The sequence below is a fragment of the Suncus etruscus genome, chromosome 4 (assembly GCF_024139225.1).
Source record: "Suncus etruscus isolate mSunEtr1 chromosome 4, mSunEtr1.pri.cur, whole genome shotgun sequence".
Classification (NCBI taxonomy): Eukaryota; Metazoa; Chordata; class Mammalia; order Eulipotyphla; family Soricidae; genus Suncus; species Suncus etruscus.
Window position 1 is genome coordinate 126,292,198 of NC_064851.1, and position 72,089 is coordinate 126,364,286.

General features: G+C 40.5%; 3 protein-coding genes and 1 non-coding gene across 4 annotated transcripts in view; 1 reads left to right on the top strand and 3 right to left on the bottom strand.

Moving 5' to 3' along the window:
• Positions 1–3,284: 3,284 nt before the first annotated feature.
• Positions 3,285–29,245, bottom strand: SARAF (store-operated calcium entry associated regulatory factor). The gene is made up of 6 exons (XM_049772384.1): positions 28,820–29,245; positions 15,842–16,020; positions 10,783–11,200; positions 7,147–7,276; positions 6,363–6,511; positions 3,285–3,339 (listed from the first exon to the last, which is right to left on the bottom strand). The coding sequence occupies exons 1-6, from the start codon at positions 28,926–28,928 to the stop codon at positions 3,314–3,316; spliced, it is 1,011 nt and encodes a 336-aa protein (XP_049628341.1). The 5' UTR covers positions 28,929–29,245; the 3' UTR covers positions 3,285–3,313.
• LOC126008482 (U1 spliceosomal RNA) lies at positions 21,828–21,990 on the bottom strand. The gene has a single exon (XR_007495810.1). It is a non-coding gene; the product is annotated as a U1 spliceosomal RNA (small nuclear RNA).
• Positions 29,246–35,608: 6,363 nt separating the features above from the next.
• LEPROTL1 (leptin receptor overlapping transcript like 1) lies at positions 35,609–48,997 on the top strand. Its single transcript, XM_049772422.1, has 4 exons — positions 35,609–35,750; positions 43,024–43,099; positions 44,536–44,722; positions 46,716–48,997. Exons 1-4 carry the CDS (start codon positions 35,735–35,737, stop codon positions 46,830–46,832), a joined length of 396 nt encoding a protein of 131 aa, XP_049628379.1. The 5' UTR covers positions 35,609–35,734; the 3' UTR covers positions 46,833–48,997.
• Positions 48,998–67,655: 18,658 nt separating this feature from the next.
• MBOAT4 (membrane bound O-acyltransferase domain containing 4) overlaps positions 67,656–72,089 on the bottom strand; it is a 6,894-nt gene continuing 2,460 nt past the window's right edge. Inside the window, exons 2-3 of the mRNA XM_049772367.1 lie at positions 71,370–71,594; positions 67,656–68,619 (exon numbers count right to left, since the gene is read on the bottom strand). Coding sequence (XP_049628324.1) covers positions 67,656–68,619; positions 71,370–71,594 — 1,189 coding nt within the window. The remainder of the gene's footprint in view (positions 68,620–71,369; positions 71,595–72,089) is intronic.

Below are 72,089 nucleotides of genomic sequence, written 5' to 3' on the forward strand. Positions count from 1 at the left end.
CCTGATCCAACTAGGGAGTGTTGGCAAGGACCCCAACATTCTAACATTTACTGACCTCATTGTGAGATATATTAATTTTCAAAAAATTTCTTATCTTTTTATTTCATTTCCACTTACTTGTAAACTAACAATATAAAATATATTATTTTATGCCTGCCAAAGGAGTAGGCGTGAGAATGGGTGGGAATCTAGGGACAATAGTACAGGCAACTTTACATTGGCAATGAGATTGATCTTGAAACAAATGTATTATTAGCAACAAATGTATTATATATGGTCTTTAAATAAAATAATTTGTATAAAACCAAGTAGAGATGAATGGAAGTCAGGGATGTAAATTGGTGGTGAATCACTTCCTGAGCAGGTAATATGCTCTGAGTTCTATCCACAACACCTTAAAGAGGAAAATATAGATACAGAAACCTTTGCTGTCCATGGTGTTTGATTTTTTACTGAAAATTTTACTCCCCACTACATCAAGAATTAGTGAATTGGGCCCAGAAAAAATGACACAGAAATGAAGGCTCTTGCTTTGCACATGGTCAACTTAGATTCATCTCTGGTACCCCATATGGTCTGTCAACGCTGGGAGGACTGTTATGTCAGTGATCTGATACAGAGCAGAATTAAGTCTTGGGACACTGCCAGGTTTGATAAAAAACCATTTAAAAAATTCATATGGAGTCTTCCTTTTCCTATAAAAAATAGATATGGAGTCTTAATGTAAGTGGAAGAGGCTGAACAAACATAACTAACTCCACTACAATACTAAAAATGTTGTGTTTTTTTTTTTTTGGACACTCCACTCAATATGCTATCACTCAAGCTCCAGTATAGCATGAATAACACATTTTTAAGTTTTTGGTTATGCTGGTTTACAAGATTGTTTAGGATTACTGTTTCACTCCTCTTCAAATATGTCAGCATCCACAACCATCACTAAAGTATCAATATCCCTCCACCAGAGTCTGCTAAACCTCTTCCTATCCTTGTCTAGTAAACTCAGTTCTACTGTCAGAATCCAGGAGTTTGTGTGCTTTTATCTGTTGCCTTGACTGTCTCCTGAATGAAATAACCCAATATTGATCTTTTTTATTCTTTCAAATGACACCCTCCAGTTTGATATTATCACAAAACACAAACTTCATCTTCCAATAGCATAGTAGTATTCTCTTTTTTTTGGGGGGGGGGAGGGTTCCACACCCAGCAGCGCTCAGTGGTTGCTTCTGCCTCTACACTCAGAAATCGCTCACCATATGAGATGCCGGGTTTTGAACCACCGTCCTTCTGCATGCAAGACAAATGCCTTACCTCGACGCTATCTCTTTGACTCAGCATAGTAGTATTCTATCTAACATGCATACCACATTTCTTTGTGATGTTAGCTACGGTTTATAGCATGTGATGTTCCTTTTATTGAGTTTTTTGAGTTCCTTTTGCTGAGTTTTCATAAATAGATGTAAATGAATTCTTGTCAAATGTATTCTCCACATCTACTAACATGATCTTAAGGTTTTCTTCTCCTTTTATTGCTGTAGATATTACATTAAATAGCATGTATATGTTGAACTATCCCTGGTATAAACCCCATTTGTCATGATATATGATCCTTTCAAAAGACATTGTTGAATTCAGCTAAGATTTTGTGGAAAGTTTATCTAGGTTCTTCAAGGATGCTTGTATACAGTTTTCTTTTCTGTGTGCTGTCCTTGTGTGCTTTTAGTATCGGGCTAAATGTTGATCTCAATAAGTATGTTTGGAAAATTCCCTTTACTTAAATGTTTAATAATTTGAAGGCAATAGGCCATCTTTGTAAACTTGGTAGGATTCGCTAGATTATCCAACTTCATGGCAAAATGTTAAGAGTAAATTTAGTATGTATGTCACTATTGCTAGCCCATATAGCTATTAAAATGGCTATAGCTATTCTAAATTAACAACTTTTTCTTTATTCTGCAAATAAAACATAGTCAATGCAAGATTATAACAAAAGATAAAAACTCAGTCAGGAAATAAAGGGAAAGGCAATAAACTAGATTCTATTTATTCCATCCCCTTTTATTACAGAGAAAGAGTAAGGACTTAATATAATGTGACTGAAGAAATCATTTACTCTGTAACATAAATTAAAATTTTCTACCAAGTTTTACTTATGAGGAAAGAATGACTCTATTTACAATATCCTTTTATTCAACAACCCCCTAAATCACATTTAAAAATCTAGAGAAAACTGTATTTAAATAGTTTTATAGGTACAAATGAGACTCTCAGATTACAAAACTTAACTAAACAGAATGTGCAAAAGCTAAGGATGATTGGTCTGGTAATTTAGTTATTTCCTTTGAAGTCATTTTTATTAGCAGAGACTTCGATATGATTTCTAAATTTTTTAAACAAAAAGCCTTTTACCTTACAACTGGTAGCAAAGGCAAGACTACTTTGAGAAGGTATTATTTAGAGAAACAATTGTGGCATAATAAATCAACCTCTTTTTCTGGAAAAAGTGGTGAAAAAATAAAAGAAACTTTTGTTGGAGAATAGCAGAAAGAATGAAAATAAGACATCTTTTATTTTTTTCTTTCACTTTATTGCACAGTTGAAACACACGCTACAATATTTGAGAGTCCACAGAGAGCAGCATGCTTTTGCTATTAAAAGACCTTCGCTGAAATATCTGAACAACTCTAAAGAAATGAGTAAGGTTGTCTCAATGGTTTTTGTGAGCTCATAATCATTTTCAACTACATTCTACATTCATACTTTCTGCCTTTTCCTAATAAAGGTAATTCCTGGAATGGCTAAAGAAGCCCATGTTCCTGTGCTCAGAAGTGTCTCAGACCTACAAATTTGGGTAGTAAGATTAGTAAATCCAGGCTTGGTTTAAATGTCTGAACAAGAACAAATACCAAATTACAAAGACCAAATTGATCACTATATCTGTGACTCAATCACTATAGCTCTCTAAGGTTGCAATTTCTGTATTTAGGTTCTACTGGTATGATGTCTTCATTCTTACTATTTCTTAGGCATCACAGCTTTGAGAAATTAAGCAATGCATTTCCAGCATTCTATTCCATCACTTTCAAAACCTATATTGTATAGCTGCCATCTTTACATTAACATACAATTCGCTACATAATCATGTTGTCATATATTAGGTCTTAGTTTCAAATAACAGACTATTGAAATCCACATAGGACAAAACACCAAAGTTCTTTTCAATATCCTCTTTCACCAGTTAAAAGCAGGTGGCACTTGTTGTTGTTGTTGTTTTTGAGAAAGTGATGAAAAAGTCTGCATCCACCTTTGATCTTTATCTTCTTCTGGTACCACCATATCCTATAATGAAAAGAGCAAAGTTTGTTTTTATTCCTTCCTTCTTCCTTCCTTCCTTCCTTCCTTCCTTCCTTCCTTCCTTCCTTCCTTCCTTCCTTCCTTCCTTCCTTCCTTCCTTCCTTCCTTCCTTCCTCTCTTCCTTCCTTCCTTCCTTCCTTCCTTCCTTCCTTCCTTCCTTCCTTCCTTCCTTCCTTCCTTCCTTCCTTCCTTCCTCCCTTCCTCCCTCCCTCCCTCCTTCCTTCCTTTTCTTTCTTTTTCTTTCTGTCTTTCTCTCTCTTTCTTTCTTTCTTTCTTTCTCTCTCTCTCTCTTTCTTTCTTTCTTTCTTTCTTTCTGCCTTTCTCTTTCTTTCTTTCTTTCTTTCTTTCTTTCTTTCTTTCTTTCTTTCTTTCTTTCTTTCTTTCTTTCTTTCTTTCTTTCTTTCTTTCTTTCTTTCTTTCTCTCTCTCTCTTTCTTTCTTTCTTTCTTTCTTTCTTTCCCTTCCTTCCTTCTTCCTTCCTTCTTCCTTCCTTCTTCCTCCCTTCCTTCCTTCCTTCCTCCCTCCTTCCTTCCTTTTCTTCCTTTCAGTCTTTCTTTCTTTCTTCCTTTCAGTCTTTCTTTCTTTCTTTCTTTCTTTCTTTCTTTCTTTCTTTCTTTCTTTCTTTCTTTCTTTCTTTCTTTCTTTCTTTCTTTCTTTCTTTCTTTCTTTCTTTCTCTCTCTTTCTTTCCCTTCCTTCCTTCCTTCCTTCCTTCTTCCCTCCCTCCCTCCTTCCTTCCTTTTCTTCCTTCTTCCTTTCAGTCTTTCTTTCTTTCTTTCTTCCTTTCAGTCTTTCTTTCTTTCTTTCTTTCTTTCTTTCTTTCTTTCTTTCTTTCTTTCTTTCTTTCTCTCTCTCTCTCTCTCTCTCTCTCTCTCTCTCTCTCTTTCTTTCTTTCTTTCTTTCTTTCTTTCTTTCTTTCTTTCTTTCTTTCTTTCTTTCTTTTTTGGTTTTTCAGTCACACCTAGCAGCCCTTAGGGGTTACTCCTGGCTCTGTGCTCAGAAGTTGCTCCTGGCAGGTTCGTGGAAACATATGGAATGCCAGGATTCGAACCAGGATCCATCTTGTGTTGGCTGCATATAAGGAAAACTCCCTACCACTGTGTTATTGTTCTAGCACCCAAATTTGTACTTTTTTAAGATATTAGAATTATTTTAAAATTACCAGTCATCTGGGGCCAGAGTGATAGCACAGCAGGTAGGATATTTGCCGTGCAAGTAGCCAACCCAGAACCAATATATACAATGTGATTATGTTAATATTTTAGAAATATGCATATTTGAAAACAAGTAAGATACTAACATAATCATATTGTATATATATTTATTTGTACCTTTCTTTGTATTTGGTGAAACTGAACACATTTTATATACAACTGTCTATTAATTCTCATTGTTGCACAGTATTCCACAGTATGACAACTCAGTTCATCCATTTTATTGCTGATGAACAAATAGAATCTAATAAAAAATCTAATAAAAATTCCACTCTTGGGCAGGAGCAGTAGCGCAGCAATAGGGCGCTTGCCTTGCATGTGGCTGACCTACAATGGACCTCAGTTCGATCCCTGGCATCCCATATGGTCCCCCATGCCAGGATCAATTTCTGAACACATAGAAAGGAATAACCCCTGAGCATTATAGGGTGTGGCCCAAAAAAACAAAAAAAAATTTTTTTTAAATCCACTCTTTATATTTCAGTATTTAAATACATTTTCTATCAATTCCAATAATTAATCATTGTTCATCTCTTACTGCAGTTACACAAATTTAACCAATAGCATATTATTTCAATCTAATTGCCCATTAACACCCATTTTCTGCTAACTAGAAAACTGTTTAACTCCAAATAGTTACTTAGCTTCACACTATATGTTTATTTTTCACAAAATGTCCTATTAGAAACTGCAATAAACATTATAACCATTATTTAAGATATGTCTCAATACATTTTTATTGTGTTTTATTGAATTGGGTGAGACACACCCAGCTATGCTCAGGGATTACTATTGGCTCTGCAATCAAGAATAACTCCTGGCAGTGCTAGGGGATAATAAGATGCCGGGGATCAAACCTTTGCCAACTGCGTATAAGGCCAATGCCCACCCACTGTACTATTGCTCTGGCCCTTGGGTTTTACTAAATTCTAAAATTCAAACTTCTACCTACAAAGCAACCATTTTATAGGATCTTTAGAGGTCTCAGAATGAACACATATTAAAACCAACTCTGGACCAAAGAGATCGTACAGCAGATAGGGTGCTTTTACAAGTAATTCCTCAGCAGAAGACCAGGAGTAAGCCCTAAGAAAGGTCTGGTATCACACACACAGACACACACAGACACACACACACACACGCCCTAAGAAAGATCTGATGTCACACAAACACACACACACAGCCCTAAGAAAGGTCTGGTGACACACACACAAGCTCTAAGAAAGGTCTGGACACCCTCTTCCTGGTGACACATACACAAGCCCTAAAAAAGGTCTGTACACACACACATTTCACACACACACCCCCATCACACACACCCCTTCACACACACCCCCTTCACACACACATACACACCCTTCCCAGAACTTCTAATTAATAGTTGAACCTCAATTAATAGTTGAAGTGAACTTAAACAAAAGCCCTGTTGTATTTTTAAAGAATATTGGCGGGGAGGGGTTTAAGAGCTATTATATCAGGTAAAGCAATTGCCTTAAAGGTAATTTGATCCCCATTTAATTAGTGCCAGCCCCAGTTAAGGTCTTCCAAAGCCTGCCAGGAATGATCCCTGAGGACACAGTCAGGAATAAGCCCTAAGCACAGCCAGGAGGGGCCTAAGTCGAAAAAAGTAGAATGTTCAGAAGTAAGAAGAAATACTCAATCTAAATTATATTTAATCAGTTAATTATACTATTAATATTTCTAGGACTAGAGCAAATAAAACCAAGACTGCTAAATCCCCAACTATTGATTTTCTCTACTACTACATAATAAGAACTTCCACATTTTTGCTCTTACCTGATGCCGTTCTGGTTCTTGTCTCAGAGTTGGGATATGAGCTACCAGAGCTTGTACCAGGTGGTGAGTAAGGCCGACTATTCCATGTACCAGAGTATGAGGGAGGATTTGATGGGTAGTGCCAGGAGTTTGAAAAGGGTGTTGCTGCTCTATAAAGATATGAAAGCTCTGTCAGGCATTTTCCTGGTGATTCATAATGTTTCTGTCCTAAGCTACCAAAATATCCCTGTATCAGGTGTTTTCTTCAATATTCTGGCACATGAGGGTTAACATGAAATACTGTTTTATAGTCCTGATACTGTTAAAGCTATTGGCACTGGGGAAGAAAGAGGCTCTTTTTTTTTTTTTCCTGAAATCACATTTGGATAAAGTCTAAACTCAAAGCACCAGTAATACTGAAGATATTCCCAAATGTCTTCCACCCAAAACTCTTCCATCCTTGCTTCATCTCTCTCCTAAGCCAAGTACTATTCCCCTAATAAATACTTTTCTATTTTCATCATAGAAATAGATGCTTTTTCTATTTTCTTCAATGACCTGTTTTCCAAATCTCGTAAGTCATAAGAACAAATGCAGAAAGCCAAAATCACAATGAGGTAAATAATACATGCAATAGTGAACAGAGTATATGCAGTATATATTCTCCATTCCATGTCTTTTGATTTCATAGGGTCATTTCACCATAATTTATTTTCTCTAACAAAATCAGGTTCAGTCATACTGTAAGCAAAAGAATAATTTAAGTAAAAAATAAATTAAAGAGTGAGATGAATGCAAAAGTTACCTATTGCTTCCAAATAAATATCCTAATATTCCTCCAGTTCCCAAGCCGGTCCAAAATCCTGGTCCTGAATTGGCATCTCCCTGCTGGCCTGTGAAAGCGCTGCCAAAACCAAAAGTTGAAGGCTGTGGTCCTAGAAACAAAAAAATGTCAGTTTTTATTTCTTCTCAAACATAGCTGGCAAAGGCAAAACAAAATAAAAGACATTGTATTAATTTGGTATGTTCTAGTTATTAACAGTGCTCAGGATAGGGTCCCAGGAAATCACTCAGTGGCATAGCACATGCCTTCCCTGTGTGAGTTCCTGTCCCCTGGCATCACAATCACTCACCCTCATCCTCATCTTCATCAAGTCTCAACTTAAACAAGTTATATGGAGCCAGAGCGATAGCACAGTAGTAATGTGTTTGCCTTGCATGCGGCCAATACAGGACGAACCCTGGTTCAAATTCCAGCATTCCATATGGTCCCCCCCCCCCACAAGCCTGCCAAAGACCTCTGAGCGCAGAGCCAGGAGTAAACCCTGAGCAATGCAGGGTGTGGCCCCAAAACCAAACCAAACCAACCAAACAAAAAAACAAGTTGTAGGGCTTGGTGAATTACTTTGTAATTGAATCATGAATAACATGGTGATTTAATAAATAATTTTCTTGAAGTTGTAGGGCTAAAAAGAGTTCAGGAGGTAGGATGTTTGTATTGTATGCAATATCCATGTTCTATTTCTGGTACTCCCTATGGTCCCCCAAATCCCACAGGAGTGATTCCCTGAGTGCAGAGCCAGGAATAAGCCCAAAGCACCACCAGGTGTGGCACAAACAAAACAAAAAGTGGTACTGCATAAAATGGTACTTTCTAATCAAAGTTTCTTTCTTACAGACATGAAAAATAGGGATCTATTTTAATGTAAGCGTGTGGTCTTTTCCTGGAATGTCATAGTTGCCCTGTTAAGAGCAGCTACTAAGGCTCAGAGAACTCAAAGTGGCAGAGTACATGCACAAGGCCTGAAGTCCTTGGCACCCCCTGGCTTTCCAAATACCCCTAAGTATAGCTCTTGGAGCACGCCACTCTGCCAAGCCTCAGCAGCAATGCAAGGCTGTGACCCAACAGTCACCATCAGGTCCACCAGCATCACTAGATCAAGTATTGCCAGAAGAGGCCATGGCACTGCTGGGGATGTCCACAAACCATCCACCACCCAAAAAATACAGCTATTAGGCAATGATCCCATTGTCTAGTGTTGCTTTCTTCCTGTACAAAGAGAATCTCTGGAAGTGTCCAGCGATGTCTATACTAGACTAATACTTGATACAAATATTGTATCTGCTGGGAATGGGGTCCTTATGTCCTCTACTCAGAGGACGTTTCTCTTAAAGAATAATATACATGAAGTATGCTAACTTCACATATATGGCATAATAAATTTATCTAACAATGACCCACATCAGTTAAAGATTTCCAACACCCTAAAAGGCTCCATCAACACAATCCCCAACAGATACCCATTCACTTCACTATAAATATTATTCCAGCTTCTCAGATCATATTCTAGTCTTAAATCTATTTATAGATTCATAAAACAGGCACTCTTTGTGCAAGGTACATCATTAAGTCTATGAGCACAAACCCCACAACTTCATGTATAAATCATTAGAGTTTTTTTAATAAATATATAGCATGCTATTGTGGGGGAATCATAAGTTATATTCTAATGTTAATGGGCATTATTTCTGATTTTTCAGCTGCTGTGAATCCAAACTGCTATGGACTGTATGTTCTCTTCATTCAAAGAGGCGTACATTTCTCTCAAGTACTTATGTAGGAACAGAGCTGCTAGGTCACGGGTTGACACATGTTTAGTGTTAGTGAATACTGATAGATCTGCAGTATCACCATTTCAACTCTAACAAGCTCCAAAGGACTATACTTTATATCCCTGCCAATACTTCCCACTTTGTCTTTTGATATTTTTTGTTTGCTTTGTTTTTGATTCACACCCAGCAGTGCTCAGGACTGAATTCCTGGCTCTGAGCTCAGAAATCACTCCTGGTGGTTATTTGGAGGACCATATGAAATGCTGGGGATTAAACCCAAGTACTCAAGTTGGCCATGCGCAAGGCAACTGTCCTACCCACCAGACTATTGCTCTGGGTCCTCACTCCACTGTATCCTTAATATCAATCATATGGTAGTAATTCAGTGGTTTTAATTTGCATTTCCTTAATCCAAATTAAGATATATAATGCTAAGCAGCTTTTCATATTTTCATTGGCCATCTGAAAATCTTTTTCATTATAAAATGGTTATTCAAGTGTTCTTTGTATTCAGGGCTTACTGCTGGGTCCACACTCAAGGATCACTCTGGCAGTGTTTAGGGGACCATACGGGGTGCTGGGAAATGAACAAACATTGACTGTATACAAAACAAGAACCTTACACACTGTGCTTTCTCTCTGGTCTAGATCAATCTACCACTCTTTGCTTTTCTTTTTTGGTTCATGCCGGGCAACGCTCAGGAGTTACTTGTGGCTCTGCATTCAGAAATTACTACTGGCAGGCTCAGGGGACCATAAGAAATGCCAGGGATTGAACCCAGATTGGCCACATGCAAGGCAAATGCTATCGCTCTGGCCCCACTCTTTCGATTTTTAAAATTGAACATTCTACCTGTCTCTATAGTTTTGGAGAAGTTCTCTATATAATCTAAATTCATCTCCTTTGTAAAACAAATGTTTTACTAGTATTTTCTTCAGTCTGTATCTTGCCTTTATGTTTTCTAGTGTCTTCTTATGACAAGTTTTTTTTCTTTATTTAAGTACCATGATTGTAGTTGGATTTCAGTCACAAAATGAACATCCCCCCTTTACCAGTGCAACCTTCCCATCACCAATGACCCCCATCTCCCTCTTTCCCCACCCAGTCTGTATTTGAGACAAGTATTCTACTTTGCTCACTCATATGACAAGTTCCTAATTATAATAAAGTCAATTATCTCCTTTATGGCTAGTATATTTTGCATCCTAAAACAATTTGCTTATCCCAATATGACAACAAATACCTTTTTATACCTCCTTCTGGAAATTTAACTTCTATTCTTTACATTCTCTTTTTTAAAGGTTTCTGGTTTGGGGGCCACACCCAGCAGTGCTATGCATACTTAGTGTTCAGGGATAGCCCGATATTTTTTTATGTTGAGATCTATGATTACATAATGAGTACATTGTATGTATGGTATGAGAAAGAATTTAAGGTAAATTTGTAGATTTTTTTTTCACTAAGAACATTTACAATTTAATGCATCCCTAAGCAGTCTTCTCAATTATCTTTACAGAGAAATAGAAAAGGTAAAAAGTTAAAATTAAAAAATAAAACCAGGGGTTGGTCAAAAAGATAATACACTAGCCTTGTACACCTAACCCAGGTTCAATCCCCAGCACCTCATATGGTTTCCTGGGTCCACCGGAAGTGATATGAGTGTGGAGCCAAGAGTAATCCCTGAGTACCACTGGATATAACAAAAAAAGATAAATTACATTAAATTAAACATTAAGACCACTTTGTTCTCCTAATACAACTACTTTCTATTTCAGAAAATAGCAGTTCACATTCCTCCTACTTATTGCATGATCTAGAAAAACATACCTGTAAATTCAGACTTAAAGCCTGCAGGAGCAGGCCCAGCTGAGTTGGTGAATCTCTGGTAATGGTTGGAATATGGCGGATGCTCAGAGTAAGGTGGAGGTGGATCTTGACCATCACTAAGGAACATCTTATAAACTCCATACGCAATAGCAAGCAGCACCACCACAGTAATCAACCCACTGATGCTACTGGAACCTGGGGAGTGCAACTTATGGTAATAATCAGAAAATGAGTTAAAGCCGTAGCCTTTCCCATACTCTCTTGATTTCTTCAGGCCATGATCTGTGTAATCTAATTGGTACTCCAAGCCACAGGAACCTCTCAGAACATATTGGTCTTCAGAGGACTCATAGCCCTCACAACTCACAGTAGTTTTTCCAAATTTGTATGCAATATCTAGATCCGTCTTGCATTCCCACTGTCAGAGAAAGAAAAACAGGTGATCAGAGTCAACAGAGCTTTTAAAATTTGATACATATAATTTGAACTAGTACAGTTGTCATAAAACTATAAAATAAGGGAATTACAGATAAAATTCAGGAAAATAAACAGTTCTGTGTTGGAAGAAGCAAACTGTAATGTACAAAGATACTGATAATATTTCTTTTTATTTTTTTTTTGAGGGGGGTCACACCCGGCGGCGCTCAGGGATAACTCTTGGCCCTGCACTCAGAAGTGACTCCTGGCAGGATTGAGGGACCATATGGATGCCAAGATTCAAACCATGGGCCATCCTGTGTTGGCTATGTGCAAGGCAAATGCTTACAGCTGTGCTATTGCTCCAGCCCCTCGATAATATTTCTTAATCCAGATTGGTATTATAAGGGCTCATTTTACTCCTATTCTTTACATATGTATTGTATATAATATTCCATATTATTTTTTTTTTTTTTTTTTTAGTTTGAAGGTTGTTTTTTGGAAGGATTGAGACATAACTGATGATGTTCAGGGACCTTTAGAACCTTATGTGGCACACAGGATTTGAAAAAGTATTCATAGGATTCAAGGCAAGAACCTTAACCCATGTTTATTCTAGCTCCCATTATCTACACATTTGAAGCAAGTTTTCTTTTTTTTTTTTTTTTTTTTTTTTTTTTGGTTTTTGGGCCACACCCGGTGACGCTCAGGGGTTACTCCTGGCTATGCGCTCAGAAGTCGCTCCTGGCTTGGGGGACCATATGGGACGCCGGGGGATCGAACCGCGGTCCGTCTCCTAGGCTAGCGCAGGTAAGGCAGGCACCTTACCTCGAGCGCCACCGCCCGGCCCCGAAGCAAGTTTTCTTAATGTAAAATTTGCCACTGTTAATATTCTCACCTGTTTGTTGGGCCCTATCTACATGAAGTTTGGTACTTGTTTTTTATTTTCTTTTTAAAATAATTTCCTTTTTTTGTTTTGCTTTGTTTTTTGTTTTTTGGGTCACACCCGGCAGTGCTCAGAGGTTACTCCTGGCTCTATGCTCAGAAATTGCTCCTGGGAGGCTCGGGGGACCATATGGGATGCCGAGATTTGAACCACCATCCTTCTGCATGCAAGGCAAATGCTCTACCTCCATGCTATCTCTCTGGCCCCTAGAAAGAATTTCTTAATGGTTGTGACCCATGTTTTTTATTTTTATGTATTATCTCATATAGTGAATGATTTTACTGTCAATGTCTCTTTTTTTATCAAAATGAAAAAAGAATTTTAAAAGTAAGAAAACCCTGGGGCAGGAATGATAGCACAGCAGTAGGGTGTTTGGCTTGCATGCAGCTGATCTGGGGATGACCTAATATGCCTGGAGCCTAGAATTGGTCTTATGCCAGAAAACTTCAGGGGTAAGGTCTCCTTGTATTTAGGCCAGGGCTTTCCTTTCCATGTCCCTATATTTTGCTGAGTCTATGCAAACCATTGCCACTCTAACACCGTCTTTGCTGTGCTCCTTTGACTCATCCTTAATGAAATAATGTATTATATATATATTATAGTCAACAAATATGTATTATAAATATATATAACTATATATAATAAATATATAAATACATATAAGTATATACATAATAAATATATATAAATATGTATTACAGTCAACAATACTATAGCCTTTAATGTTAAAGGAGTTACATGAATTTTGTGGCTAGATTGCTTTGTGTACTGCTAAGAAATGTTATAATCTATTACAATCTGGGGACTTGAGGGACAAAGCAATTGGACATGTGTTTTGTTTTATTTTTCTTAGTGTTTTTTGGCTGAAAATTCAAAATTATGGTATCAGCAAGGGGATTTCTTTTGAGAATTTTGTTTATGGGTGATTGTCTTCCAACTGTAACTTCATCTTGTCCTTTTTTTATATCTTTGTCTTCATAAAATAATAAAAAATAAAATAGGGTTTGTGTCTTTGTCCTTTGTAGTTTTTTGTATAAGCACTTCAACTCTTTAGATGACTCCAAGATATCTGAGTTTCTGTGGGACTAATGTGAATGGGATTGGTGTTTTTTTTGTTTTGTTTTTTTGGTTTTTGAGTCACACCCAGCAGTGCTCAGGGGTTGCTCCTGGCTCTATGCTCAGAAATCACCCCCCGCAGGCACAGGGGATCATATGGGTTGCTGGGATCTGAACCAACAACCTTCTGCATGAAAGGCAAATGCCTTACCTCCATGCTATCTCTCTGGTCCCTGGGATTTTTTTAATGTCCATTTCTTCTCTATTATTATTGGTGTATAAGAAGACCATTGATTTTTGTGTGTTAATTTTGTAGCCTGCCACTTTGCTATATGAATCTATTGTTTCTAGAAGCTTTCTGGCAGAGTCTTTAGGGTTTTCTAAATATAGTATCATGTCATCTGCAAATAGTGAGAGCTTGATTTCTTCCTTTCCTATTTGGGTGCCCTTGATATCTTTTTCTTGCCTAATAGCTAGGGCAAGAATTTCCAGTACTATGTTGAATAAGAGTGGTGAGAGGGCAGCCTTGTCTTGTACCAGATTTTACAGGAAAGGCTTTTAGTTTATCTCCATTGAGAATAATATTTGCCAATGGCTTGTGGTAGATGGACTTGATTATATTGAGAAAAGCTCCTTCCAGTCCCATCTTGATGTGAGTTTTTATCAAGAATGGGTATTGGACCTTATCGAATGCTTTCTCTACATCTACTGATATGATCATATGGTTTTAACTTTTCTGTGTTTATATGGTATATTATGTTGACTGATTTATGTATGTTAAACTATCCTTGCATACCTGGAATGAATCCTACATGGTGTGATGAATAACCTTCTTGATGATGTATTGGATCCTATTTGCCAGAATTTTGTTGAGGATCTTTGCATCTGTTGTCATCAGGGATATTGGTCTGTAATTTTTTTTTTTTTTTGGCAGCATCTCTGTCTAATTTTGGTATCAACTTAATGTTAGCTTCATGAAAACTATTTGGAAGTATTCCTGTTTCTTCAATTTTATGAAAGAGCCTGAAAAGGATTGGTAGTAGTTCTTCTTGAAAGGTTTGAAAGAATTCATTAGTGAACCCATCTGGGCCTAGGCTTTTGTTTTGGAGGAGACTTTTGATTACATTTTAATTTTCTCAATAGTGATGGGGCTGTTTAGATATGCTACAACATCATTGTTTAACCATGTAAAGTTGTAAGAGTCCAAGAATTTATCCATTTCTTTCATGTTCTCATGTTTCTCAAAATAGTATCTGATTACCCTTTGAATATCTAAAAAATCAGGGGTCTTCAAACTACGGCCCACGGGCCACATGCAGCCCGCAGAGGTGTCTGATCGGCCCGCCAGCAGTGAGCGCTATTTGTTTGCCAAGATACCTGCCATCACATACACTCAGTGTCACGGTTTCTCAGGGATGACGTCAACAGCCTCCGCCCATGGCATGTTGTATGCTGGGAGGGTGGGCGTAAGGGCTGTGTTAAGAGGGACACTGATGCGCCCTTGCACCTGGCGCTTGGCACCGCGTGGCGAGGAGTACCACATGTGGGTGACTATGTGATGTAAAAAGGCGCCTGCTCCACCCCCAGGCAACATGGTGTCTGTGTGCTGTGCCTGCCTGTCAGTGAGGTTTTCCTCCACTCCCTCCACTGCCAAAGGTCAGTCAAAAGTGCCATAGAAACAAATTTTTGCCAGATGGGGGGTTCTGGCATGTCTGGCTTCGTTAGAATTGTTGCAAAAGGAGTTTCAATTTAGATTCAAAGAGCTTCATCTCCATGAACAGGATATACAGCTTTTTCGTAACCCATTTTCTGTTGAGATTGAAAATGTCCTTACAATTTACCAAATGGAACTGGTTGAACTGCAGAATTGTGACTCTCTGAAAGACACATTTAAGTCAAGTAACCTTTTGAATTTCTATGCATCTCTCCCCTCTGAGACATATCCAAATATCAGGAACCATGCACTCAAAATGGTAACCATCTTTCGTAGCACTTATGCCTGTGGACAGACTTTTTCAAGAATGAAACATCTGAAATCTCCAACCAGATCAAGATTACTGATGCCCACTTGCATCACTTGTTACGGCTGGCAGTGACAAATATGGAACCGGACATTGACCATCTCATTAGCCAAAAGCAGGCCCACAGTTCCCATTGAAATACTGGTGCGTGATCTGTTTATTTATAAATGGTTTTCATTTTATTTATATAAGACATGTCCAGTGTGAGTAGGAATTAGTAGCTCATATAGTCCGGCCCTCCAGCTCTCTAAGAGACCGTAATCCGGCCCCCACTTTAAAACGTTTGAAGACCCCTGATCTAAAATATCTGAAGTGATCTCTCCCTTTTCATTTCTAATCCAGATTATCAAGTTTCTCTCTTTTCCTTTCTTTGTGAGTTTTGTCCGTGGTTTATCAATCTTGTTTATTTTTTCAAAGAACAAACTTTTGCTTTCATTGATTTTTTCAGATTGGATTTTGGTTTTCTACTTCATTGATTTCTGCTCTATGCTTTATTTATTTCATTATTTATTATCTTTATTTATTATGCCTACCTATTTTTGGTTCCTTTGTTGAATATTCCTAAAAACTTTATTGAATAAAATTCTATTTAGACTGTGACTGACATAGTGAATATTACCTGTACATCATAACCATCCCAGCCTTTGTTCTGGCACTGTACGACTTTGGGGGTGTAAGAATCACATCCAGCTGTGCCTCCCACACATTTCAGCTGTGGGATCGGATTCAGACGACGAGAGGTGGTATATCGATCATAGTGAAGAGTAAGAGCATTAATATCCCGCAATAATATTCTATCTGAAACAATAATAAAGATAACAGGTGATAAATGCCTTGTTAAGAAAAGACTCCTTCTAACAGAACACTTCTCATAGGATATTTTCAAAAGTATGGGATCCCTGAGCAGAGTGAAGAGTAAGTCCAAGCACACTGTATGCCCTCAAGACCCACTCCCCCCAAAAAAGTTATTCTAACAACATCCAAACTTTTTACACAAAATTCAGATGGTCATACTGTCAAGGTCTCTATTCATTCCATGGGAAAGTACCAAACTATTTTTACATCACAGTTTCTACATAATTCCTCCAAAATCAAGATCAAAAGTTTTTTTTTAAAACACTTATATAACTGAAGTTTAATAAAACAGAAAAAATACATAAATATTTCTTAAATATATTTAATGATATAAGTTCCTGTCAACAAGTAAATATATCATAAAAATTTTGTTCCATTAATACAGTAGAATATTCCACAGCTTTTTAAATGTGGAGTTAAAGAAATAGTTGAATAGATTGGGTCACATGCTTTGCATGCACGAAGCCAGAGTTTGATCCTCTGCACTTCATGGTCCCCTAAATACTTCTGGAATCCTACCCAAAGCACAAAATTTTAAATCCAACAGAAATTCTAGAAAGAATGCACAGAGAAACTCTGACAATAAAGCCTCAAGCTCCAAAGCCAGGACACTGGAGTAAAATGGCATGCAAAAAATGATCCACACACACTGACGGGGGTGAAATGGGTTCAGGAATTCTAACACAATTCTTTTTGTTTTGTTTTGTTTTACGGTGCCACACCTGGTGATGCTCAAGGGTTACTCCTAGTTATGAGTTCAGAAATTGCTCCTGGCTTGGGAGACCATATGGGGTGCCAGGGATCAAATCCAGGCCAGCCGCATGCAAGGCAAAGCCCTACTTCTGTGCTATTGTGCTGGCCCCATCCAACACAATTCTTAGCAAGCCTTCCACACCTAACAAGCAGGAAGCTCAGTGGGGAAAATTGGAAACGCAAAGCCATTTTCCTGAGACCTGGCATATTTATTAGAAAGAATCTAACCACGCCCTGGGGTAGAGAACAAGTGGTCTAAACAACAATCCAAGGTGCTACATTAAAAAAATGTTTCCAACCAATGTGTAACAAGGAATAATCAGAGTGGGATAACATCAGTTAACACAACATCTCCCTCTAACTTACTTTATAGAAAATTGCAGAAATATGAGGTAAAACAAAGTAATTCACATCCCAAGGGACGGACTGATGCCTCTATTTAAAGATAAAAGAAAGGGTTGACATAATTTTGCATAGTTGCAGCAAAAGTTACATAAAATAGAAAGAAAAAAATTTTTGCCTAAAAAGCAGTGTGTTCCTACCCATATGTCCTTCCCATAAGACTAACTACAGGATCCAGGCACACTAATTTATCTAACCCATTCTTTCTTCAAGGTCCCAGGAACTGTTCTCAACCATGGTTTTCATTGTGAAGTGTCAGTAAATGGTGATATTGGTGTTAGCACATATGCTAAATCGAAAGTAGGATGTCCTGAGGTGTCTCCTGGTTTCATATCATTGTGATGTGGCCACACAGGGAAATATGCCTTCTAAGCAAGTAATTGCTAATATCCTAGCCATAGTCAGGTTAGCGTATGAGCCCACCCCAGCCAAGTATGAGACAAGGTGGATCCAGGACCTATCCTGATAAAAGATCAATTCCTGGTGTAGATGCAAAAAATCATGAAGGACCCAAAGATGAGACCCAAGGTTTGTGTCCAAGCAACTAAAACCTAAGTCAAGTCACTATGGCAAAAATTCGGGGTAGAAGGCCCATGTAACAAGGAATTACTGAGTTCTTGTCCTTAATGGATAATAACTCCTCTTAGTAGCTAATATGTTCCAATTTTAATGCGCCCAAACAAAAATGAACAGAGCCACGTGCCAATGAGTAACAAGACATATACTGAGTGCGGTGGCATTCGGTTACTCCAACATCAACCAGAATAGGCAAGAAAAAACTCCTACAACTAAATGATGTAAAGCTATCTTACTGAAATACCTAATAAATACAAAGGCCTCGAGAGACCCACACCTAAAGGTACTTCATGAAATCCTAAAAGGCAGATTGAAATTGATAAAAAAAAAAAGTTCCAAGAAAAGGGAAAAAAGAAATTACATACAAAAGATAAGAAATTGCGCTAGAGATGTGGCTCAGTAAGATACCATATATGCCATCATGTGGGGGAAGAGGGGATGGAGAAGCTAAAGAGTTAGGAAAACTTCTAATATCTCAATAGGCTAAAGAAAGAAAATTAAGGAGCCAGGATTTGCATATAGGAGCCCCAGTTTGATTCCCCAGCTCCACATAGAACAAGACACTGAACAATGAGCCAGAAGTATACCTAAAAGCATCACCAGGTATGGTAAAAAAAATAAAATAAAATAAAATAAAATAAAATAAAAAACCAGTTGTGAATTTTTGATATATTTACTAAATTATTAAGCTAAGTATCTTTTTTATTTTGTTTTCTCCCAAAAAAGAAACCTCACTACAGATCAATAAAATGAAATCAGGAACAAATTTCTAAGGTGCAGAAACTTATCCTGGGAAGGAGATATATACCAAACACATCAAACCTCAATCCTACAACACTGAAGGCAAAAACGACAGAGTACAAACAGGGACCTGAGTTACTGGCAGGCACTATCTTGCTTGCTAAGGAGGAGGGATCAGGAATAGCGATCTCACTCACTCACCATAGGAACCCAAACTATTCCTGTGGAGTGCTCCATTCACCTTCAACAAATAGCTTGACTTATTGCGAGCAGAAAAGGTGATTAACAAAAGTGCTTCCTTGTCAAGCCAATCAGCAGACTTGAATGTTAGCAAGAAAGCCACAGTCACAGAAAAGATGGTACAGAAATTAAGATACCTACCTTACATACAGATCTGTTAGATCTCAGATCACATCCAAATGTGGACCTTCTCCACCAAAGAAAAAAAAGTCACACACCTGCAAACCTGAAAGCACTGGAAAATCCATAGGGACCTCCAAGAGCACAGTCAGTTAGCCAGTGCCCCCCAATGTCTACTGTGATGTCAGCCAACCCCAGAGCAAACTATGTCAACTGCTAGAACTGAGACCTCAGTCTCCACTTCCTCCCACTCTGGCATCTAGTTCCCTTGGTACTGCCCTTATCTGTGGAATCACAGCAGCCTGTTGGTTACTGTGCACTGGCAGTTTTTAATTCCTTGTCATTGCTCAGAGCCTCTCAAACTTGAATATAGCCACCTCTTGTCCAGCACTGGTGAATACACACTGCTGTTCATCACCCAGGCTCACTCCAACACAAGTCCCAGCCCCCTTCCAGGTTCATGTAGAACAGCATGCATAATGGGAGATGGCACAACTCACCCACACTGATAACTCAAGCAACACCCTGGAAAGAACTCTTTACACAACAGAGTCACACAGCCTCATGAAAAATACTTCAGACCAACTGTCCTAATGATTCATTCGCCCAAAAAAAGAGATCAATGAGAAAGTTCTAGCTAAGTTCAAGAAGAAATTACAAGTTGTTCTTTGTACTTAAAAAACAAAACAAAAGCGCCCGGAGAGATAGCACAGAGGTGTTTGCCTTGCAAGCAGCCGATCCAGGACCTAAGGTGGTTGGTTCGAATCCCGGTGTCCCGTATGGTCCCCCGTGCCTGCCAGGAGCTATTTCTGAGCAGACAGCCAGGAGTGACCCCTGAGCACTGCCAGGTGTGGCCCAAAAACCAAAAACAAAAACAAAAACAAAAACAAAAACTTCTCAGAGCCTGAGTGATAACACAGGAGGTAGGGTGTTTGCCTTGCATGTGGCCAACCCAGGTTTGATCCCTAACATCCCATGTGGTCTCCTTAGCACAGCCAGAAGTGCAGAGCCAAGAGTAACCCCTAAGCACCGCTGGGTGTGGCCCCTAAACAAAAAAAAAACTTCTTAAAAAATTAGAGTTAGCAGATCTCTATTTAATGCTGTGTACAAAAATAAAATAAAAATAAAGACCTAGATAGCAGACCTGAAACTATAAGGTACATAGATGAAAATATAAGCAGAACACTCCATGACAATGAAGCTAAAGGCATCTTCAACGAAGAAACACCACTGGCCAAGAAAATGAAAGCAAAGATAAACAAATGAGACTACATTAAACTGAGAAGCATCTGCACCTCAAAGGAAACAATGACTAGGACACAAAGACTATCTACAGAATGGGAGAAGCTATTCACCCAATACCTATCTGATAGGGGTTTAATATCTAAGATATACAAGGCACTGGTAGAATTCAGCAAGGAAAAAACCATCTAATGCCAGCCAATAATGAGGAGAAGAAATGAATAGACATTTCCTCAAAGAAGAAATATAGAATGCCAAAAGGCACATGAAAAAATGTTCCACACTGGGGCCAGAGTGATAGCACGGTGGTAGGGCTTTTGCCTTGCACATGGTAGACTCAGGACAGACCTGGGTTCGACCCTCAGTGTCCCATATGATCCCCCGAGCCAGGAGCGATTTCTGAGTGCAGAGCCAGGAGTAACCCTTGAACATCACTGGGTGTGCCCCCCAAAAAAAGCTCCACATTATTATTATCAGGGGAATACAAATCAAAACTACCATAAGATATCATCTCACACCACAGAGACTCACACACATCACAAAGAGAAAGAACCACCAGGATGTTAAGAAAAAGGGACTCTGGGGCCAGCGAGGTGGCGCTAGAGGTAAGGTGTCTGCCTTGCAAGCGCTAGCCAAGGAAGGACCATGGTTCGATCCCTCGCCATCCCATATAGTCCTCCCAAGCCAGGGGCAATTTCTGAGCACTTAGCCAGGAGTAACCCCTGAGCATCAAATGGGTGTGGCCCGAAAAAAAAAAGGGACTCTCAAAATTAAAAAAAAGGGGGACTCTTTTTCACTGCTGGTAGGAATGTTGAATTATCCAGACTTTCTGGAAAACAATTTGGGTATTCCTCAAAAAATTGGAACTTGAGCTCCCATATGATCCAGCAAAACCACTTGTAGGAATACCAATACCACTTGCCCAAAACAAAAACACAATATAAAAATGCCCTCTGCATTCCTATATTCATCACAGCTTTATTTACAATATCAAGAATCTGGCCGAGAACATGTGAGCAGAGGAACTGTGGTACCAGTGGAATACTATACAGCTTTTAGGAAAGATAGAGTTGTGAAATGTGCTTATACATAGAGAGATATGGAGAATATTATGCTGAGTGAAATGAGTCTGAAGGAGGATAGACAGAATAATCTCACTCATTTACGGAATATAAGAAAAAAATAAAAGGTAATGTAGTAATAATAACCAGAGAGGAAGGCCAAGGGGATCAGTCCATTGTAGGAAGCTTGCCACAAATAGTGGAGGAGTGCAGTTAGGGCAAAAAAAGGGGCCACTATGACGATGATAATGATAATTGGAACTGATTGCTCAGGAAAATAACTGTGTTAGATGAAGATAAAGTGATATGCACAGTATCTCTTCATGAACAATAGTACAAATCAGTGTCTACAAAGGATTTAGGAAGAGAGTGGAGATAGAGAGAGAAAGGGAGAGAAAGAGAGAGGAGAGAGGGGAGGGAGGGAGGGAGGGAGGAAGGGAGGGAGGGGGAGAGAGAGAGAGAGAAATGCCTGTCTCAGAGGCAGGCGGGGGGTGGGTGGAAACCAGAGAGTGGTGGTAGGAAACGTTCATGTGTAAAGGGTGGTGTACACTGTAAGACTGAAACCCAATTATAAACAACTTTGTAATCCCAGTGTTTAAATTAATTTTTTTTTTCCAGGGAAAAGCATGAACGCACTCCCCCACTACCACAAATTATGCAGTCAAGTTTCCCACATTTGGGAAATCGCAGGGGTCAGCACATCCAGAGTGTAATGGATAAGCCTCCCCCTGGGAAAACCACCTTCGTGATCATGGTATCTCCCCTGCCAGGTAAGTATTAAATTAAATTTTTAATTGTATTTTAAATACAAACAAACAGGGGCAATAGGGCTTTTGCCTTGCATGCTGCCGACCCAGGATGGACCTGGGTTCAATCTCCAGTATCCCATATGGTCTGAGCACAGAGCCAAGAGTAACCCTTGAGTACCACCAGGCATGGCCCCAAAACAAGAAATAAAATAAAAATAAATTAGAATTAAGAGTTTAGAGAGATAGTACAGCAAGTCAGGTGCTTGCTTTGCATTCAGCTGACCTAGGTCTGATCTGTAGCACACCCAAACAGCTTGCTGAACCCCACCAGAAGTGATTCCTGAGTGCAGAGCCAAGAGCTGCTAGGGGTGACCCAAAAACCAAAAATACTTTTAAAATTAAAAAAATTAAGCTAAGCAGATAATCCTAACAGCAACTAGAGAAAGGCAAAGAGTCACACATAAGAAACCTATATAGAACTTTTATATTTCTCTACAGAGACTGTATAGGTCCAAAGGGAATAACCTGGTATATACAAAATATTTAACACTTTAGATTGCTTTGTGTACTGCTAAGAATTGTTATGATGTACTACAATCTGGGGACTTGAGGGACAAAGTAATTGTGCATCTGTTTTGTTTTATTAATGTTTTTTGACTGAAAGTTCAAAATTAAGGTGTCAGCAAGAGGATTTCTGGGAATTTTGTTTATGGGTGATCATCTGCCCAATGTAACTTCACCTTCTCTTTCTTTGCATCTTTGTTTTCATAAAATAAAAGTAAAAAACAAAACAAAGCAAAAAGAAGTAGTAAAACTCCTTAGTAACACAAATGTTGAACTCTTTGTTTCAAGTTTACTAATACTTGTTACCACCATTCTCCTAAATTTAGAGGAATTTCAGATACTGTATTTTTCAGTTCTAAAGTGTTTGACTTTCATATTAAATAGACCTTTTCTCTCTGTTAAGACTCTAATTATTGGGGCTGAAACAAAAAATTGCACAGTGCAATTGCACAAGGTATTTGCCTTGCACATGGCTGTCCTGGGTTTGAGCCCCACATTTCATATGGTCGCCTAGGCTTACCAGAAGTGATTCCTAAGTGCAGAGCCAGGAGTAATCCCTGAGCACCCACCTAGTATGGGACAAAATCCAAATAAATATTTCATTTATTAATTTATTACTAGCTCATTTTCCATCCCATCATTTAGTGCAGCTATAAAGATGCTTGATTTTATTTTATTCAATGTAATATTTAACTCGAATCAGGATTGGGTTTATAATGAATTTCTTTTGAGATTGTGCCAAACTCCTATTTCTTTTGTTGAATTTTGAATTGGAATTCAGATATTTTTGTATGCTTTATTCTGAGTTTCTAGATTCTATCTACTTTTGGGTGGGAAAGAGGATCAATAGGTGGCCTGAAAAAAAGGAGTACCAGTATGGAGCATGCTTGCCTTGCACACAGTTAACCCCCAGATTCAGTCCTTGTCACCCCACATCTTGTCACCTGAGCCTCACCAGAGATGATACCTGAGCACAGAGCCCTGAGTCTCTTCAGCTGTGACCAAAAAAAAAAAAAACAAAAAACAAAAAAAGAAAACAAAAACAAAAAAAAACCCACAGATAATTAGATATGACCTATTTTTCAATGGTGGCAATTTGTATTCCTTTAAAATGTTTTTATTGTAATTTGGGGCTGGAGCAATAGTACAGCATGTAGCATGTTTGCCTTGCACACAGCTGACACAGTCTGATCCCAATTATCCCATAGAGTCAGTCCCTGAGCCTGCCAGGGTAAATTTCTGAGCACTGAGTCAAATGTGGCCCAAAAACTAAAAAACAAAACAAAACATTTTTTTACTGTCTAAATTAAAGATCCTATTCTTCTGATTGATACGCCTTGCTGCTATACTTATGACTTTAATAATAAACATTTATGACCTTTTTTAATTAACTATTTTTATATTAGGGCCACACCAGTGATGCTTAGAAGCTATTCTTAGCTGTGCTCAGAAGTCACTCCCAGAGTGCTCAGAAAATATATGGTACTGGGGATCAAATTAGGTCTCCCACTTTACTCAATAGCTCGATAAATACTACATTTATTTTGTGGACTCTATAATTGTGATGCTTTTCTCATTCTTGACTTTGATTACTTCTATACCTTTTTTCATTTGTTAAGTTTTCCCCAAAAGTTTATAAAAAAAAAATGGGAGAGAGGACTATACAGATGCTGGGGACCAAACCCAGATAGGCCGCATGCAAGGTAAGCGCCCTACCCACTGTGCTATCACTCTGGCCTCAGGTTCATCAATTTTATTCATCTTAATGAAACCGCTGGAGTCAAAGAGATGACTAAAAAATGCAGAAGCATATAACTGGCATGTACCGTGCCCTGGGTTTAATAATCCCTGACACTACATTGCACTTCCAGGTATACTGCTGAAAGACCTTCCACAAACACACACACATACCAAAAGAGAGAGAGAGAGAGAGAGAAAGAGAGAGAGAGAGAGAGAGAGAGAGAGAGAGAGAGAGAGAGAGAGAGAGAGAGAGAGAGAGAGAGAGAAACTGCTGTCCACTAATATAAATAAAAATAAGATATAACTATCTATGGAGTTAAGAGTCCAAGCCAGCAGCTACTCTTGTGGGGAGTACTAAGGGTAGGGGCCTGAGACAGGTATGAGGGTGATGACTGTGCTCTCTTTAGGTGTTGTTTACAGAATGTCTGCTTTGTGAAGTCACTGAGTTCTACTAGCATGCAATATATTCTACATATGTTATGCTTTAGTAAAAATCAACTGGAACAAAAGGTCTGCTCCAATAAGTGTGAGTTTTCATTGTTCCTGATGTAGAAAAAAAATCAGCAAGCTGGCAAGTAGCAGAAAAAGAAAAATTACAATTAGGAAGATCAATTATTTCTTGTCAGAAGGTACATACGAAGTGTGGAAGGTATCTTTGTTTATTATTTCTCAAATGAATACGTATCTAACTTATTTTCTGCAGTTAATGGGAAAAGCAAGTGCTCTGCTATTAAGCTATATCCCCAGGCCTCTATGAACACTTGGTGAATTTTCTTTTTCTTATAGTTAAATCTATTTAGAATGTATTAAATAAAATCCTAATGAAGTAGGATTTGAAAGCATGGCTTGGGGATAAGCTCTTCCTTCAAAAAGCAAAACTTAAATTTATTGTTAGTTATGGGTTCAGAAGAAATGCAAACCAGGGAGATAGCATAGAAGGTAAGATAAGACATTTGCCATGGATACGATTACAGCTGCCTAGACCCTGTTTCAAATTCACAACCTGAGCAAATGTCATGTAAAATTAGTGCTCAGGGAATCCTGAGGTCAGAGGAATCCCCGAGCTCAGTGCCAGGACAGACCTTTGGCATTGTTATAGAGCCCAACACTCCCCCCAACCAAAAATTAAAAAAAAAAAATTAAGGTTATATAGACATATACCTTTAGATCTGTCCAAGGAATGCAAGTTCATTGTAGTCCAAACTCCCAAATCAAAATCCACTTGTAGGTCTCAAATTTAAGATGGAAAATACCCATACTCCCCAAATCCGAATCTCTCACCAAAGTACACAAGCAGGAAATAGTAGCAAACAGAGTGCATGCAGCCACTAAGACCAAAGACCTTGAAATCAAATTTGCCTTCCCTGCTTCTGTTACCTACAGAATCTAACCCAACAGATCATCTTCAAAATAGGTGAGAAGAAAGCCAGAGCAATGGTACAGCATGTTGGGTCCTTGCCTTGGATGTGGCTGACTCAGGGTCATTCCCTGCTACCCTATAAGGTCCTCGAGCTGACTGGAATGATCCCTGAGTGCAGAGTCAGAAGATAAGGCCTTAGAGTCACCAACGGGTGTGGACCAAAAACCCAAAAAGTAAAGAGTAGATTCAAAGGGAATTCAGGCTCCGGAGAGATAGCATGGAGGTAAGGCATTTGCCTTTCATGCAGGTCATTGGTTCGAATCCCGGCATCCCATATGGTCCCCCAGGCCCGCCAGGAGCGATTTCTGAGCGTGGAGCCAGGAGTAACCCCCTGAGCATTGCCGGGTGTGACCCAAAACCAGAAAAAAAAGGGGGGGGGGAATTCAGCCACTTTAATCAATTCCACAGCTTCTCTTCAGGACTAAACTAAGGCCATTCTTGGAACTTATCTTACAAAAGCCTCTTCAGTCACCTCTCAATTCCTCCCTACAACCTACAAACTGTTCAAAGAAGACACAGATGAGTCTTTAAGGTAAATCATACCAAGTCATCTGATACTTCACCTCAGGCTTCTGATCAAATATCATCTTAAAACCACTTCCCTAAACATTGTCCACTGTGAAACTTTCTTCTGCCTGAACAATTCTTCCTAATACTGTTTTGTCACATTTCACATACAACATGCTACTTACATATTTAAAGCCTCTTCAGTTACCTCTCAATTCCTCCCTACAACCTACAAACTGTTCAAAGAAGACACAGATGAGTCTTTAAGGTAAATCATACCAAGTCTTCTGCTACTTCACCTCAGGCTTCTGATTAAATATCGTCTTAACACCACTTCCCTAAACATTGTCCACTGTGAAACCTTCTTCTGCCTGAACGATTCTTCCTAATACTGTTTTATCACATTTCACATACAACATGCTACTTACATATTTATTAATCTTCTCTCCTCAATAGATGTAAATTCCTTAAGAGTGTCAGTACTCCAATATATGGCTTAAATATACAATTACTTCAATAAGAAAATCTTAAAATTGTTATCTCTTTAGAACTAAAATTTTTCAGAAAAATTATTGAACTGGATTAGCAAATGATAATCTCTATAGAATATTTTCCCAAATTATTGCCCTATATTAGCAGCAAAAGACAAAGTGCATCCAAATCAAACAAAGAAAACCTTAAAGCATAGTTATCACTTTACTAAAGAACTTAATGAAAAGTAAGTTAATAAAATGCTTGCATAAAACATTTCCTCAAAGTAAACTTAGCGAGAAGCAGAACCTACAAAAAAATGACATTTTACTCTAGAAAGTATTTTGTGCCTTCTGTTCCAGAACAATAGTTTTACACAGTAACTGGACAACCAGGAAATTGTTCACCATTAATTCAAACTTGGTTCCTTATTTTTGTTTTGTTGTTTGGGCCACATGGTATGGGGTGCCAGAGACAAATGCCCTAACCACTGTCATATCTCTCACGGGTTTCTTTTTTTTTACATAGTTAACCTGACTCTTCATCTCTTCATCTGTAAATTTCCCTCTTTCTTTTTTTTTTTTTTTTTTTTTGGTTAACAATTGACTTCAAGTTCAACCAAACAATATTTTTTCATTCGTTTTTAGATTACAATTCTGATCAAGGTCTTATTTTTACAAATACCCAAGGGAAATGGATAGGCAATTAAATGTTATTACTTGTAAAATATCCCATTAAATGGGTTACTCAAAATATGTGCAAATAACACCTTTCCTCTCATTTCAGCACTTCAAAACACCAGCGAAATAAGCCTGTTGCTTGTTTATAAACTTAGACTTTTCTTATCACCAAATCACAAATGCACTATTGGTATACTTTTTAATGCCTTGGTATCTTCACCTTCCAACTCAAAAACTTTTAATTGCTTAAAATTCTTATAGAACCTGGGCTCAAGAGATAGCATAACGGTAGGGCTATCGCAGCCGAGACGCAGGACCAATGGTGGTTTGAATCCTATCATCCCATATGGTTCCCAGTGACTGCCAGGAGCTATTTTTGAGGACAGAGCCAGTAGTAACCCCTGAGCGCCACCGGGTGTGACCCAAAAACCAAAATAAAATAAAATAAAATTCTTACAGAACCTAAACATGCATCAGTCATAAAATACAAATCTGTGCAGATCTACACATATCTAGCATTGATCTTGTAAAAAATTCTTCAGACAATTCTAACTAATAAATAATTGCTTATTTCCCTAGAAATCAACTCAGCATATACCATCATCTTGGGACACACACCCGAGTAAAGAAACATTTGTCAAATTCTCAGGTACAGTTTCAAAACAAGAAGAGGGGATTGGGAAAATATGGCCAAGCGCAAGTCACTGCAGGTGGCAGCGTGAGTTCCATCCACATAAATAGTGCCGCCAATAATGCGTAAACCTGCCTGCACTGGGGCCAGCCCCATCCACTGTGACTCAGACACCTCCTGCCAGGGACAGCAACAGGCGGCAGTGATGACATCAGAGGGCCGTGACAACAAAGCAAGAAAAGGGGCGGGGAGGACAGACAAGACAACAAGGAAGGGAGCGCGGGACAGGTGCAAGCAAGCCCAGCCTAGGAGTGGTGGGAATGCAGGGAAAGGTCGATAAGAATAAAGTAGGTCGGCCATCGGCTAGGTGGGGAAGCAGCTTATTAAGTCTTCCAAAAAGGCGGCCTTGGACTGCATCCCTGATACCAAAAATAAAAATAAAATAAAATAGGGGCCGGAGAGATAGCATGGAGGTAGGGTGTTTGCCTTGCATGCAAAAGGACGGTGGTTCGAATCCCGGCATCCCATATGGTCCCCCGAGCCTGCCAAGGGCGATTTCTGAGCGTAGAGCCAGGAGGAACCCTCCTGATCGCTGCCGGGGCTGACCCTAAAACCAAAAAATAAATCAACAACAACAACAAAAAAAAAAAAATAACAATGCCTCACCCACTCCCCAGGGGTCCCTGCTCGTCCCTCAGGACTTCAGAACCGAGGCAAGGGGCCGGGGAAAAACGGGAATGAGCAAATCGTGCCGAAAAGGCTCGAGGCAACAAAAAGAAACAGGCCCCCCGCCAGCAACCTGCTGAAGACACCCCGAAGGGGAGTATGAGTTGCGACTGACTCACCAGGGTCGTTCCAGGCCCAGGAAGGGCCCGCCAGCAGCACCAGCCCAAGGAGGCTGATGAGCACCGAGCCGCGATCGGCTGCTCCCGGCCAGCCGGCCGCCGCCACCATGGTGCCCGGTGGAAGATCAAGCGCGAAGGCCCGGCCTCGGAAGGACGTTCGCGCGCCGCCGCACCCGGAGCAGGGAACCGAAGACCGGAGCGCTCCGCCAACGGTAGCTGCGGCGAAGGCCTAGGCGCCAAGCGCGCGTCACCGCCGGGGGTGCTCGTGGGGGAACGGGAGTGGGTCCTGCTGGCCACGCCCGCTGGGCCTCGGCGAATGCGGGCAGGGAGCTGCGCTAGGAGGCCGGACCCAGAGGTGGGTTGGGTCGAAGGCTTCACTCCGGATGATTCTGCGCGAAGATGTACCGGGTGGAGAAGATGGAAACCATCCCAGAGTGAAAGCTAAGAAGTGTCATGGGCTAGTTACATTGTTCCAAAACCTCACTTGCATCTTGTCTTCTCGGGGGAAAGTTACCGTCCCTTGGGTTCGACTTTATGACCTCATCATCTAGCATAAAGCCTGGCACAAGATTCTATTTGGTAGGTACGGAGACTTACTAAGCTAAAGAAGCAAAAAGTCGCTAGATTCAGAAGTTCAGGGCCATCACACATTTCCTTGAATTTGCTTCAGAACGCTATTTGGAGGAATGAGTTTGTCGATGGAGGTGATTGGGGCAAGGGCCCTCGCTTCACAGGAAATGGCATTCTCCAAGTCCTGCTGAAGAGGTGATGTAATACAGTTGAAACAAGCCAGGTTGTAGACAGGGCAACGATCTGAAGTCAGGCTATACAAGAAGAACCTGGAGTACAAAGGCATCTTTCTAATTTCAGGTGCTAGCCTGCACCAAAAAAAAAAAAATGCTATTCTGAATTCAGACACCTCAAATTAGAAATTTGCAGCTGGAGCAATAAGATAGGGTGTAGGGGGTTTGCCTTGCATTGTGGACAACTATCACCACCACAATCTAATGAATCTCATCAAAAGGCCCACTGAGAAGCCTTCCCTCATTGTGGATGACTGACCACGATTTCTAATAGTGAAGGTGAAAGAGAAATCTCATCAGAAGTTTCACTGAGAAGTTTTCCCTCCGTGTGGATGGCTGATCACAATTTCTTTTAGTGAAGCTGTCATTCTGCATGCTTAGTAACAAAAGTTTATTTGGCCTAAATATTTACCTCCCTGCTGCTGTATTGTGTATTAATAAAAACTTTTCCTTTCAAACATAAGGGATTTTACATGCAAATATAGCCTTACTTAAATTTCTTTTTCCCTGGAAAATTCAGCACCAAAAGATACTTTAAAAAAAAAAAAAAGAACTTTATTTTGCATTGTCTTCTAAATGCCCTTGCAGTTTTAAACAGAAAGGAATGTTCTGCTTTTTAGACATCTCTAAAGGACTTTTGAGTATTTGCTAAATAATTCTTGCCTCAGAACTTATATCCAAAATTTTGGCCAGGAAATAGCTTTGAACTATTGAGAAAAACACCAGTTTTGCATCTCTTTCAATAAGCTTGTTTTTTCTTTTTTTTCTTTTTTCTTTTTTGGTTTTTGGGTCACACCTGGCAGTGCTCAGGGGTTACTCCGGGCTGTCTCCTCAGAAATAGCTCCTGGCAGGTACGGGGGGGGGGGTACTATATGGGACACGGGGATTCGAACCAACCACCTTTGGTCCTGGATCAGCTGCTTGCAAGGCAAACGCCGCTGTGCTATCTCTCCGGGCTCAAGCTTGTTTTTTCTAAAAACTATTTCTTAGTCAGACTTTAGGAAGTTAGTTATTTGTATTATCCGCTAAAACAAAACCTGCTCCTCAGAAAATAGGAAAAACTGGCTCCTTGCAAAATCCCCTATTCAGTATTAACATACAGGACTAGCACAACAAGCACTGCATTAAGATGTTAAAATTTATCTTCTCTGTATTCTTACTTGAAATGTATCTATTCATGAGAAATCATGTGAGTTGTTTTGTTTTATAAGTTTACAAGAGAGTCATGTTGTAATTTAACTTAGAAGAGCATTCTTTTTATACCATAGAAAAAAATTTTGGCTGATAAATCCCCATTTATACCTCTGATTCTACACATTAAAAACAGAACACCTTCTTCCATATAGCCATTGTGTGGCTTTTCATTTCTTCATATTTCATCATCTGTGTATCCACTCTCCTTAAGGGAACTCAAAGAAGTTCACTAATGCAACCAGACCAAAGCTAGCCACAGCAGACAAACCAGGCTCTATCCCAGCTTCCAATATGGTCCCCAGCCTACAAGGAAGGAGTGATCTCTGAATGCTATGCCCAGAGTAGGACCTGAGGGAGGGAGGGAAGGTTAGAGGGAGAAAGGGAGGGGGAATTTAAGATAAGAGTTAAAATTTTAGATTCCTGAACAAAACCCAGAAAAGTTCTGATTCAAAAATTCTGAGGAATTTGCATTTTAAAGAACCATTCAAAAGAATTCTGCTGGGGCCAAAGCAGTAGGGCGTTTGCCTTCATGCAGCTGACCCAGGACAAACCTGGGTTCGATTCCCAGCGTCCCATATGGTCTGTCCCCCAGCCAGGAATGATTTCTGAGCACATAGCCAGGAGTAACCCCTGAGTGTCACCGGGTGTGGCCCAAAAACCAAAATAAATAAATAAAAATAAAAAAATTCTGTTATATGTGGTCTTGGAAATACTTTTGTTTTGAGGTCACACCCAGAAAGTGTACTCCTGGTCCCATTCTGGCAGTGCTCTGGGCAGTGTTATATAGTGCCAGGGATCAAATCTGGGTCAGTTTTATACAAGACAATTGACTGAGCAGTAGTTTCTCTCTCTCTCTCTCTCTCTCTCTCTCTCTCTCTCTCTCTCTCTCTCTCTCTCTCTCTCTCTCTCTCCAACACTGTTTTTGATGTTGCTTTTTCTTTATTTTATTTAGGTTCTGTGGTTTATAATATTGTTATTGGTGGTTTTCAATGCATATATTTTCATACTACACCCCCTACCAACAATGTTTTTAAGATCTGAAGTGACTCAACAGCTGGAGACCTAAAACAGTGTTTTCAAAAACACTGAATCTCAAGGAAAAAGTCAAAGGAGAGAAAGATTTTAGAATTTTTCGAGACCAGTAGCAAAAGGATAGCTCAAGACGTACAACCTGATGAACCATCCTAGCTGTGAAATTAGTATCACGTACCAATATCTATAATACCTGATTTATATTTTGCTCAACAGAGGAAATTAGGTGACTAGCAATTTAACTCAATCACTGGGACTTGTGGAAACTACTACAGGCTTCCTAAAATGTGATCTCTTTCAGAAGTCAAGTTATGAACCCATCTGTGAGAAGCACTTCCATAACCCAAACCATCACTGTTGGGCTCCATACCCCACAACCCCAGGAAAACAAGTTGGAGCAAGTAGCAATGAAGAATTAATAATCCAAGCCAAGCATAAGGGTGAAAACCATGGAATCAGAAGGCTTCCAACCTGTGGTGGTCCAGAGCCCCTAAACCAACAACTTTTAATGCCATACAACTTTTAATGTCATCCATCCCCAGGCTGGGGAAGGGTCCTGTAACAAAGTACCTATCAGGAGCTAATGAAATTTAGGTGGGTTTTGGGATGAAGGTTCCCTCAACCATCCTTGTTTTCAAGGATGAAATACTGTGGGAATGAGGAAAGAAAAACAGTATAGAAACTTACTGAGACATAGAATATTACTGAAAGGATGGAAATATCCAGTATTCTTGCAATTCTTGTGGTTAACCAGCTTTTGATGAGAATGCAAAAAGACTAGCTTCAACTGAACATACTCGACAGAGACCCTAACCCTAATTTCATCTTGTTCCTTCAATAAGGCCCAAAGATATATCAACTCCCTTGTCCTCTAACAGCAGAAAGAGATGCTAATGATGCATGTGACCTTAGAGTAAACCAGTAATCCCAATACACCTGCAAGACTAGCCTAACCCTTTCATAACTTTAAATAGCTGAGTTAACTCTCCTTATAAAGTCCTTATCCCAAATCGAGCAGGCGCCACTCTCCCCTAAGAGAACCTTCACCCATGCCTCAGATGTATATTTTATAAATCATTTTTGCTATCTTTCTGTCTCATGTTTTAATTTCTTATGACAAAGAACTTGGCATTTAGATTAAAGCCATTCACTCCCTTCTCTGACCAGAAAGAGTCAAATCATATCCTCAATCAAATTCCGTAGTACCCACATCCCTAAACTCCACAGGGACACATATCAGTGGCCATGTCTCACAGACTAGGCAAACTTAAACAGCTCCACTTGAGTAGACTGCCCTTTCCAGAGTAGCAGGGCAATTACCTAAAGAGAACAAGATCTCAGGTGCCTCTCTAAACACTGAGGAAACCCAAAACCAACCCTCCAGAAACAGAACAAAAGGTGTCAGGGGGTGATTATTATTTCCCCAGAAATTCTATCTTTGTTTTCTTGTTTTGTTTGGTTTGGTTTTGGTTTTGGTTTTTCGGGCCACACCCATTTGATGCTCAGGGATCACTCCTGGCTAAGCGCTCGGAAATTGCCCCTGGCTTGGGAGGACCATATGGGGCGAGGGATGCGCTTGCAAGGCAGACACCTTACCTCTAAAGCCACCTCGCCAGCCCCAAATTCTATCTTTTTTAAGGTGTGTGAAGAAGAGATGCATATACCTGATTCAGTATTCAAGGAAAAAAGATGCTGGCTCACACATTGTCTAAATAGTACACATTTCTACAACTATGTTTAAGAGGACCTTGTTTTTGATCTCTAAATGGAAAGGATCTTTACTGCAGACCTAACCACAGAATTAGAACAGAAAAAGTAATGGAGGAAAGCAAGAATAGTACTAGGGTTGAGGCACTTTCCTAGCATGTGGCTGATCCCAATTCAAATCCACTGCATTACATATGTTCTCTGAGCACAGAGCAAGAGTAACTGCAGGGTGTGGGGTGAGAGATTTCTATGGGCTAGGGAGAGTTCACAGGGCAAATTCAATTCCCAGCTAGCCAAGAGTAGGCACAGAGGTCTCCCATTAATGCTGCGTATGGCTCTGGTTGTCCCCAATACCATACCTCTGGTTCCCACTATGACAAGCGCAACATGAGACTGTCAGGCAGAATTGACCTTCAGCCTCCAGAGTTTTGGGGAACCTCCATACCCCAACACTTAAAGAGAGGACAGAATCCAGTTATCGTGAGAGAGATGAATGTTATCAAGTCAGGTCTGGCAGCATCCATCTACAACTCAGATGGCGATCCTGTCAGCGAGCAAATCACAGGCAAAAGGTTGGAAAGACAGTACAGTAGGTAGGACTCTACCTTGCTAGTAGCAAAATAGGGTGAGATCCCAGCATCCCATACCACACAAGAGATTAAGTCCTGAGTGCAGAACCAGGAGCAACCCCAGAGCATCAAAGGGTGTGGCCGAAAACTACAGAAATCGGTCATAGGCAAAAACTGCAAATATAAGTCAACAGCTAATACAACTGCCTAAAAAGCAAAACACCCTGAAGGGAAAAACCGAATCTAGCCCCGCCTGGATTCATTCTAAAGAAAGAAAAATAAAGTCGCTTGCCCACATCCTTAAAAAAGCATAAAAAGGGGATAGCATTGCCTCTTACAAAACTCAGGAACCCCCAAGTTTGCATCCCAGGCTCCCCTATCCCGACACCACAAAGGCTTTTTCTCCATTTCTCCTCCCCTAGTCGCACACCTTGTTCCACCTCCCCGGACCAGGCTAAACCCAAAGCTCTCACAGGCTCGCCCTTCCGGGTTCCTCATAATTAATTTATGTTGCAATGTCACACTTCTTCAGATCGGTACCAAGTCCTGATCGCAGCATCAGCCCCATTCCCAACAGATTTGCAGGTTGTCTTAAAAATCAAGGTGCGTGGGCCAGAGAGATAGAATGAAGATAGCATGTTTGCTTTGCACGCAGAACAGAGGTTCGAATCCCGGCATCCCATATGGTCCCCGAGCCTGCCGGGAGTGACTTCTGAACACAGAGCCAGGAGTAACCCCTGAGCGCTGCCGGGTGTGACCTAAAAAAAAAAAAAAACAAAAAAAAAAAAAGAAAAAAGAATTGTGATGGGGCCGGAGAGATAGCATGGAGGTAAGGCATTTGCCTTGCATGCAGAAGGTCGGTGGTTCGAATCCCGGAATCCCATATGGTCCCCGAGCCTGCCAGGAGCGATTTCTAGGCGTAGAGCCAGAAGATAACCCCTGAGCACTACCGGGGTGACACCCCCCAAAAAATCATTGTACTTGGAGGCCGGAGCTGACCCAGGACGGACCTGGGTTCGATCCCCCACTGTCCCATATGGTCCCCCAAAGCCAGGAGCGACTTCTGAACACATAGTCAGGAGTAACCTCTGAGCATCAAAGGGTGTGACCGAAAACAAAACAAAACAAAACAAAAAAGTAGAGCGCTCACCAGCACCCCAGTCTTTGAAGGGACCCGAGAAGCCAAATCCAGGGTACCCAACCAGCTTGTCTTCTCTCAGATCACCCGCCCACGGAGCTGAGAGAAAAGCCAGCGCTTAGGCCTCAGCATCAGGACCCCTCGATCCAGGTCAGAGGAGAGGAGAGGAGAGGAAAGGCGGCGGGCCTTGGGACCAGGGTGGTGGCGGCGGTGTCCGGAAGCCGGAGCGGCGGAAACCCTGGGCCGAGGCGCGCGCGCAGATCCCACCACCCACCCGGCCCGGGTGGGTCTCCCAATTGTGAGCCGGGCGCGCCCCCCAGCTCCCCGCGGCCGGAAGTGCCTCGTTGCGCACTTCCGGGTGTTGTCTGGGCGCCGCCGCCGCCGCCGCGCGTCTCCGGTCTCCGATCTCCGGTCTCCAGGCCTGGTCGCATCAGCGTCTCAGCTCCGGGAGACCAGCGCGCACGCCACCACCATGGCCGGCATCAAAGGTGGGCCTCGGGGGCCCCAGGGCTCCGAGCGGGAGTGCCGCTCGGAGCGGGGATGTGGGGGGCCCGTCCGGAGAGCGAGACGGGGCTCCCACGAGGGTCCCCCAGCACGGCCTTTCCGGCCTAGGCGCGCGCTGCCGGGCCCCCCGCCTGGGCCTGGGCTCAGGCCCCCACGACTCTGCGCTGTTCGCCCTGGGTACAGTGGATGGAGTGGAGTGGCCCCCGTGGGGTTGTCATCGGAGTTCTGCAGCGACTGGCGCCATCAGACACGTTTTCTTCTTTTTACTTGTTTATTTATTTATTTATTTATTTGTCTATCTATTTATTTGCAGGAGTTGGCACTGGAAAAGTGGCTGGCCAAGTGTTGGGGGAAGGCTGGAAAGAAACCGGCGTCGCCTCCCATCGGGAACGCCCTACCTGGGTGCCCTCTGGGTGGGGTGGGGGGACGGGATGGTCCTTGGCGACCTCGTCCCCCCCCAAAATTGCGTTTTCCAGTGTGGGCGGCGTCTAGGCCCCCCTAGACCCCACCACCACCACGCACACCCCGCAAAACCAGCCAGCCGCGCCTCTCTTGCTTCCCTTCGCGCTTCTGGCGCGTTGAGTCTTCTTTATTTTTCCTCCCCTTGCAGATCTGAGTTTGTTTGTTATTTTGTGCAACGTCGTTTTTGTTTTTTTTGTTTAGTTTTCTCAGAGGCTGGTTCTCCAACTTCCTGTGGAAGTCTTTTGCTTGCTCCATCTGCTCACGTTTGCTTTTACTGGGGGGTCAAGGAGGGTTGTTATTGGATTCCCGTTGGGTGATTGGGCTCCTGGACTTAAAATCGGAGCCACTGACTGCGGTGCTGGGAGTGTTTGCAATGTACTTCTTAATCAGCTCCTTTGATTTCTGGATCTGTCCCCTTTGCAGAGGCTTAGTCAAGCAGGAAATGAACCTTGGTAGTGTTTGGTGCTTGTTTTTTATAGCTAACAATCCTTCCTTTCCCATCAAAGGCTTTTAAGCATCATAGATCCTTTCCTGCCTTCTGAATTAGAATCGACCTCTAAGTGTTTATGTGAAGGTGTTACGGTTTTTAGCTTGTCACCGTTTCCCATTTCTTACTGATGACTGCAAGAATATCAGTCTCTTTCTCCTTCTCTGTGCTGGGGATCGATCCAGGCAGGGTCTCCCAGGAACCTCTCTCTTTAAGAAAAGGACATGTAATTCCTCCCTGAAACCTATGTCAAAAGATCAGTTCAAAGTGTCTCACATGGAATTGTACTTTGACACTTTCAGTTTCTGTGTCATGGCTAGCAGGATATTCTTTTCTTGTGTCAACTTTGTCTCTGGAAACAGTACTGATGGCAGTGAGACTGTTTGAACATTTTACTTACTGGTGTATGTCGGGTTTTCCCAAGTTTTAAGAGAATCTATCTCCTCCCACTCCTCCTTTGTAATCGCACATAACCAGCTCCTTGCCTATAGAGAGTTGAGATAATTGGACTGTGCTGTCCCTAGCTACGGCTTTGGGAGCAGAAACTAGGCTCACTCAATTGCATCACTCAATTACTATATAAATTCTTGCCGTGTTGATGTGTCATCTGGAACAACAATTTATTCAGCGCAGATGATGACATTTGTATCTGAACCAGCTATGAGATCTCTGCTGATTTCATAAGATTGGAGAGACTTAACAAGTTTTGAGAATACTTTTGAGCAATGTATTTAATCAAATTAGTTTTGGTTTTGTTTTAGATCTTATTCAGAATTTCTGAAAGGTGAGGTGCAACTTAAAATTTGTAGGGGACCAGAGCCGTTCTGGGGTGTGTTTGGGGAAATCTGGGTTGAGTCAGGTGGTCTCTGCTACCTAAGCTATTGTTTTGTCAGTGCCTGAATCTTGTCTTAATTCTTTGATTTTTGCGTGCTTGCGTGCGCACGTGTGTGTGAAAGTCATCTTTCATTAACTTTTAAAGAGTTTACTTAAAGAATTTAGATTTGGGGCTGCTTTTGAGGGTTTTGTTTTTGTTTTGGTAAGGACATAAATACTTGTTCTCTGCCTGAGAACAATCCCCCTTATGTTACTACCATCAATACTCTAAAATTTCATGGTCCCCCAGCCAAACACTGGATACAATGTAAGCCCTGCCTACCCTCCAAAACAAAAACAACTTCCAAAAAGTGGAGTTATTTTATACCAATTACCTTAGGGTTCCCAGAATTTTTTAAGGTTAGGTGTGGGCCAGTCATTTTATAGAAAAGCTAATGCTTGGCTTACTTACTTAGACTACTAATTAGTGGCTGATTGGAGCTAGAGCTCAGTACCTTCTGATTGGGTGTGGTACTCATGGTCTGCCTTGGGCACTTGGTCATGCTTGCCTTCTTTTTCCTCTTTATCCCTTCCTGTTTCTCTGTCTCTCACCTCCTTGGTTTCCTTTCCTTCATCCTATAGATCCTTGTTGCTGAGTGCTGAAAGTTGTGACATGAGCATCTTCAATGAAAAAACTTTATTTTGGTGAGGTAGAGACCACAGAAAGTGTTCCTCAGGAGCACTCCTGGTTGGATGCTTCAGGGTCACTCCTAGCAGTGCTCTGTGGCCCATCAAGCCCAGAGCTGTGCATGCAAAGCTTGCACTCCAGTTTTTTGAACCATCTCTTGCTCTGAAACTTTTTTTGTTTTTCTAGAGTGAGCAGTTTAAAGGAGAGACCAGTATAAATCAGTATGAAATGACTTGCTGAGCAGTTTCATTTTCACTGGGTCGAATACCAGGCAAAGGGCCTCTGCCTGGAGTGCTCACCACGTAGCCACATGATGCAAAACCTCATTTCCTCTAGCACTCAGCTCACTAACCAACATGTTTTCCGGGGCCACTGTTTCTAGAGTAGCTCTCCCATCCCATTCCTCTGCTTGATATTTTGTTGTTGTTTTATTTGGGGTACTCAGGGTGAGCCCTAGAAGTGCTCTGGGCTTATTACTGGCTCTTTGGGATCGTTCCTGATATTGCTCAGGGGATCATATTGGGGTGCTGGGAATCTTGCATGAAGATTAGCCTCATGCAAGGCATCTATACTGTCTCTCTGATCTTGTTTGATTTTTTTGTATGTTTTGGGGCTACATATGTTTAGTACTCAGAGGTACTCCTGACTGCACTCAGGAATCACTCATTATGATGCTGGGGGAATCGAAACTGAGTTGACCACATGCAAGGCAATCACCCTACCCATACTGTACTAGCTCTGTAACTGCATATTTTTTTTATCACACTAGATATTTGCTTTCTTTTTTTTCTTTTTTTTTAAACTTGATTGATTGATTGATTGATTGATTGATTGGGTTTTGGGCCACACCCAGCGGCGCTAAGGGTCCACTCGTGGCTCTGTGCTCAGAAATCACCCCGACCACATGGGATGCTGGGAATCAAACTGGGTCTGTCCTGGGTCGGCCGCATGCAAGGCAAATGCCCCACCACTGTGCCATCTCTCCATCCCCTTTTTATTTGTTTTTTTGTTTTCACTTTTCGATCACACCCGATGACTCTCAGGGATTATTCCTGGCTATACACTCAGAAATGGCTCCTGATTAGGAGACCATATGGTACGCCGGGAGATTGAACTGCGGTCCATCAAAGGCTAGTGCTCCTAAGTCAGATGCCTTACCACTTGCACCACAGCTCTGGCCCCAATATTTGCTTTCTTAAAAAAAAATTTTTTTTAATTTTTTTCTCTAGAGAGTGTAAGCCTCATTAGAACAAGAGAGTTGATTTTATTTTCCCATTGCTCTATCAATGCACAGCCCACAGTAGATACTGAGTAGATTAGAATGAATAGACAAATGAATGAGTCTCTTGAGGTAATTGCAGTCAGGTTTGGAAAAACTTCAATAAGGAAGACATGGCTAAGCTGATGTGAAAAAAAAAATAGTAATCTGGTGGAAAAGGAGATGGAAGGAATGACAAGAATGCTAGCTTCATCATGGGAAAGAGTCTTGTAGAATTACTTACCGTATTTGCCGGTGTATAAGACGACTCCCTAATTTTGCAGTTAAAACATAGGTTTAGGCCTATATTCACTGTATCAGACAGAACGTTCCTGTGCTGCATGTGTTCCTGTGCTCATGTACACAGTGAGCCAATCACAACAAGCAAAGGTTCAAGGGTTATACTGTAATAGACTTCCTCTCTGACTCTGGCCAATCTGAGCAGGCTTTTTACAGTGTAGATTCGGGTCCAGAACATTGTCTAATTTGCATGCATAAAAAGCCAGCTTGGCTTGGCTGAGTTAGAGAGGTCGTCCGAGCAGCCTTGCAGTGATTGGTGCAGGATCGAGTTGGAAAATACGTTTTGTGGCAATAGTCAGACAATTTTCGTTTAGCGGCATATTGAAACATTTTTCGGGATATACTCGGCGTATAAGACGACCCCGATTTTTGGTTGACTTTTTTTTGTTTCAAAAGTCGTCTTATACGCTGGAAAATACAGTATTAATATTAGTATTATATATTAATTATAGAGTCCTGGTTAACTGTGTATGGTAATGGATGGAGAGTGAGGCCTTTCTCTGGCAGCCTGGGCCAGGGCACCTGCAACACCTTCCAGCCAGTGGGTCTGCAGGTTCAGGGTAGCAGCGAGGATAAGATCCACAGGCAGTCAGGTTCAGGAGACATCAGCTTTATTAAGGCCCCAGCCACCACGTGTGGCTTCTAAGCTTAAACCTTTTAACAGGCTCCTTCAACCCCCCAACATCTCAGCCTTTTTCTTATCCTTCCATGCCAACTCCTCCAGCTGCTTCTTGCTTCTACACCCCTCAGGCAACCCTTTTGTTACCTTCTATAGACCCCTCCCAGAAGTGGGCTGGCCATACCAACAGGTAATATTAGCATTTTGCCCTGGGAAGGGATGACAGGTTTTTCTGTCTGCTTATTTCAGCACTATTATGTATCTGGTGATCAGTAAATATTTCTTGAATGAAGTATATGAATAAAACAGTGGAGAGGACTTGGAGCAGAACTCCTTGAAGATGAGGGAGCCAGCTGATTCAGGAAAGAAGAGAGGACAATGTTGGTGGCATGTAGAGTAGCAGACAGGTGTGATCTATGCCAGAAGAGAGTAAGCAGATTATGAGGACCTATTCTAACAACAGAATAAATAGTGAATGCTAATTTTTCTCACAGGTTACTTCAGATCATTCATAAACATTAAGTTCCTCCTTCGCTGTAAAACAAAATTGCTCGTCTTTTTGTTGTTGGTAGTGGTGTTTTTGTGTCACACTCCAGAGTTACTCCTGGCTCTTCACTCAGAAATCGCACCTGGCAGGCTTAGGAGACCATATGGGATACCAGGAATCGAACCACCATTGGTCCTGGGTCAGCTGTGTGCCAGGCAAATGCCTTGACACTGTCTATCTCTCCGGCCCCCTCATCTTTTTTTTTTTTTTGTATGTGACAGGTCATCCTGGCAGGATGTGTCCTTAGTTATCACAAGCATGTTAAATTCATAGCAGTATTGTATATCTGTCATATTTGGCAACATTTAACTTTATTTATTTTTTTTTTGGTTATTTTGGACTGTATTTGTAAACTTTCTTCTTGGTAACTTTTAGTCTTTCTGTACTTTTTTGGAATTTTATTGTTTTTATTAGGATTAACAGCCTATGTTATATTTTAAAATAAGTTTTTCTCTTAGCCATTAGAATTGCAGAAATACAGATTACATAGACTTCACAAAGACATTGATAACCTGTTTCTGTGCTTAATTCTAGGCCAGAAATTAATTTATGCTCTTACAAGAAAGTTGTTTCTAGTCACTGATGTGTTATGTGGTAATACTTTATAAAATGTAATGTTTGTTTAAGTGCTTACTTAATTATAGAAACTATTTCATCTTTAGAAATTTCTACAGAGTTGAATCTATTGCTGGTGAAATGTTAATGTTCTGGGGCCACAGCTATAACACAGTGGTAGGGCATCTGCCTTGCACAAGGCCGACCCTGGACAGACTAGGTTCAATTAGCATCCCTTATGGTTCCCTGCAATTCAGGAGCGATTTCTGAGTAGCCCATGAGCGAAGCTGGGTGTGTCCCACCTCAAAATGTTAATCCTCTAAAATAGTGCCACTGCAGGATTTTACCTACCATCCTGCAGGTTTTCTAAGATATAGATGGAGAAGAAAACCCAGCTGTGGTTTTGTAATCTTTTTTTTTTTTTTTTTTTTTTTTTTGGTTTTTGGGCCACACCCGGTAACGCTCAGGGGTTACTCCTGGCTATGTGCTCAGAAGTTGCTCCTGGCTTGGGGGACCATATGGGACACCGGGGGATCGAACCGCGGTCCGTCCAAGGTTAGCGCAGGCAAGGTAGGCACTTTACCTTTAGCGCCACCGCCCGGCCCCTGTGGTTTTGTAATCTATTTAAAGATCTGTAACAAAATTAACTTAGTTCCTATAGGTATCTGAGACACTTTATTTTAACCATTTTTGTGTATTTTGTTGGAAGGTATAAGTGCAGGAAGCAAGAGCTGATCTACAGGGTTTTCCCCATAGGATGAAGCTTCTGAAGTTTACTTTACTGCCAATGATACAATTTCTCCACATGATGCTTGTCAAAACTAATGATCTATGGGAAAAATATAATACTAATGCCTTGAGAAGTATTGATCATGTAAAGTAAAATACTCATTAGAAATTAGGCAGTAAAGGGGACCAGAGCAATAGCACAGACGTAGGACATTTGCCTTGAGTGTGGCCTGACAGATCCTGGGACAGATCCGGTTTGATTCCCCCAAACCTGCCAGGAGCAATTTCTGAGCACAGAGCTAGGAATAACAATGCCTGAGTGCCCCTAGGTATGGGCCCCAAAACAAAAAAAATTTAGACCAGTATGAGGGTTGTTATACATTGTATGACTGTAATTCAGTCATGATCAACTTTATCTGTAACAGAAGAAAACTTGTAGTATGAGCAACCTTGTGACTATGGTGTTTACATTTTAAAAAAAAATAAAAGAAATGAGACTAGTAATTGGGGAATGTGGTGGTCTGAGAGCAGTAGGTCAGAACTTTGAAAAATTATCACTTTATTTTGCATTAAAGTTGCTGCAAAAGTCTTATTCTAGGATTAAGTTAACACTTTTGAAATGTAAATCACCCTTTTGTTTAATTAATTACATTTTTAAAAATAACTCACTTTTAATACATATGAAATTTGTTTTGCTCATTGCTTCTGGGATCACAGATAATGAATAAATTGCTAGTAGCAATAATAAACATGTTAATTTAGTTTGAGTGACATTTGATCTTTTTTGTTTACTTTGCAGCTTTGATTAGTTTGTCCTTTGGAGGAGCAATTGGGTTGATGTTTTTGATGCTTGGATGTGCCCTTCCGAAATACAAGTATGTAAAATTTTTTCTCTATTTGCTTGTTTAAGGATATAATATTTCCACTTCTATATTGAACTGAAATATTATTTCACTGCCATGAAAGTTATTCTATAAAGCACAAACCTTTGTAAGTCTTTGCTTACATTATATTTATAAAAAATGTTAAGGATAAGGCCAGAGTGATAGCACAGCAGGTAGGCATTTGCTTTGCACACAGCTGACCAGGGTTTGATCCCCAGCATCCCATATGGTTATCTGAGCCCACCAGAAGTGATTCCTGATTGCAGAGCAAAGAGTAAGCCCTAAGCACCTCTGTTTGTAGCCCCAAAACAAACAAACAAAATTCTTCAAGAATACAACAAAGACTTCTGATTATTGTTCCTGGTCTTAATGGCAGCATAGTAGACAAGTATTTGTTGATAGGATGACAGTGAACAAGTAAAAGTCATGCAAAAAGAACTTTCCTTGGAATTGAAAGAACTTTTAAATTTAAATTTAATAGAATAATTTAATAGAAAAATGAATAATAAACACCTGAAATATACTCTCTCTCACTCAAACTAGAAATCCGTTGGCAAAGATAAAAAAAAAAGGTCTGGGAAAACAGGCACTATGTTGTACTATGACTGGAAGTAAAATACCATAGTTGGAGTTTTGTAGAGTCCAGAGGCTAATTTCTTTTAGCTTCCAAACTATGTTTATTCTTCAAACTAACCCTTTCAATTTTTAGAATTTCTCAGAAATCTATTAGCAAATGTTTGCAGTTATTTACAGCAGAGAATAGAATATAGCTATTCAAGGCAGCCTTTTACATGACTAGACTTTTACACAGATAGACTGGATATCCTAAAGGTTTATCTTAAGCTTTTCTTAGAAGCTGTAGATAGTACAGTGAGTAGGGTACTTGCCTTGCATGCTGTCAACCTAGATTCAGTCTATAGAACTTCATAGGGTTCCTTGAGCCCCACCAAGAATGATCTTTGAGCACAGAGCCATGAGTAAGCCCTGAACTTTAGTGGATATAACCACAACCACCCACCCAAGTTTAATTATAGTATATAAGTCAATGTGAATACTGGAAAGTCTTAAAAAAAATGAAGATGTTTAAATGATAAATAATAATAATAATAATAATTTTTGGTCTAAATTTCAACTGTCATAAAGCCATCATCATAGTTTGAGGTGGATTTTAGGAGGCATTTTTGTTTATTTCTGTTTTGCATTGCCAGACCTCTTACATGTCAAGATGTGCATTATCTTGTCTATAATCGACCATAGAATTCTATGACTCTAAGTGTTCCACTTCAGTATTCATGTTATAACTTATTCTTAAACTGTGCCATGTTTGCACCTTTATTACTTTTGTCCTTATTAAATAAAAGCTTATATTCTGTGTGGGAGAATTACTTAGGTAGCAAAAACTACATTAACTTATTTTTCTTTTCTAGCCAATACTGGCCCCTCTTTGTTCTGTTTTTTTACATCCTTTCACCTATTCCATACTGCATAGCAAGAAGATTAGTGGATGATACAGATGCTATGAGTAATGCTTGTAAGGAACTTGCCATATTTCTTACAACAGGCATCGTTGTCTCAGCTTTTGGACTCCCTATTGTGTTTGCCAGAGCACATCTGGTAAGTGAATGCATTTTTGAGTTAATAACTTTGTAGAAAGAAATGCAGTGTTAAAATTCATTTCAGAGATAAATTGTGTTAAGTGATACAAAAAAGAAAAGAGACAAAGGAACTTAGAAAATAAAGCTTCAGATTTTATTTCATTATTGTTGACTGGTATAAAAATGTTATTAGAGGGCAGGGATGTGACTCAGTTTTAAATCTCATATTTTGGGGCCAGAGAGCTAGCACAGCAGTAGGGCATTTGCATTGCATGCAGCCAATGCAGGACTGATGGTGGTTCGAATCTTGGCATTCCATATGGTTTCCCAAGCGAGGAATAACCCTGAGTGCTGCTGGGTTGACCCAAAAGCATAAATTAATTAATGAATTAATTAATTTCATATCCTGGGGCCGTAGTGATAGCACAGCGGTAGGGCATTTTCCTTGTACGCGGCCAACCAAGGATGGAACCCAGTTCGGTTCCCGGCATCCCATATGGTCTCTCCAGAGCCTGCCAGGAGTGATTTCTGAGCACAGAGCCAGGAGAACCTCTGAGCGTTGCAGGGCATGACCCCAAAACCAAAATAAATAAATAAATCTCATATCTTACCTACATGAGGCCCTAGGGTACAATTTCTGCTACTGCAGTGAGAAAGAAAGAAAGAACTTGGCTTGGATCTGCAACAACAGTTAGTTGGCTTGCCATTAAGTATATCATTCCATTAGTAGACCCGTTAACTCGCCGAATGCTGAAAAACCACAGCTTTTCCTATATAGCTGCAAACATGAAAGAATGGGACCACAGAGAAAGTACAGCTGGAAAGGCATTATAACTTACATGTAGCCAATCTGGGTTCTGTCTCTGTCCCCAGTCACTGCAAGGATTGATCCCTAAGCCAGTTATTCATTTACAAACTCACCTTCCTTGTGAACTCAGTAGCTTTCCACTTCTATTTCTGAAGACTGAGAGGACACAAGCCAATCACCTTTCCAGATGAGGAGGGTGATTACTTTCCTTCCCGTTTAAAAGTATATACATGAGGGCTGGAAAGATAATATAGCAGCTAAAGTGCTTGCCTTGCATGTGACTGATGTGATTCTGTCCCACATGCGGTCCACTGAGTTCCACAAGGAATGATCCCTGAGCACTGCTGGGTAAACTAGAAAACAAAAAATAAAATTAAATGCAAGTTGTACATTGGGCCAAGGAGATGGCTCTAAAAACTGAGTTAACGTGGTTTGCATTCAAGAGCCCTGGATTTGATTACCCAAGCACTATGTGGTCCCCTAAGCACTGCCAATTGTGGCCTCAAAAAAGTATGTTACATGTGTGTTTTAATACCAAGTGCTATAAATTAAATGCTGCTTAGAGAAAACTTTGGCCTCACTAACGAAGAGTTAGAGCAAAACATCATAGAAATCTGTGCTTCTTATTCATAACCCAAGAATTAGGCTTTCTTTTGGATTATTACCACCTTCAATAGCTTTCTGGTTTGTTTTGGTGTTTTTTTTTCTTATTGTTGTTGTTGTTGTTGTTGTTGTTTTGAGGTAGGGAAGTTTGTTTGGTTTGGGGCGCACACCCACTGGTGCTTTGGGGACCATACTATGCCTAAGAATTAAATTAAAGGCCTCAGCTTGCAAAACATGTACTCCAGCCCATTGAGCCCCACCCCAGCTGACTTTCTGCCTTTTTGTGACAGTAAAGCACAATAGGAAATTTTTTCTTTAATTTTAATTTAAAAAAAAAAAAACTTTAGGAAATATAGGAAAGAAGAAAGTTCATACCTTAAGTTGTGATATGGGCAAACAACTTTTGACTTTTTTAAGTTGCCAGGTTGTTAGAATAGCCATACAGAAGTTCCATTAAGTACCCAGTAATAAACCATTATTATTATTACAGATCTTACTTGTTTTATATCATGATTGGCTTATAGCTAGACTTGCTTTACTTTTCATTTTCTTTTGCTTTCCTTATGTCTGTTAACTGAAAGTTGATATCTTCTTTTCACAGATTGAATGGGGAGCTTGTGCACTTGTTCTCACAGGAAATACAGTCATCTTTGCAACTATATTGGGCTTTTTCTTGGTTTTTGGAAGTAATGATGACTTCAGCTGGCAGCAGTGGTGAAAGGACCTTCTGAACTACTGTCAAGTAGACTTGTCATTTGTCAGTCATCCCTGCACACAGGAGAAGGGGCACAGCGCTGAGTGGTAGAAGCAAGCCTCCTGGAGTATTCTAGGTGCTCCCTTCTCATTTTATTGTAAGCGTACTATTTTCACAGAGACTTGCCGAAGGATTAAAAGGATTTTCTCTTTTGGAAAAGCTTGATTGATTCATATGTAACCATATGTGCTTTTTGTGGGGTCCTGCTGAATTTAAATGCTTATGTGTTTTTCCCTGTTCCTTTTGTTTAAAGTCTATATGCAATGTTAAACATTTTTTAAATGTAATAACCATTTACATTGGTTAGGAATTTGAAATTCTGCTAGCTTGTATTACTGGACTAAAGTTATATTTTCTCTTAAAATTATTTAGCTGCCATTATTTCAAAAAGTTAGGAAATGAGTTTTCAGTCAGTCAGGATGATACCACTCCCAATTTTATGCAAACATGCAGACCGTTGGCATTCTTTATAGACTATATACTCAGAGCAAATATCACTGCATTTATACCTCAGAGGGGTCAAGTATTAATTCCCCTGCCCTCTATAAGGGTTGCTGATTTTGCAAGTTAGCAGGAGTTTTGTGTATTGAGATTTTATGAAGTTGCTACAGAGCGTGCTTTTCTTCTCAATTGTTAAAACTTGTTCAACTTTAAGGATGTAAAAACAGATTTTTCAGATGGTTTTTATTTATGTTTCTTATATAGTAGAGTGAGTTGCATTGTGGGAAGAAGTGTTGAAATTCACTTTGAATCCTTTTTTTATTTATAAATGAAGTTTTGGATTTCTCTCAGCCTTTGATGTTTTACCATGGATAAAATGGACGTACATGGAACTACTGCTGGTGAGGGAAAGTTGTTTATTGGGCCATATATGCCAGAAAACCTTTCCCCGCTTTCTCCTTTTAACTTATTTTATATGTTGTATATATTAGTAAAATAATTTTTTGAATATAGTTTAATAACACTTTAAATTAGAAGTGTTTAACTTACCTGAGATATAACTGCTATGCCATACATTCAGAGCGTTCCTGCCCTGCAAGGCCTTGATATGATTAACAAGTGACTTGTTAGTCTTTCAGATAATTCACGCATTAACAAGTTAAGACTTAGACCATGATCATTAGAGCTCTTTATTCTCTATGGTTATATCATATGTAATTTATAACTGCTGAAGAAAATTTCCTGTATACCTCTCAACTGTTTTGATTTTTATATCATCATGATAGAGACCAGCTATTATTTCCTTCTAAATGTGTGAACTAATGCAAAGTAGCCAAATCCAACTGTATAGCAATTTTAGAGACAACTTGACCAAAAAATTCTCAGTAACCAGGCATGATCAAATGTAGTAGTTAGTTGTGTCTCATCATTATCAATACTTTTTTCAGAAGCTAATTACAAAAAATTAGCAAAAGTTGGCCTGAGAATGTTTTGTTAATATTTGTTGATTCCAAATACTCACATAAAAGTTGTTTTTCCTTTAGGAAAAAAATGGGGCAATCAAAACAGCTATCTTTTTGTTTTATAAAGTTTATTTCTGAAGAAAATGGGAACAAATTTGGGGTTTGTTCAGCTTTTTACTGAAAATGCTTAAAAGCCACAGTTTTTATTACTGAACCCTAATTGTTACTTTTGGCTGTGATTGGAAGCAGGGTAAATTATCTGCATGTGGCTGAACCACTTACTCATTAGGCGCAAAATGACTTAACAGTGTTACCATGTTGCAGACTTAAAATAGGTAGAAGCAGGGACACAAGAATTTGAGTGCTGGGAATACCATTGGGAACTCGGTCCCTGTGATCTTGGGGAGTGTTTTTGCAGAAAATGTACTATCTTTGTTCCTTTTCTGTTTTCTGTTCTAGAATGTCAGTGCAGTGCACTACTACTGTTGTATTCCCTTGACCATTCACTCTTTTTTCTAACAGCTCCATATTCTTTCTGTATACTAATTGCATTGCAGCATTGTGTCTGTTAACCTTGCACACTTGCTTCACATAGTGCTGTCTCAGATTTCTAGGCTACTTACTTGAGGTCTGACTTTTCCATAGAATATGCACTGAAACTGCATTGCCATTCTTCTATGGAAAGAAATTTTTTGATGCTGAAACAATAAAGATTTTAAATACCAATTTTTGCTTGTGGGTGTTTTTGAAATGAAAACATACTGCACATTTCAGCTCCTGAAGTGTGTTAAACCTTTTTTATAGAATGATACAAAACAGCATGACATTAGTTGTAGGTGAGACTTGCAGAAATATTACTTGCAAAATAAAATTGAAAGGGTTAGAACCATAGTTCAAATAGGGCATTTGCTTTGCACACAGCTGACCCGGGTTCCATTCCCAAAATCCTATATTGGCTTGGTCCCCTGATTTCACCAGGAGTCATTCCTTAGCACAGAGGAATCAGCACTGCTGATTATAGCCCTAAAACAAACTTAACAAAAAAAAATTAAAGGCACAGTAGCAAATATTATAATGTAACTATGATTTTCAGTTGATCGTAAAAGAATTAATAATATGGGAAGTATAATATTTACCTAACCCTTTATAAAACAGTCAAAAGTCTAGATTCTACTTGTTCCTTACATTTAAGGATTTTTTTTATGACTTATTTTATTATATATTTCCTTTGGGGGGGCAAGCATTTCTAACAGTTAAAAATTAATCTATATAGTACAGTGTGAACTTTGAAGTTCAGTTTCTCAGTTCAATAGTGCTTTCCTTTATTAATATGAATCTTGTCCCAAGTTATTTTATTTGCCATCTTATTTACATAAAACATTTAGATCACAGGGCCAGGAGTATTAAAGGTCTAGTGTTTATGGTTTGCATCTGGAAGTTCGGGGTTCAGTGCCCTGCAATGTGTGGTCCACAGAGCATACAGAACAACTGATCACAGTATCAAAAAACAAATAAGCAATCAAAAAACAACCAACTTTAGATCATAGGTTCTTGGTTTCTGCTCTAATATGACATGGAAGCTTAGTTAGAATGACAGATTTCTGAAGGGAACTCCAGAATATCTGTATTTAATGACTAGGTACTTAACTTTCATCTGACTTTAAATAGTACACCAAGATAAGCCAGTAATTATGTAGCATCAACACTGCTAAGATAAATGTTTTAGGTCTCAGGATGCTTTCTAGTAAAAATTGATGGGAAATTAATATATCTTCCTTAAATATTGGTATTGTCCTTTGATGGTTTGGAAGCTCTTAATTTATTATGCAACTCTTTATTTTCTATCACTTTGAGGGAAAGGGAGTAAATCTTATAAAATAGATTCCAAAATAGCTGTTTTTTAACCCTCAAAAGAACTAGTATTTGTTTCACTTTAATAAAAGTATTAAGTACTTTTGTACATTCTCAGCATTGAGCTATTTTGGGGGGGGGGCACACCCAGTGACACTCTGGGGTTCCTCCTGGGTATGCACTCCGAAATCATTCCTGGCTTGGGGGACCAATTGGGATGCTGGGGGATCGAACCACAGTCCGTCCTGGGTCAGCCATATTCAAGGCAAAGGCCCTACTGCTGTGCCATTGCTCCGGCCCCAAGTTGTTGTTGTTGTTGTTGTTGTTTTTTAAAGAATTTATGATTACCATAAATTAGTTTGCCTTTATTTTATTGCCCAGACATATCTTTCTGGAATTTGCATTTTTTTCTACCCTTTCTTAAAATGGATTGTATGTTGCTAGTACTCCTTAACTTTTGTTTCTTGACAAGGATGGAGCTCAGTAGAGTACATTCTTTGCATGTGTGACATCAGTGGGTTTGATCCCAAGCTTTGCAAAACCATTATCTAATTTACTAATTAGGAAGAAAAGAAAGATAAGGTAGCTAAGATAACTGAATCCATGATATAAAATTTCTGTGCATAATTAACTGATTCTGTGTTCTGCTTCCTATCTAATGAATTGCTCTGTGATGCATATCCCTCTGTTAAAAGACTTTTTTTTTAATTATAGGAGTTTTGTTTTTTAAATAATCGGAAAGGTATTGGAGATCAGGAATCAAAACACAGGTACACAGACAGGTAGTCCCAGGGTATGTCCCATCAGAAATAGGACACAGTAAAATTTTTTATAAGAATCAACTGCAGAACCATCTAACCAGCCTAAGCCAGTTGTTTGAAATAATGGGTGGTTTGACTGGAACCTTAAGACCACTTGTTAAATAGTGCCCTTGTAGCAATCAATAAACCACCTCCCTGTGCTCAGGGATCACTTCTGGCAGGCTTGGACTATCTGGGGTGCTGAGGACCTACCTGGGTGCCTGCATGCAAGACAAGTACCCTACCTGCTTTAGTGCTGCTCTGGCCCCTAGACCACTTCCTAGTATAGAAAAGAAGCTTTTGCTGTTCCTGCAGAATCAAGAGGGGAAATCCAGTGAGTTTCTGTTCCTTCAGAGTCCAGAGAAGGACTTGATTCAGGTTGATTCTGTTTCAATGTGGCAACTTGAATAGAAGATGTCTGACTCAACATGGGCTCCACATACCAAGACCAGATACCAATCTTTCATCAAACAGGCAGTGTTTACAAACCACCACCATTGCCCCATTCTCCACTATTGTTTTACTTAGTTGGCTAAATCTTCATTCTTGGGGAATCTCTGCTCCCATGATGTTTTTGGCCTACAAACTTTTTTTTTTTTTTGGTTTTTGGGTCACACCCGGCAGCGCTCAGAGGTTACTGGCAGGCTCAGGGGACCATATGGGATGCCGGGATTCGAACCACCGTCCTTCAGCGTCTAAGTGGCCTACAGCTTTTAATCTCATAGTCATCCTATTCACCAGTGAGACATGCATCTTCAAGATGGTCATCTCGTATCCAGTAGTGAACTTGCCTGGGCGCTCAATGTTACATTCACTCCAGACAGTTTCTTTCACTGTTTTATGATAAAAACTGGTACCAGTTGTTGCCAACTTCTTCCCATGTACAGTGCTAAAAATATTGTTCCTACCTGTCTGGGTAGTGGGAGGTTCCAGAGGCAGCTCTAGGTAGGGAAGAAAGATGTTACCACATGAATCAGCAGGTAAGTTTTCTGTGATCTTCAGTGTAGGTATCATCTCAAGTCTACATAGTGAGATTTCTCAGATTTATGTGTCTTATCACCATCTATTTTAGTTATAAAATGTCTATAGAGAAGGGATAGGATCAGGTAAGAAAAAGCAACCTAAAAGTGAAAGTTTTATCTTTATGGAAAACTTGTTACTATATTTCTAGACTTTTGAAAATTAATTTGAATTCATCCCTGGGTTTAGGACCATACACTCATCGCAATAGTTTGGATATTAATCATTATACTTGGAAATTCCAGATAGGGAAAACAGAAAAATCTAAATATTTTATAATGAGGTAATATGACTATAAAATATTCCTTTTGGGGGCCGGAGAGATAGCAGGGAGGTAGGGCATTTGCCTTTCATGCAGGAGGTCATCGGTTCGAATCCCGGCGTCCCATATGGTCCCCCGTGCCTGCCAGGAGCAATTTCTGAGCCTGGAGCCAGGAATAACCCCTGAGCACTGCCGGGTGTGGCCCAAAAACCAAAAAAAAAAAAAAAAAAAAAAAAATATTCCTTTTGCAATGGCAGCTCATTTATTCATGAGTCCTATTAATAGGGGATAATTAAAAATGTCAAGGCTGGAGCTATAGCACAGTGGTAGGGCCTTTGCCTTGTACACGACCACTCTGGATGGACCCTGCTTTCATTCCCGGCATCCCATATGGTCCCCGGAGCCTGCCAGGACCGATTTCTGAGCACAGAGCCAGGAGTAACCCCTGAGCGTCTCCAGGTGTGACCCAAAATAAATAAAAGCATGTTGGGGCCAAAGAGAGATAGCACAGCAGTAAGGTGTTTGCCTTGCAAGCAGCTGATTCAGGATGGACAGCGGTTTGAATCCTGACATCCCATCTGGTGCCCCTGTGCCTGCCAGGAGGGATTTCTGAGCACAGAGCCAGGGGTAACCTCTGAGAGCCACCGGGTGTGACCTCCCTCCCCCCCACCAAGAAAACCAAAACGAATATCTAATTTTAGAGGCTGGAGCAAGGCACAGTGGATAGGGCATTTGCCTTGCACACAGTTGACTCGGCTTCAATCCCCAGTATTTCATATGGTCTCCTGAGCACCACCTGGAGTAATTTCTGCATGCCAGCCAGTAATGCTGGGTGTGGTCCTGAGCACTGCTGGGTGTGGCCCAACCCCCCCAAAAGAAGTCTAATTTCAAGAGCCAATGGTATAGTCAATACTATGAAAGAAACTTTGTTACCATTTAAAACCATAGAAACCTCAAGATTGCAATGGAGAGATAGCACAGTGATAGGGTGTTTGCCTTGCACACAGTTGATTCAAATAGAAGATGGTTCAAGGGGGATGGAGCAGAGGTGCGGAGCTGTAAGGCATCTGCCTTACAAGCGATAGCCTAGGAAGGACCTCGGTTCTATCCCCTCTCGTCCTATATGGTCCCCCAGCCAGGAGTGATTTCTGAGCACATAGCCAGGAGTAACCCCTGAGCGTCAATGGGTGTGGCCCAAAAACAAACAAAAAGAAGGTGGTTAAAATCCCAGCATCCCATATGATCCCCTGTGCCTGCCAGGAGCGACTTCTGTGTGCAGAACCAGGAATAAGCCCTAAGCGCCGCTGGATGTGGACCCCCCCCACACACACACACACAAAGAAACCTCAAGATTTCTATCTTTAATAAATAGTATTACTATTGGTATTTAATACTTTGTCTGGATTTATACTGACAATAGCATCTTTTTCTCAAAGCAGAATAACTAATTACATAACTTATGTAAATACAGTGATGACATAAAAGTCTATGAACCTCTAAAAAATAGGACAGCTATTTTTCTAAAAGCTCAATTTAGTTCCATAAGACATTTGAATGTTCCCGGGTTTTGGCACCAAAAAAAAAAAAAACATTTGAAGGTTGTTCTAAAAGTATTCCTTATTTTTTATTTTATCTTTGGACCATGTATCACTCTTGGCTCTGTGCTTGGAGAATCATAGGTGATGCAGGGGATCAACCAGGGTCAGCTGCCTTAACTCCTTTACTAATTAATTCTCAGGCCCTAGAACTGCTCACTATTAAAAAAATTATCAGATTAAATTTAGATGAATATCAGAATTGTCAGCTTTCAAAATGTAGGTAAGAATCAGTACTAATGTAGTTATGACTATAGCTGTAAAGAGGATATCTCCTAGGGATAAAGAAAACTTGAGGGCCAGAGAGATGTCAGTGGCTAACATGTTTTGCATCTTTGGTCTCCAACATATATGGTTCTGCAAGTTGTTTTTAGTCATATTTCATGCTAGAAATGACCCAACATTTACAGATGTAAATGGCCTAGTAACTTGTCTGTTTTGAAATGATAATTTTTAAGGGAGGGCTGGAGTGATAGCACAGCAAGGTAGGGATTTGCCTTGCACATGGCTGACCTGGGTTCGATCCCCAGCATCCCACGTGGTCCCTTGAAACTACCAGGCATGACTTCTGAGCACACAGCCAGGAGTAAGCCCTGAGTGCCACCAGGTGTGCCCACCCCAAAAAAAGAAAAGATAATTTTTAAATGTTTACATATAGACAAATGAGTAGAGTCCAAAAGTTATACTAATCAATTAGGTAGAAATGATAAGTTATTCTCATACATATCTCACCTTGGCTATTCTATTGAGATAATAGTACTTTAGATAAAAAGTTTGAAAAGCTGATTCAAATTTCCTCTAGAAAACTGTTTTGTTACCAGTGGCAGTTAGGTACGACATGAAGATGTTCTAGATACTGCTGGGAAATAGAAGCAGTTCCTGTCTGAAACAGCAATGTAAGAAGCTAAGACAGACAAAACAACACATACAGAAAGCTAAAAGGGAGGTGCGTGTGGGTTCACATCAAGATAAGGCATAGGTAGAAGGGTTGCTACCTTCTAAATTTTGTTTTGATTAGCTTGCCACTGACAGGAAGTGCCATGGTGCTAAGAGTTTCTCTGTCAACATTCTAGAGTTGAGCCTTGAGCTCTGGGGTTCAGAAGGCAATTTAAGCAGTACACCAGATAAAAAGGAGCTGTGAGAAATAGATGGTGGTGTTACTTAGAGTATATTTTGTTATTTTAGTTTTGTTGGTTTGGGGATCAACCCCTGCAGTTTTCATGGCTCTGTGCTCAGGGATCACTCTTGGTGGGCCTATGGACCAGATATGGTCTTAGATGGCATTAGGGATAGAATCTGGTTTGGCTACATGGAAGGCAAATACCTTAATCACTGTATTATCACACTGACCTCTGATGAAGGGCATATTTTAAAGGAATGGGCCAGCAAGTTTGCTGATGAATTGTGTAGGAGAAAGAGAAGTCTAGGAATATTGCCAAGCTTTGGACTTTGCCCAAGTGTGTGTGTGTGGGGGGGGGGGGGGAGGAGGAGAGGCCATGTAGGAAGGAAAAATAGAATTAGGAAAAAGTAAGTGAAAAATAAAAGTCCACGAGTTGTGAACAGGTCTGATGAAGCAGGGTAGCAGCAAAGAAAAAGCAGTCAGAAAAAGATTCATTGGGGTTAATCTACTTTTCACTTCATGGCCTCTTGACTTCATGCCCTCTCTGCTGGAGCCAAAAGCCAGTATTCCTAATTTTTTTACCCCTCCTCCCCAGAACTCCTTTTTTAAAATTCAAACCAATTTCCCATATCTGGAGCAGGAAAGGTAGTGAGAGACACAAAAGAAACTATCCAGTGGGCTTTTACATATCAAAGGAAGAGGTTACTGGGAAGAGGCAGTTGAGGGATCACTTTTGTTTAGGGGTTTTAGCTCACAAGATCTAGACCACATGTCCAAACCATTGGTTCATCTTTTTTGTTGTTGTTGTTCATTATTTCTTTTTTCTTATTTTTATTTATTTATTTATTTATTTTGGTTTTTGGGTCACACCCGGCAGCACTCAGGGGTCACTCCTGGCTCTACACTCAGAAATCGCTCCTGGTAGGCTCAGGGGACCACATGGGATGCTGGGATTCCAATCACCATCCTTCTACATGGAAAGCAAATGCTTTACCTCCATGCTATCTCTTCGGTACCTTTTCATAATTTCTTATCAGAAAATGCCACTGTTGACTTTATCAGATGACACAATGTAGAAATAAAGGAACTTGGAGGGGAGGCCAAAGGAGACAGTTGGACAGAGGCAGTTGGTGAGAGGGAGTTGGAGAGAGGCAGTTGGACAGAGAGGATAAAGGAGGGAGAAGAGAGAAACAAGGGGGGACACAGAAAAAAAGGACAGACAGACGGACACACGGAGAGACACAGAAACAGAAGAGAAAGGGAGACACACAGAAGAAGAAGAGAGACACACAGAGGGAGCAGAGAAAGGGAGACACAAAGGAAGAGAGATAGAGGAGAAAGAAGAGAAGACAGACAGAGGACAGAGAGAAAGACAGAGAGACAGAGAGGGAGAAGACAGGAGAGAAAGACAGAGATACAGAGAGACAGGGAGACACAGAGAAAGAGACAGAGACAGAGAGAAAGAGAGGGAAACAGAGAGGGGCAGAGAGAGACAGAGACAAAGAGAAAAAGAGGAGAGAAGAGGAGAGAGATCGAACCAGGGAGGATTAGGCTCTTTTGGCCAAACCTTTTGTCCCCCAAAACCTCTTTGTTTGGATCATTTATTGTGGACAATTATTGCCAAGGTCTCCCCAAGAATGGGAGTTGGTATCTCAATTTGGGAGATATTTGAGGACCCTGGATATATCAGCAGTGGACTCAACTTCATGCCACATACACAATACTATGGATTCTTTAATCTTAAAGCCTCTTTGTTAGTCCTTGAGGGTTGACATTGGAGTTGATACTGCCATCCTGGCATAGTGGTTATACTGTTTCAGGATTCCGACTGCTTGTCTATGGCTCTTCTACTACTATAAATATTTCCTTAAGTAAGTTATGCCACCTCCAAATGCCCCACTTCCACAACTCTAGGAGGATAGCAATAGTATTCACTTCATGAGCTAATTATAAGATATAAATGTGACATACAGGAGCCCAATATGGAAAAGTCGAATTAGGAAAAAGTAAGTGTAAACTAAAAAGTGGCAGAATACGTGCAAGGTCCTGAGTTCCAACCAGGCATTGCAAGCTCCCCCCACTGGGCACCACTGTGATCCAAGTAACCCTCATCACCTCCCACCTGCTCATTCTAATCCATGGTCTCTGAGCCCAACGGACTAGAGCACCTCTGACAGTTCTGTCAGAAGTAGTCTTAAGGGATCTGGTGTGATTGATCTCAGACACTCCATATGGCCCCTCAAGATATCCAGGAGTGAGCCCTAAGCACACAGCAAGGAGTAAGCCCTGAGAACCACCTGGTGTGAGTCCTCCCCACTCCCCTCAACAACAACAAAAAATACGTGGTCCAAAAGTCACAGCACTGTCAAAGGAACCATAGAAAACAATTAATGTAGAAATATCACAATAGTAGAAAACTTAGTAGTAGCTATTATGCTTTTTTGCCAGTTTTCTCACATGCAAGGCAAAATGCCCTACCACTGTGCTATTTCTATAGCCCTTTTGCCAGTTTTCTATACTAATTCTCTCTTCTATACAAGAATATAAATGTTAAAAACAAAAAATGTAACAACCAAGTGTTTATTTTATTTTGGGGCCACACCCAGGAATGATCAGGGATCACTCCTGGCAATGCCAGCAATTTATCAAGGGTTATATACTGCCAGTTTACAAAGGTCGGCTATCTACATGGCAATAGTCCTAACTCCTGTATATACCACCAACCTTTTTGTATTTTTTAATGATATAGTAAAGTAAATTAGAAATCAAGACTAAATGTATGTTTGGGGGTATAATGTTACCATGCTTCACCAAAGTGCCAATACCCTTCTACATTGTCTAAAAAAACCTCCCTACTATTACAGGGCTCCCCATTTAGGTAGCCTCTATGCTGCAGTCAGAATCTATGAACAATTCAATCTTTGTAGACTACATTACAGATGTGAGACATTTGTCATCCTTGTGCTATTTCTTGGTAATGTTCACTTGTTTATTTAAAGTTAATCAAGAATGCTCATAATAAGCCTGGCTACCCTGTGGCATAAACTTTCAGTGGTTTAAGTCCATGAGCCTCCCAACTTCCCACTCATTCACCAGATACTGGAAAAAATAGGGAACTATTTTTAAACTTAAAACAAGAAAGGGAAGTCCAATGGATCTGAAACTTGATATTGATAAAATGAAACCAAATGTGATCAAGTTGAAGAGAGAAAATGTTAACAGAAATACTTATTTTGCAGATTCATGGGAGAATAGTAGCATAAAAATTGGGAGCCATGCCAAGGAGGCTGGTTCTCATTGCAAGTGGTGGACTCTGAGGCAATCCAGGGCCAAGAGAAAACAGGATATTATGTAGGACTGACTGGGATCTGCCTCAGTAGGAGAAACTAAGGCAGTGACACTGGCTCTCCCATCCCTCACCTCTCAGTTTGGGGTAAAAAGAGCAATTTTATGATAGCAAGAATGGGAATACCCACTTTTTGGTATCTATCCTTTAAACATGAAAACATTAATTTAAAAAGATTCATACCAATATGTTGCACTAAGCCCTTAGGATGATCTTGGATGGTGGTGGACACATGGAGGAACCTTTCTCTGCCATCCCAGATCACGTGGCTCTGCAACCCCCATCAGCCGGCAGGTATCTGGGTCCAGGAAAGCGGCGGGTAGAAATCTCACTCACAAGCAGGCTTCCAGGGAGATAACATCTTTATTGGCCCTGGCCAACGTGTGTGGCCTATATCATAACCATTTAAGCACATGCCATTCTTAGCTTGCCCTGCATCTTAACTTCTTTCAGCCATGTCTCCTCTGATCTCCATCCAGGCAAAATCCTTAATCCCTTCGATCAAAGGCCTTATCAAACCTTCCCAAGACCCCTCTCAGGAATGGGCAGTCTAACAAAGTTACACGTAGTATCTGGGGTGGAGTCACACCAATATTCATCACAGTGCTTAGTATAATAGTCAAAATATGGAACTTCCCAAACGTCCCACAACAAACGAATGGATAGAAAGTTTTAACGTAGGGGCTAGGGCACTAGTATAATAAATAAACTTAGAATCTTGCTGTTTGCTATAACCTGGATGGAACAACAGATATCACATTAAGTAAATGAAGTCAGAAGAGGGACAAATACCCCTATATGTGGGGTATTTCATATCACTCATCTGTGGGATGTAGAGAAAACAAGGGAATAGTGTCCAATAGTGGCAAACTCATCTTCACATCTATTAGAAAAATATTATAAAAATAAACAGAACTACCTAAAATATTATTGTCAATGATATGTAACCCACTATGATTAAAATAAAAATTATATTAAAATTAAAAAAAAGACAACTATATTTAAAAGAAAAAAACAAACAGAAATAAGGCTGGGAGATAGCTCAAAGAGATGCATATGCTTTGCTCTTGGGAGGATTGAATTCAATTCCCCTCACTGCATGATCACCTGGAAGTGACTCCCCCAACCACTTTCTGGGAGTATCTTCTGGGCACTGCTGGGAATAACTTACAAACAAACAAACAAAATAAACAGAAATAACAAAATTTTAAATGCTGATATACATTCAATGCTAGTAGGGATGTAATATAGTATCATTGTTGTGGAAAACACAAACTCCTTAAGTTAAATGTGTTCTTTCATCAAACTCCAAAAGAAAATAGTGGCTGCCAATATGTTCCAGGTAGTCCAGTCCTGGCCGATGTCCCTTTTCATTCTCAGAAATGGTTTGTGGAGGGCAGACTCCCCTTTCTGCACAAACTACAGCAGCTAAATGCCACCTTCTACACCAGTGATTCTGAAACTACTGCCTGCGGTCTACATGTTGTATTTGTTCCTCTTTTGTTTCATCACTTCAAAATAAGATATAAGCAGTGTGCATAGAATTTGTTCATAGTTTTTGTTTTTACTATAGTCTGGCCCTACACTGATCTGAGGGACAGTGAACTAGCCCCCTGTTTGAAAAGTTTGAGGACCACTGGCCCAGCTCTGACTTAATCTTATCAAACTTCAAGCCACCAAATTTGTTTTAGTTCTATAAATCCTGTACCACAAAGCAACAGGAAATCTAATGGTAAAATTACACAATAATCTACCAACCTCAGTGAGCCTAAATAGTAACAAAGAAGGCTCAATAGCACCAATCACAATCCAGTAAATTTTTAGACACTGACTTTAGTAACACCATGGGGAGATGTAGCAATTATTTCAAATTGAACCTTGTTGACCTTAGTTTTGGTTCCTTCAATTCCTTTGTGCTGTAACAAGCAATATAAAGTAAATTTGTTTGTGCCTGAATGAAGACAGGCTATAGTGGTGGGTGGGAGATTGGGGACACTAGTGAAAGAAACTTACACTGGTGAATTAGTGTTTGAGCACTTAATTCCTGAAGTGACTTTATTATGAACAAGTTGGTAAATTACTGTGTTGTAATAAAAATTAGAAATAAAAATTAAATATGGTTGATCATTTTCTGATCCAAGAATCCCACTCAGACATTTACTCAAGAGAACTGAAATCAACTTCTACAAAAAGTTGCAACTGCTGTTTATAAAAGCATTATTCATTATGATGAAAGATGAATGAGGCTGTTCTTTAGTGAATTATCCAAATATTTTTTTCTCCTTTCTATTGATTACCACTGAGTTGTTTAGTCCTGGGTCAGATTTATAGAAATAATAGTACTGTCATGGAAACTGGGCTGACACTAAGAGCAAATGTCCCCAGAAAGCTAATCAGAGCCCATGGAAATTTTATGGGACAACTTGTCAGTCTCATTACATCTCTGCTGCTGTTTATCAAGCCAGACTCAAAGTGTCCACTCCTGCCCTGTGGTTCAAGAGAAACATTTATAGAGCACTTCGTGGGTGATACAGGAGAGAACTGATGATGGGGACCAATTTTAAAGAAATCATTCCATTGCCAAAATATTGAGTCTTTCAATCTTGCCTAAAGGTAGGTTTACATTTAGCCTTTGTCTTTTTGGGAAAGAGTTTTGGGTCACACCCGACAGCTCTCGGGGGTTACTCCTGGCTCTACACTCAGAACTCGCTCCTGGCAGGCTCAGAGGACCATATGGGATGCCGGGATTCAAACCACCGTCCTTCTGCATGCAAGGCAAATGCCCTACCTCCATGCTCCATTGCCCTGAGCCTTCGTAATTTTCCTCAGAATGTCTTTTAGTTTTTCAGTACAGGCATCTTATAGTCATTCTGTTAAGTCTCTAAGTATGTTGGATTTACTGATGTTCTACTACCACATTCTCTGTCTTTCTCATCTCTGTCCCTCTCTCTAACCCAATCTATGGGATACATCTGCTTTAGTTTCCGTGTCTTTTCTTCTTCCTATGTAGAAAACTCCAGACCCTTAATACTTTAGTCACAAAATATAAACAGTACATTTTCAGTCAATGAAAAGTAATATGAGGCAAACAAAGCAGGGTGCAAATCTAGGCAAGTGGAGTAGGGAGGAAGCTTGTATTGTACTAGGGCATTCTTCTGACGGTGTTTGATGTGAGCCCAGACCTGATTGATATGAAGGAACCATCATGAGTCTATCTAGGAAAGAATGTTATAGATAAAAAAAAACAGCAATTTCAAGAGCTAAGACAGGATTTTAGGTAGAAGACAAAAATGATAGCACAGTTGAAATGCAGTAAAAAAGAAAATCCAAAGGCAAAATCAATGACTTGTTGACTAACCTGCACCTTTATCACCTGATCTTAAAATAATATGCCATCCTCTCTGTTATAGAATATTTGCCACTTGGTTGAATGTTGGAGAATATGAATATTTGAAATGGGGGGGTCTTAAAGTCATATCAAATTTTATCATAGGGACTGGAGAGATAGTAAAGTGGCAGGGCATTTGCCTTACACACAGCCTACCTCCTACCTGAGTTTCATCTCTGGCATCCCATATGGTCCTCCAAGCCCACCAAAAGTAATTCCTGAGTGCAGAGTCAGGACTAACCCCTGAGCACCACTAGATGTGTGGCCCCTCCAGAAAAATGTCACCACAGTGATTTTTGCTATTTTGGTTCTTTTCATTAGATAATTCACTTCACCCTGCCATATTGATCTGCATTCTGGTTTTCAAATCAAAACAAAAGTAGAGAGAACTTTTTTGTTTATGAGTGAGAATATTCTGTGCTTATCTCTCTCCGACTTATTTCATTCAACATTATAGTCTCCATAATAGTCTCCAAGTCCATCCATGTATAAATAAATTTTGTGACTTCATTTTTTTCTAACAGCAGCATAGTATTCCTTTTTTTTTTTTAAAAGAAAATCTTTATTTGAGGGATGGAATGATAGCACAACAGTAGGGCATTTGCCTTGCATGCAGCTGAACCAGGATGGACCTTAGTTTGATCCTTGGCATCCCATTTGGTCCCCTAAGGCAGGAGTGATTTCTGTATGCATAGCCAGGAGTAACCCCTGGGCATCACTGAGTGTAGCCCAAAATCAAAACAAAAAATAAAATCTTGATTTAAGCACCATGATTATAAACATGTTTGTAGTTGGATTTTAGTCATAAAAAGAATACCTCCCTTCACCAGTGCACTATTCCCACCACCAATGCCACCCATCTCGCTCCTCCTCCACCCCCTGTCTCCTATATTTAAGACAGGCATACTACATCTCTCACTCATTAACATTGTCATGCTAGTTGTTAGGGTAGTTATTTCTCTAACTACACTCAAAATTATTTGTGCTGAGCTGCATTTCATGAGCCAGTCCTTCAGGCCCTCATCTCCATTGTCTCTGGGTATTATTACAATAATGTCTTTTATTTTTCTTAAATCCAAAGATGAATGAGATTCTTCTTTGTTTATCCTTCTCCCTCTGACTTATTTCACTCAGCATGATAGTTTCCATGTCCATCCATGTATAAGAAAATTTCATGACTTCATCTCTCCTGATGACTGCATAATATTCCATTGTGTATATGTACCACAGATTCTTTAGCTATTCATCTGTTGAAGGACATCTTGGTTGTTTCCAAATTCTGTCTATTGTAACTAGCACTGCAATGAATATAGGTGTGCAGAAGGCATTTTTATGTTGTGTTTTTGTGTTCCTAAGGTATATCCATAGAAGTGGTAAAGCTGGATCATATGGGAGCTCAATTTCTAGTTTTTGTTTTGTTTTGTTTTGTTTTGTTTTGGGGTCACACTTAGTGACACTCTGGGATTACTTCTAATTCTGCACTCAGACATCAATCCTGGCAGGCTCAGGGGACCATATGGGATGGCCATATGGGAATTGAACCACCGTTGGTCCTGAGTTGCATGCAAAGCAAATGCCCTACTGATGTGCTATCTCTCTGGCCTCTCAATTTCAAATTTGTTGAAGAATCTGCATATTGTTTTCCAAAAGGTTGGACTAGATTGCATTCCCACCAACAGTGAATGAGAGTTCCTTTCTCTCCACATCCCCGCCATCACTAATTGTTCTTGTTCTTTGTGATATATGCCAGTCTCTGTGGTGTGAAATGGCATAAAAGAATATTATTTTGAATTCCCATGTCCCTAGTATTTAGCATGAACAATTCTTATCACATGACCAATCTCTCTTTTTTTTGGGGGGGGTTGGTTTTTGGGCCACACCCGGTAATGCTCAGGGGTTACTCCTGGCTATGCGTTCAGAAGTTGCTCCTGGCTTGGGGGACCATATGGGACGCCTAGGGATCGAACCATGGTCCGTCCTAGGCTAACGCTGGCAAGGCAGACACCTTACCTCTAGCACCACCCCCTGGCCTCAACATGACCAATCTCTTTCACCTACATAACTTCCATTTCATCTACCCTCCTCCAGTATGTTGATTGTTTGGGGAGCCATACCTGCTTGTGTTCAGGGCTAACTCTTGGCCATGTGCTCAGGAATCACTCCTGGTGAGGTTCAAGGTACCATACAGGATACTAGGAATTGAATGAACTTGGTCAGCTGTGTGCAAAGCAAGCATCCTACCTGATGTAGTATCTCTGTAGCCCTTCCCATAGGCAATTTTATTGTGGGAGGCCACATCCAGGAGTGCTCAAGAATTACTCCTGACTCTGCACTCAGAAATTACTCCTGGCAGACTTGGGGAATCATATAGAATGCCAAGATCTGTGTCAGCTATGTGCAAGGCAAACACCCTACCTGCTGAGCTATCATTCCGCTCCCATTACAGGTATTTTTAATCGGCAAAAGTGGTATTATTATATTAGGTCATATGGAAAATTGTATCTGATTTTATAAAATATAGTCAGTTCTACTTTTTCATATCAGTGGAACTGGATTAACAATCAATATGCTATTCCAGGGGTGGTGGTGAACAAGTTCAACACAAAGAGCCAAAATTTTAAACTGTGAGAGTCAGAGAGCCACACCACGAAGTGACCTGCCAAAACAGACAAACACTTACACAAAAGCATATAATTTTAACAGTAATATATTAAACACATATTGCATTTTGCCATTTTGAGTGAGGGTAAAAATCCTGTTTGCCACCCCTGTGCTATTCAGAGGCTGGAGCAATAGTACAGCATTTACCTTGTATGCAGTCAACCAGGAATAATATCTGAGCTCAGAGCCGGGAGCAATCCCTGAACACTATAAAGAGTGGTACCCCCGAAAACAAAAAAGACAATCAGTATGCTCTTTATTGCTTGATTCCTTTCCCATTCCCCTCACAAGTGGGCTAGCTCCCAGGTCTAGGTATCCAGAGCTCCTGGTCTGCAGTTTAATCACATAGGTTGAGTACGTCCTCTGGGAAAAAGTAGAACCTCAATTTCTGAGCACACTTCTAGTTTGAAAGAAAATGTTTCCAATACAAAACTCCATCTAGCTTCCTTCTCCATGTTTTCATAGAATCAATAAATCAAGTCTAGATACATACCAGTAAAGTCTACCTATGGTCTGCTTTATAAAATTACATAGTAGTGGACTGGGAAGTGAGTCTAAAGTATGTGAGAGACCTGGGTTCAAACACAACACTATACAATCAACTGAGTAGCCTCTAAAACCATTAGATGTTGAACTCAGCTCTTCTACATAGAATTTTATCCCTGACACGGAATTGGTTGTTGTTGTTATTTATTTGGAAGGAACACCTGGTGATGCTCAGAAGTTAATTCCTGGATCTGTGCTCACAGATCACTTCTGATGATGCTCAAGAGACCAAATGGGATTTTAGGGATTGAACATAAATCAGTGCGTACAAAGCAAGTGCTCTACTCACTGTACTATCACTTCAACTCCTCCCTCCCAAATATTTTTTTGAAACACTAGAACCTCACAATGTGATACTTGCAAACAACAGATGAAATCTCTGGGGAGGTGGGATAGAGGGTAGGTAGGAGAAAAGGTCTATAATGACTTTATTCATATAATTTTTTATAAAAAGTGGGAGGGGTGGAGAGATAGCACAGAGGTAGTGCTTTTGCCTAGCACTTGGCCCATCTGGGACAGACATAGGCTTGATACCCGGCATCCCATTGGTCCCCCGAGTTTGTCAGGAGTGATTTCTGAGCCAGGAGTAACCCCTGAGCACCGCTGGGTATAACCCAAAAACAAAACAAACAATAAAAAGTAGGAGAGGCAATGTTGGTTCACTGTGTTCTGTTTCCACAACTTTCTAGTTCTATTTGGCCCACAAAATCTAATTCACTTGTCTAGGGAAAGTGGACTACTTACAGGACAAGGGCTGCTGACCTTTTTCTTGCATCTATAAAAGAGAAGCCTGAATTGTCAAAATACTATTCTGCAGAGGTCAACAAATAGACCAGATCAATACAGGAGCAGGAGTGACTGGGGATGGGATGTAGTGGATACTTCTAAGAAGAAAAAATAAAAAAGGTCAAATTCAGTTCTAGAAGAAAAGTCAGAGCCATTAGGTTAATAATGGGAAGCTACTGAGCTGGCCACTACCAGCACATGTCAAAGGATATGGGGGCCATGAAGGGGGTCTTGGAATCACTTAAATGGTAGCTAGCTGAAGGCAAGAGAACCTAATTGCTGAGGAAGGAGATACAGCAGAAGCTGAAACTGAAAAGATTGAGCCTTTGCAAAGAAAACAGGATTACAAGACACTGTGTTGTCTGTCCTTGTGAACTCCTTTGTGCAGACAAAGTAATCTAAATCCCTCACACCCTCTCCTTAGAGCAATCCCCTTAAATCTTTATACTGTCAAACTAAATGAAAACTTCCCCATGGGAGCTAATAGAAAGGGAAGACAGTAGGTGCCCTGGTTTAACCTAAAGGAGCAACAATTACCTTCACTTTCAACACAGAGATATACTTGGAAGCAAAATTGGACTTTAAAAGATTTTACTAAATGTGTCCAACAATAGGGGAGTGAATAGAGAAGGTATTAAGTATATATGCACAATTCAGTGGGACTTGGCTATAATTAAAGATGAAGTCTTGTCTTTTGCTATAATATGGCTAGAACTGGAGCAGGTCACCCATAAGAGAAATAAATCGAGAAAAAAACGAAGACCAGATATTTGCACTCAAATTGGGGTATATAAAGAAACAAATTAAGAGAAGACAGAAGGTCAAGTGAAAACAAAACCTTAGACTCTGACCACAGAACTGAGGTACCAAGGGATTTGGTATAGCTACGTTTGGCTTACATTCCAGGATCAAGTGGACCAACTAGTAACTGGAGAAAGCTCAATGAGCGAAGCACATGCTTTGCACACAGAAGCTCCAGGTACATCCTCCACACTGCATGGTCCCCTGAGCACTGCCACAGAACCAGAAGTATACCACAAGCACCACCATGGCTCAAAATCAACAATGGGGTGGGAATGATACTACAGCAGAAAGGCCACTTGCCTGACACAGGACCAATGGTTTAGTCCCAGCACCAGATATGGACCCCAGAGCACCACTAGGAGTAACTATTGAGTGCAGAGCACAGAGTAACCCCTTAGCATTGCTGAGTGTGGCTTTAAGAAAAAATAGCAAAAGACACTCACTTTTGGAATGCCCACATGTATACATATATTTTCCATTTGATTCACAGATCTTTATGTTTTATTTAAAGTTTGTTACCACATTTAAACTATATACACTAAGGAAAAAAATGATGTCTTTTGCTTTGGGAGGGGGGTTCCCAGTACCAGAATAAATCTGTTAGAATATATACAAAAAAAAAAAAAGCCAACCTTCTTATATAATTTCAATACTAGACATATAAATCCATTATAACATATAATTCCAGTTTAATTTTATACTTTTAATATTAGGCATATAATTCCAGAGTAACCGTCTGTTAGAATAGATTTAAAAAAACAAACAGCCAACCCTCTTATATAATTCCAATAGTAGGCATAAAATTCCAATACTAGGAGAAAAGTCTTTGTGAGTGGTCTCTTAAGTAGAGATCCAAGGGCATTGGGTTACTTCAGGAAATACTCAGTTGAGCACTGTTCAGGCCTAGTCATGCTGGGACCAGGCGGATACCCTGGAGTGCTCAGGAAAGCATGTGGTGTTGGGAATCAAACCTGGGACCTCTGCTAGACAACGCTCCAGCACTCTGAGTTATCTCGCAGAACTGTGGGTGGGGATCTCTCCAGGTAGTGCTCAGGGAATCAAGTACCAAGGATTAAACCTAGGATTAAACCTGCATGCAAAGCACATATTCCAATTTTTTGAGTTTATTTCTTTGGACCACAGCAAACAACTTAGCTTAAACTGCCATCATGCTTCATCTGGAAGATGAAGGTCTGGAAAAAGTGTCAGTTACCTTTGTGCTTTCTCTTTGGCAACAGAAAGAACAAAATACAGTATGTCATGGGAAAGATACTGCAATAAGAATTCCACAGCAACCAGAGAGAGGAGAGGCTTCTCCCCTCCACCGCCAGCATTATATAGGCAATAATGAGCTGGGTGTAGAGCCAGGTCACACTTCTGTAGAGCAGCCTTATTGGCCAGTATCGCATGAAGAGATGGGCAAAGGCGTGAATCCGGTAGTCAGCTTCCACCATGAGAGCCCAGCAGAGGAACCCAAACACTTGGCCGGGGTGGAGACCGTGCCACCAGGCCGAAAAGGTGAAGGTCTGCCACAGAGGCCAGGCCCGGCTGGACTGGAATATGAGGCGCCGCAGCCACTGAGCGGTGCTGTGATTCCACTTCCTGGCGAACAGTGAGATCCTGTGGGTTGTTTCCAGAATCCAAATGTCTGCATCAGAGACAGATTCCTTTTCCGCAAGGCTCTGGTCAAGGTCAGCCGTGAAGCCTGCAGCTCGGAGGAGGCATTCGTCCAGGAGCCAGTGGGAGTAGTAGGTGAGTTTGAGGAGGCTGGCTGTGGACCACATGACCAAGATGCACTGGACCTGTTGGCAGCCAGCCAATCCCTCACAGGCACTTAAGGCCTCCCTCAGCACCACCTTCAGGCACTCCAGTCCCAGGATCTGCACACCTCTCCAGGCCAGAGCCCAGAAACAGTGTACCCAACCCACCCTGATGGACCCTTGCACAAAAGCTTGAAATCTCTGGAAGGAGCACAGAGGGCCTCCTAGGAGAGCAGGGAAGAAGAGCAAGTAGCTGAAACAGGGCAGCACCGCACATAGACGCGCCCACCATGAGCGCCTACTTCTTGTGTTTCTCTGTACCATCTCCACTTTCCCCTCACAAATGTCAAGTGAGAGGGATGTGGCCCTCTGTGTCAAAAGCATGAGGGCAGAAAGGGTCATACAGAACCTGAAAGAGATGGATGCATTTATTAGTATTTTTATTTAGTTTTTGTTTTGGAGTTAACAGCTGGCAGTGATCTGAGATTTTACTTGGCTCTGTGCTCAGGAATCTCTTTTGGTGGTGCTCAGGGGACAATATGTGGAGCAAGGATAAATCTAGGTTAGTTGCATGCAAGGCAAGCACCTTATTCTCTGTACTGTCTCTCCTTCAGATGTTTTTGGTTTGTTTTTTACTAAAACAAAAACTCTCTCTATTTTTTAAATCTCATTTTATTATCTCACACAAATGGGTAACTGAAGAATGACGACACATCTCATGATCTGCTCAGATGGACTCAAATATCAAATCAGATTACTCCAGGGCAAAAGGCAAATGGGGGGTTTTAATCAAAGAAGCAATGAAAAGAATAGCAATGAATAGTGTAGGAAAACTATTAATTCTACTATTTCTGTGAGTAACATAGGAGATCAGGACATGGGAGAAATTCACTCTAGAAATGAATGACATTGTCTTGAAGACACTCTACTGAATTGAAGATTCCTAGTATGAGTCAGTCCTGGCCTGTAGGATTCTGCAGGCTGTGGACTTCACACCAGGACCTGTGAGCCATGTTAGAGGTTTAGAGTGTCTGCTGACTCAATAGCAATTTGAGTGTATTCTTAGCCCATCATTCAATCTATTCCTGTGTATTGGTCATAGAGCAGAAAGATTCTGCTGGAAGATCATAGTGGAGAAAATTAATGAAAATGATAGCAACATATTCCCCAGAGAAGATTGCTGAGCTGTGGGAGAAAAGCTTAGTCATCTCCCACTCCCTCATCTGCCTGTCTAGGGTCTGAGAATATTTGACCCCTCATTTGACTTCTCTCAGCTGAAAGTAAAGCAGCTTCTAAACACCAGCCACCCTTGTCCATTTACCTATGTGTTTGGCTACATAGTATTATTCACTCTACCACACATCCAGATTCATATGTTGATGTTCTAACCTCCAGTATCTCAAATTGACTATAGTTGGAGATGAGATCTTGATAGAAGTGATTATATCCAAGTGAGATCAAACTGAGTACTCCAGTACTTAGAGGGCATTAAGTGAACTGAAGGTGACAGGGGACAAGTGAGGAAGTTTTGGTCATTTTAGTGGTGGGGAGATGACACTGTATACCATCAACTGGTAAACACACTGCCTTAACTATAATAAAAATAATTTGGGGGGAGTTTTGAGCCACACCAGGTGGCATTCAGGGGCTAATCCTGTCTCCCACTTAGAAATGACTCCTGGAAGGCTTGGGGGATCATATGAGATGCTGGGGATCAAACCTGGGTCTGTCCTGGTTTGGTTGAACATAAGGCAAATGTCCTACCACTGTGCTATTGCTCCAACTCCAACTATAATCAAATTTTAAATGCATTTTTCTTATTCTAGATTAAGATTTTATTTCAATTTCTTTTGACTAGAAACTGTAACTGAATATTTTCAAAATTTGGGGGACCAGAGAGATAATATGGCATGTAAGGCACTTTCCTTGCATGTTGCCAGTCTGGGTTCTATCCCTGTATCCCAGATGGTCCCTCAAACACTGATCTTGAGTGCATAATTAGAAGTAAGCCCTGGACATGTCAGGTGTGCCCCAAAATTGAGTAAATAAGTGGATAAATGAATAAAATACAGGCACAGAAAACAAAAACATGAAACACTGGCAGAAAACAAGAGGAATTGTCTATAAACCGAGAAAAGAGGCCACTGAAGAAGTTGAGCTTATCAACACCTTCATCTATGGTGGGGATGGTGGTGAGTAGGTGCAGTGGTGTTGAATCACAATGAGGTTCTGGGTGTGACAGAGGCAGCAGTGAAGTGAATAAGCCAGTGACAGGTTGCAATCACACAGCTGGCACTGGCTCCAAGGTCCTAGCTCCTATTCTCCCACTGAACATGGACCATGTATTTGTGGCTAACAGAAAGCCAAGAGCAATAGACCATGAGATCACAGGTTCCTACTCCCCCAAACTTGATGAGCTCACTGATATCTTTCCCCTAGAGCCAGAACTACCCTACCCCTGGGGAAATAGAACAACTGAGGTTCAATCAATGGCAAATTCTAATGCAGGAGTGGTCTAGGAAGACACTATCTGCTGCCTATACGTATCTGTCTTTCCTATTTTACCAAGATGTGGCAAAGCTGTTGATTGTCTGACCACTTACCAAACTGAGGCTTATCATCCCTTCTACACAGGCTGCTCCAGTGTGTGCTCAGCTCCACAGATACCTGTGATTATCAGGTGCATAGTAATGATAGCTAAATTCCCAGCACTGTACTATTAGGCAGTAGTAGTGCTTAGCAGTCCTACAACTATGCTTATATTCCTTATCCACAACTTGAGCCTTGAGAGACAGTTAATAACCCCACACAGACATGTTTGTTTTTCCAGAAAAAAAATTACGATTGAAAAATTAAATTATTTGATTGAGGTCACACTGAACAAATGTAGACTAAAATATGGATTCAGACTAACACTCGGGGCCTTTTTGATGGGTATGAGGCACATCCAGTTGTGTTCAAGGCTTACTCTGGCTCCTGATAGAGTTTGGGGGACCTCTGTTGTGCTAGGAATTGAACCCAGGATGGCCAGATGTAAGGCCAGCACTTACCTTCTGTACTATCTCTCTGGCCCAATACCCTGGTTTGTTCTCTTCACTTTCCCCAATGACCTGGCAAAGTTTGGCAGTTCTGCCCAGCCAAATAACCAGGCAGCTTTACCTGGAAGAGGGAGTTTCCTGCAGGTAATATTCAGTGTAGTGAAGCCCCAAGTGACACAAGGTCTGCCAGCTCATCTGCAGGAAGAACACGGGTTTATCAACCTCCTGTGGGCTGAGTGAGGAAATCAGAATGACAGCACCCACAACAGGAATGAAGACAAGCCCTGCAAGGGAACCCAGAGCAGCCATAGCCAGGATGCCTCCTCCCACCAGGAGGAAGAGATACCTGTAAGAAAAATGACAACCATAAGACATTTTTTAATAACAGAGCATCAAATGGCGTTCTATATGATCTAACTTGGGGGCAGAAAGATAGTACAGCAGGTAGGGCAATTGCCTTGCACATGGTCAATCCGGGTTTGATCCCTGGCATCCCATATGATCTCCTGAACACTGCTAAAAAATAATCCCTGAAAGCAGAGTGTGGAATAATCCTTGAACAACATGAGATGTGGCCTCAAAACCAAACCAAACAAAATCAAGGATCCTACCAGGCAAACTCCCACATTGTATCTAACAAAGGCATAGTTGATTTTTTTTTCTCCCTTTTTGTGGGGAGAACTCCCAAGCAGTGCTCATGGTTTAGAACCAGGCCAGATAGTTCAACACTTGGGTCTGGTGATGTGGTTCTGCTCAAGCCCTCCAGTGAGGATCAAACAGACTCATTAATTTTGGTTTTTCATTTTTCTTGTGTGTGTGCATGTGTGTGTGTGTGGTGTGT

Bases quoted from the DNA above. Each gene is read 5' to 3' on its own strand.
- SARAF (XM_049772384.1), bottom strand. From the start codon at position 28,928: ATGGTGGCGGCGGCCGGCTGGCCGGGAGCAGCCGATCGCGGCTCGGTG. The intron at 11,201-15,841 runs GTAATATTCACT...TTTCTCTGACAG, and splicing joins GGGATGGTTATGATGTACAG to TGGGAATGCAAGACGGATCT. The intron at 7,277-10,782 runs GTATGTTTTTCT...TTTTGTTTCTAG, and splicing joins CTTTAAGTCTGAATTTACAG to GACCACAGCCTTCAACTTTT.
- LEPROTL1 (XM_049772422.1), top strand. The intron at 43,100-44,535 runs GTATGTAAAATT...TTTCTTTTCTAG, and splicing joins TGTGCCCTTCCGAAATACAA to CCAATACTGGCCCCTCTTTG. The intron at 44,723-46,715 runs GTAAGTGAATGC...TTCTTTTCACAG, and splicing joins TGTTTGCCAGAGCACATCTG to ATTGAATGGGGAGCTTGTGC.